The sequence below is a fragment of the Polyodon spathula genome, unplaced genomic scaffold, assembly GCF_017654505.1.
Source record: "Polyodon spathula isolate WHYD16114869_AA unplaced genomic scaffold, ASM1765450v1 scaffolds_731, whole genome shotgun sequence".
Classification (NCBI taxonomy): domain Eukaryota; kingdom Metazoa; phylum Chordata; class Actinopteri; order Acipenseriformes; family Polyodontidae; genus Polyodon; species Polyodon spathula.
The window spans coordinates 20290-81237 of record NW_024472220.1 but is presented as its reverse complement, the minus strand read 5'-3'; the positions used below and the strand labels follow the sequence as shown (position 1 = coordinate 81237).

The 60948-nt window shown below is 43.0% G+C and overlaps 7 protein-coding genes across 10 annotated transcripts; 2 read left to right on the top strand and 5 right to left on the bottom strand.

Annotated features, from left to right (window-relative positions):
- Positions 1 to 280: 280 nt before the first annotated feature.
- On the bottom strand, positions 281 to 9641 carry LOC121308507 (Fc receptor-like protein 5). The gene is made up of 8 exons (XM_041240942.1): positions 9220 to 9641; positions 8603 to 8638; positions 7757 to 8050; positions 6443 to 6709; positions 5489 to 5782; positions 4471 to 4737; positions 1899 to 2183; positions 281 to 1047 (listed from the first exon to the last, which is right to left on the bottom strand). The coding sequence occupies exons 1-8, from the start codon at positions 9245 to 9247 to the stop codon at positions 281 to 283; spliced, it is 2238 nt and encodes a 745-aa protein (XP_041096876.1). The 5' UTR covers positions 9248 to 9641.
- A 90-nt stretch (positions 9642 to 9731) lies between these two features.
- On the top strand, positions 9732 to 13087 carry LOC121308521. Its single transcript, XM_041240965.1, has 2 exons — positions 9732 to 9967; positions 11084 to 13087. The coding sequence occupies exon 2, from the start codon at positions 11163 to 11165 to the stop codon at positions 12486 to 12488; it is 1326 nt and encodes a 441-aa protein (XP_041096899.1). The 5' UTR covers positions 9732 to 9967; positions 11084 to 11162; the 3' UTR covers positions 12489 to 13087.
- Positions 13088 to 13127: 40 nt separating this feature from the next.
- On the bottom strand, positions 13128 to 29024 carry rabgef1 (RAB guanine nucleotide exchange factor (GEF) 1). Of its 2 annotated transcripts, XM_041240935.1 has the most exons (10): positions 28899 to 29024; positions 23870 to 24052; positions 23257 to 23426; positions 20424 to 20444; positions 19637 to 19803; positions 19434 to 19518; positions 18847 to 18979; positions 18025 to 18116; positions 16944 to 17200; positions 13128 to 15271 (listed from the first exon to the last, which is right to left on the bottom strand). In XM_041240935.1, the coding sequence occupies exons 1-10, from the start codon at positions 28901 to 28903 to the stop codon at positions 14906 to 14908; spliced, it is 1479 nt and encodes a 492-aa protein (XP_041096869.1). In that variant the 5' UTR covers positions 28904 to 29024; the 3' UTR covers positions 13128 to 14905. The 2 variants fall into 2 exon arrangements, with proteins under 2 accessions (XP_041096869.1, XP_041096870.1); XM_041240936.1 differs by lacking the exon at positions 20424 to 20444 and having other exon boundaries at positions 28899 to 29023.
- A 1085-nt stretch (positions 29025 to 30109) lies between these two features.
- On the bottom strand, positions 30110 to 34871 carry kctd7 (potassium channel tetramerization domain containing 7). 3 transcript variants are annotated; one of them, XR_005948518.1, is made up of 6 exons: positions 34365 to 34871; positions 33330 to 33499; positions 32453 to 32631; positions 31590 to 32045; positions 30478 to 30516; positions 30110 to 30125 (listed from the first exon to the last, which is right to left on the bottom strand). XR_005948518.1 is itself a non-coding variant. In XM_041240940.1 (4 exons), the coding sequence occupies exons 1-4, from the start codon at positions 34518 to 34520 to the stop codon at positions 31669 to 31671; spliced, it is 882 nt and encodes a 293-aa protein (XP_041096874.1). In that variant the 5' UTR covers positions 34521 to 34871; the 3' UTR covers positions 30538 to 31668. The 3 variants fall into 3 exon arrangements, 1 of the variants encoding a protein (XP_041096874.1); XR_005948517.1 differs by lacking the exon at positions 30110 to 30125 and having other exon boundaries at positions 30228 to 30516; XM_041240940.1 differs by lacking the exons at positions 30110 to 30125; positions 30478 to 30516 and having other exon boundaries at positions 30538 to 32045.
- Positions 34872 to 35375: 504 nt separating this feature from the next.
- LOC121308506 (caspase-1-like) lies at positions 35376 to 38237 on the bottom strand. The gene is made up of 3 exons (XM_041240941.1): positions 38092 to 38237; positions 36964 to 37234; positions 35376 to 36252 (listed from the first exon to the last, which is right to left on the bottom strand). Exons 1-2 carry the CDS (start codon positions 38096 to 38098, stop codon positions 36972 to 36974), a joined length of 270 nt encoding a protein of 89 aa, XP_041096875.1. The 5' UTR covers positions 38099 to 38237; the 3' UTR covers positions 35376 to 36252; positions 36964 to 36971.
- Positions 38238 to 41101: 2864 nt separating this feature from the next.
- LOC121308504 (caspase-1-like) lies at positions 41102 to 48752 on the top strand. The gene is made up of 9 exons (XM_041240939.1): positions 41102 to 41366; positions 42164 to 42436; positions 43084 to 43122; positions 43230 to 43342; positions 44881 to 45057; positions 45463 to 45697; positions 47490 to 47621; positions 48025 to 48134; positions 48576 to 48752. Exons 1-9 carry the CDS (start codon positions 41360 to 41362, stop codon positions 48666 to 48668), a joined length of 1179 nt encoding a protein of 392 aa, XP_041096873.1. The 5' UTR covers positions 41102 to 41359; the 3' UTR covers positions 48669 to 48752.
- Positions 48753 to 49291: 539 nt separating this feature from the next.
- Positions 49292 to 51057, bottom strand: LOC121308497 (DEAD-box ATP-dependent RNA helicase 42-like). Its single transcript, XM_041240927.1, has 2 exons — positions 51005 to 51057; positions 49292 to 50255 (listed from the first exon to the last, which is right to left on the bottom strand). Exons 1-2 carry the CDS (start codon positions 51051 to 51053, stop codon positions 49546 to 49548), a joined length of 759 nt encoding a protein of 252 aa, XP_041096861.1. The 5' UTR covers positions 51054 to 51057; the 3' UTR covers positions 49292 to 49545.
- Between the last annotated feature and the right edge of the window lie 9891 nt (positions 51058 to 60948).

Genomic DNA, 60948 nt, shown 5'->3' with positions numbered 1-60948 from the left:
AGTGTGAATAGAGGTATCAGGGAGAGAGGGGGGAGAGAGACTGGGGGAGTCTGGGAGGGGGTGGGCAGTGTGAATAGAGGTATCAGGGAGAGAGGGGGGAGAGAGACTGGGGGAGTCTGGGAGGGGGTGGGCAGTGTGGATAGAGGTATCAGGGAGAGAGGGGGGAGAGAGACTGGGGGAGTCTGGGAGGGGGTGGGCAGTGTGAATAGAGGTATCAGGGAGAGAGGGGGGAGAGATACTGGGGGAGTCTGGGAGGGGGTGGGCAGTGTGGATAGAGGTATCAGGGAGAGAGGGGGGAGAGATCTGGGGGAGTCTGGGAGGGGGTGGGCAGTGTGGATAGAGGTATCAGGGAGAGAGGGGGGAGAGATACTGGGGGAGTCTGGGAGGGGGTGGGCAGTGTGGATAGAGGTATCAGGGAGAGAGGGGGGAGAGATACTGGGGGAGTCTGGGAGGGGGTGGGCAGTGTGGATAGAGGTATCAGGGGGGAGTCTGGGAGGGGGTGGGCAGTGTCAATAGAGGTATCAGGGAGAGAGGGGGGAGAGATACTGGGGGAGTCTGGGAGGGGGTGGGCAGTGTGGATAGAGGTATCAGGGAGAGAGGGGGGAGAGATACTGGGGGAGTCTGGGAGGGGGTGGGCAGTGTGAATAGAGGTATCAGGGAGAGAGGGGGGAGAGATACTGGGGGAGTCTGGGAGGGGGTGGGCAGTGTCAATAGAGGTATCAGGGAGAGAGGGGGGAGAGAGACTGGGGGAGTCTGGGAGGGGGTGGGCAGTGTGAATAGAGGTATCAGGGAGAGAGGGGGGAGAGATACTGGGGGAGTCTGGGAGGGGGTGGGCAGTGTCAATAGAGGTATCAGGGAGAGAGGGGGGAGAGAGACTGGGGGAGTCTGGGAGGGGGTGGGCAGTGTCAATAGAGGTATCAGGGAGAGAGGGGGGAGAGAGACTGGGGGAGTCTGGGTAGGAGTGGACAGTAGGTTTAGAGTACACAGTAGAGAGGTTGGCAGGTCCAGGTTTGTAGGCACTCTCCTCATAGTCCTCCTCTACAGGATCTGTGAACAAGTGAGGAGTCAGTTTATCTGCAGAACTATCTGAGAACATAGACAGGTAAGCAATCAGAAAACTCATTGTCTGGAATTCTGCACTCTCATGCACAATTCACATACATTCCTTTTCATGCAAAAACAACATCCTTACAAACACAGATGCGGTGCAGGGCAGAGGCTCTGCATGTGCGAGTTTGTATTCAGTGTGTGCATGTGTTTCGGGGTGTTATCTTCAGAAAGCAAGTTTACAGAAAATCCCATCCCTGAAGAAGCTGTGCAGAATGTGTCCAGGTCCTAGAGTTGCTACTGATGGTCACTCAGGCCTTACCCCATGGTCTAAAGGTCAGCTTGGAGACAGCTCCTGGGGGAGCTAGTTTAAGGAAGCAGCAGGGTGTGATTGCTGTCCCTGCACCCAGACAGCTTTAGCTTCGGAGCTGCTTTATTTCTGAGGTTTTGTTTAACTGTTTTGTTAGTTATATTTGTTAATAAAAAAGCGTGCAGAAAAAGCAGTGCTCTTCTGACTCCTGCATCTGCTGTTCCCACCGCTAGCCAACCTGGACCGCAACGCAACCCTCCCACAGATATATCTGTGTGGAAGTAACTGCATGAAGTTCTTGAAATCTGAGTAGCACATAGAGAACAATCAGGATTTTTTACATTAATGACTGGCTGACAGAAGTATGGTTACATGCACTGCATTAAACTATAAAACACGCAATAGAAAAACCAAAAGAAATACTTTCAATGGAAAATGTTTGGTCTTTTTGAATGGGTTGAAATGGGTTGTCAGGCATTACTTCCAGTGAAAATGCTTTGTCACTGAGTTGATTTGGTTTATGAAAGTGAATGAAGCTCACCAGCAGTGAATCCAACCTGCACAGAATTGCTCAGCATCACAACGCTGGTCCCGTCTGCTGTCACTTTGCACTTGTAGCTCCCGGCGTGCCTGAGCTGTGCTGCTGTCAATGTGAACACGTTCCTCGAAGTGGCCGTCCCCAGCATCCACCCCTCCTTCAGAAAATAGTAGCGTAGCACTGTGTCTGGCTTTCGAGCCGTTAACTGAGCCAGGCACCTCAGAGTCAGAGACTTCCCCAGCACTGGGGTCCCTGACAGCAGCTGCAGAACAGGCTCACTGAACAGCTCTGTAGAACAGACAAGCATGAGAAAGAGCTCTCCTTGCAACACACAGCAACCACACAGCAGCCACTACAAAGCACTTTACTGTACGTATGTGATGGAAAGATGAGTTCTGGTGATGAATCTTCCTCCCGACCTGTGAGGGCACTAAAGAACGGGAGGAGAAGTATCTGGAAGGGCTGGCCTGACAGTTCGACAGCTGCAAGTAATAAGGCAGCTGCAACCGTTTACCTCGATATCATGCTGGATTACATATAGGGGCCAGGGTAACGCTGATCTTCTCCTTCGTTTGGGTTAACGTTAGGCGAGAAGGACTGAGAGAGGAGCTCTCAGAGAGTATTTGTGAAGAGTGTTGTACGTGCTGTGTGTTATTTTCTGTCTGTCTGTAATTGTCTGTCTTTGTCGCACTAATAGACAGTTAACGCACATCCCCAGAGCTGTCGAAAGGAGAGCACTATCCGGAGCACCACTGCACTGAGCACCTGCACGTTTTCGATCACCCAGGACTGGTGACCGTACCGTTGTTTTTGTTCGGGACTGTGCCCTTGTTTTCATTATCCCTGTGCTTTACACATTGTTGTGTTTTGCCGGGGGTTTATTATTTTTGACGGTCGCCAGACCTGGAAAAGAGCAATAAGGCACTTATTCACTGAATCACTGTTGTCGGTTCATCACTCCTGCACCGCATCACCGCGACATCTGTTCCCCTTACCAACCACTTTGCCACAACGTACAAGGAGTGTGACAGAAAATTAGGAATCCCATGCCATTTACTATAGAAATACAGCTGGAGTCAAAAGCCTGTAGCAAAAGTTTTGCTTTTGTGGATGAGGAAAGAAAGTTTTTTTTATTAAGTATTTTTTGCAAAACTCCAAAAATACTCATTCAAAAGTGTTCATACCCTGATAAGGAAAATTAAATTAATAGCTAGTTGAGGCACCTTTCAGCAATAATAACCTCTTTTAAACGATTAGGATATTTGTCAATGAGCTTTTGGCATGATTGTTTTGTGATTTTTGACTATTCTTCAACGCAAAATTGTTGCAGTTCATTCAAATTCCGAGGACTTCTCTTGTGCACAGCCTTCTTTAACTCGTACCAAAGATTCTCAATCGGATTTAGATCAGGACTTTGACTGGGCCATTCCAGAACCCTGATTTTATTCTTCAAGGTTGAACCATTCTGAAGTAGATTTTGAGGTGTGCTTTGGATCGTTGTCGTGTTTTAACGTCCACTTGCGCTTTAAACCAAGTTTTGTAGTGGAGATGATTGGCCAGTATCTTTTGGTATGCTATGGAATCCATTTTACCACGTGTTGGAACTAAATTTCCTGTGCCATTAGAGGAAGAACAGCCCCATAGAAGGATATTACCACCTCCATGCTTCACAGCCGGTATGGTGTTCTTTTCTTTGTACGCCTCACCAGACTTAATGTAATGACTATCAGCGTGACCAAACAGCTCAATTTGTGTTTCATCACTCCACAAAACCTTTGACCAGAACTCATAGTCATCATTCAAATGCAGTTTTGCAAACCTTAAGCGATTGTCCTTGTGACGTTTTCCTAAGAGTAGGTTTTTTCTTGACCTGTGACCATTGAGACCTTCACCATGCAATACTCAACCTATGGTTGAAATAGCAACCCCAGCCCGACTTGCAGCCAACTCACTCTGAATATCTTTGGCAGTCAATCTCGGATTGTTATTAACCTTCCTCACAATTCTTCTACTTGTTCTTGGTGAAAGAACTTTCTTTCTTCCAGACCGAGGGAGCGTTGTTGTGACAGTACCATGAGTCTTGTACTTCTTAACAATAGAAACAGTAGTTGAAATTGAGACACTCAAATACTTGGAAATCTTCTTGTATCCTTCTCCAGCTTTATGACAATAAATAATTTTCTGCCTAAGGTCTTCAGATAGCTCTTTACTTTTTCCCATATTGACTTATTGGTAACGACAGCAATCATCCTATGCCTAGCCCTTTCATACTCTCTAAGAATGTTCACCTACAATCCAGCATTTTCTAGACTTTTCTAGAATTAGGTTCTGCATTACAATATAGAAATTTCTAGCACCGTGTAGACAATACTATCAAAGCATCAAAGGGTATGAATACTTTTGAATTAGCATCTTTGGAGTTTTGCAAAAAAAAAGTGCTGAAATAAATATTTGTAGACATCTATTTCTTGTAACTTTTTTTTCTCATCCACAAAAGCAAAACTTTATTACTTCTAGAAATTATATTTAATTTCATTAAATAAAAGGAAAAAATGAATAAATCCGAAGCCCAGACCTGTGACTGAGAGCTTGACCTCCAGGGAGCGGGCAGAGCGCCAGTTCCACTGCCTCCCCCAGGTGGCTCTGCACCAATAGCTGCCCTCGTCTTCCTCTGTGAGACGGGCCATGGTCAGCACTGGGCTGGCCTGAGAGCCAATCACTTTGTCATCCTTGTAGAAAAGCACCTGAGAGAGGGAGGGGTTCCCCCGGACACGACATCGCAGGGTCACCCCCTCTCCCTGAGTGAGGGGCATCAGAGGAGCCTGCAGGATCACCAGCCCAGCTGCAACACAGACATTGACGATGCACTGTCAGCACTATGAGCACTCCTGCAATGACGATGCACTGTCAGCACTATGAGCACTCCTGCAATGACGATGCACTGTCAGCACTATGAGCACTCCTGCAATGACGATGCACTGTCAGCACTATGAGGACTCCTGCAATGACGATGCACTGTTGAATCTGTTAGTGGACCCTGATATGTTTTCACTGGTTTTTCTTTTAACATGGTTGGTTCTACTGTGCTTTGCCACACTTGCCTGCTTTTTAACTCAGTGCCTGCTTTACTTGACCTTTTATCAAGCTTTATTACATGTTGATATGCTGTGTAAAAGAAACAACAAATGTGATAAAGATTTTTTTGGGGGGGGTCATTTTATGAGGCATTAAATAACTCCACACAGTTAGCAGAGCTTCTTGTCATTGGTTAAATAAAACAAAAACAAAATAACAGAATCAAAATTGAGTCCCAGGGTTCATTTTAAGTTGGAGGATTTCAATTATTAGATGTTCTTCTCCTCAGTCTAGTTTACTTCCTGTGCAGCATGTATTACAGCCCCACGTTTACCTGAGCCAGGCACTCACTTTAACCCTGTAGCACTTCAGAGGGGGGGGTCCTAATCCTTGCTGTACAGGAAGCATGACGGCAGGATAAATGGACCGCACCCAGACTAAAAAAATCTGCAATTGATGTGTTAATAAAAAGTGGTTTTATTACCCTATTGAAGATTTGTATGAATGTATTAACTTACTGGACACCAGTATCTTGACAGGTTCGCTGCGCACTGACTGGTGTACTGGTGAGAAGCTCCTTTCCCCTTGACAGGTGTAGTCTCCGCTATGGTAGCGAGAAGCGTCTCTTATTGTGTATTCGGCACCGTCCAGCTGGTCGGAGTACATCTCGCGCACAGCAATCCCATCTCTGTACCAGGTGTACCTCCAGCCCCCAGCCTGCCTCGCAATCACACACCTCAGAGTGACACTCTCCCCCACGAATATCTCCGGCCAGCCAGCCTGCAGGGTCAGCACTGGCCGCGGTGCCGGCCCTGAAAGGGAAACTAAAGGGTGTCTGTACTGAGGAGCTTCAAGCACCATTTTATGGATATTTATCTCGGATTGTTATTAACCTTCCTCACAATTCTTCTACTTGTTCTTGGTGAAAGAACTTTCTTTCTTCCAGACCGAGGGAGCGTTGTGACAGTACCATGAGTCTTGTACTTCTTAACAATAGAAACAGTAGTTGAAATTGAGACACTCAAATGCTTGGAAATCTTCTTGTATCCTTCTCCAGCTTTATGACAATAAATAATTTTCTGCCTAAGGTCTTCAGATAGCTCTTTACTTTTTCCCATATTGACTTATTGGTAACGACAGCAATCATCCTATGCCTAGCCCTTTTATACTCTCTAAGAATGTTCACCTACAATCCAGCATTTTCTAGACTTTTCTAGAATTAGGTTCTGCATTACAATATAGAAATTTCTAGCACCGTGTAGACAATACTATCAAAGCATCAAAGGGTATGAATACTTTTGAATTAGCATCTTTGGAGTTTTGCAAAAAAAAGGGCTGAAATAAATATTTATAGACATCTATTTCTTGTAACTTTTTTTTCTCATCCACAAAAGCAAAACTTTATTACTTCTAGAAATTATATTTAATTTCATTAAATAAAAGGAAAAAATTAATAAATCCGAAGCCCAGACCTGTGACTGAGAGCTTGACCTCCAGGGAGCGGGCAGAGCACAGGTTCCACTGCCTCCCCCAGGTGGCTCTGCACCAATAGCTGCCCTCGTCTTCCTCTGTGAGATGGGCCATGGTCAGCACTGGGCTGGCCTGAGAGCCAATCACTTTGTCATCCTTGTAGAAAAGCACCTGAGAGAGGGAAGGGTTCCCCCGGACACGACATCGCAGGGTCACCCCCTCTCCCTGAGTGAGGGGCATCAGAGGAGCCTGCAGGATCACCAGCCCAGCTGCAACACAGACATTGACAATGCACTGTCATCACTATGAGCACTCCTGCAATGACGATGCACTGTCAGCACTATGAGCACTCCTGCAATGACGATGCACTGTCAGCACTATGAGCACTCCTGCAATGACGATGCACTGTCAGCACTATGAGCACTCCTGCAATGACGATGCACTGTCAGCACTATGAGCACTCCTGCAATGACGATGCACTGTCAGCACTATGAGCACTCCTGCAATGACGATGCACTGTCAGCACTATGAGCACTCCTGCAATGACGATGCACTGTCAGCACTATGAGCACTCCTGCAATGACGATGCACTGTCAGCACTATGAGCACTCCTGCAATGACGATGCACTGTCAGCACTATGAGCACTCCTGCAATGACGATGCACTGTCAGCACTATGAGCACTCCTGCAATGACGATGCACTGTCAGCACTATGAGCACTCCTGCAATGACGATGCACTGTTGAATCTGTTAGTGGACCCTGATATGTTTTCACTGGTTTTTCTTTTAACATGGTTGGTTCTATTGTGCTTTGCCACACTTGCCTGCTTTTTAACTCAGTGCCTGCTTTACTTGACCTTTTATCAAGCTTTATTACATGTTGATATGCTGTGTAAAAGAAACAACAAATGTGATAAAGATTTTTTTGGGGGGGGTCATTTTATGAGGCATTAAATAACTCCACACAGTTAGCAGAGCTTCTTGTCATTGGTTAAATAAAACAAAAACAAAATAACAGAATCAAAATTGAGTCCCAGGGTTCATTTTAAGTTGGAGGATTTCAATTATTAGATGTTCTTCTCCTCAGTCTAGTTTACTTCCTGTGCAGCATGTATTACAGCCCCACGTTTACCTGAGCCAGGCACTCACTTTAACCCTGTAGCACTTCAGAGGGGGGGGTCCTAATCCTTGCTGTACAGGAAGCATGGCGGCAGGATAAATGGACCGCACCCAGACTAAAAAAATCTGCAATTGATGTGTTAATAAAAAGTGGTTTTATTACCCTATTGAAGATTTGTATGAATGTATTAACTTACTGGACACCAGTATCTTGACAGGTTCGCTGCGCACTGACTGGTGTACTGGTGAGAAGCTCCTTTCCCCTTGACAGGTGTAGTCTCCGCTATGGTAGCGAGAAGCGTCTCTTATTGTGTATTCAGCACCGTCCAGCTGGTCGGAGTACATCTCGCGCACAGCAATCCCATCTCTGTACCAGGTGTACCTCCAGCCCCCAGCCTGCCTCGCAATCACACACCTCAGAGTGACACTCTCCCCCACGAATATCTCCGGCCAGCCAGCCTGCAGGGTCAGCACTGGCCGCGGTGCCGGCCCTGAAAGGGAAACTAAAGGGTGTCTGTACTGAGGAGCTTCAAGCACCATTTTATGGATATTTTTGTGAGCTAGAACCACTTTCAAGGATTCACATTGCAAGGTTCCTTTGCCTTACAGTGATATTTGCAATTGCTGTTATTGTAACAACTCAGATTTCTTTGCATTTCTGATCAGTCTGTGTTAAGGTGACTATGAGTTTATGTCTTTATATTAGGAAGCGCCAGCACCATGGCGAGCACAACACTGTATTATTGCTACAATAAAAAAGAAACGCGATCCAAAGTGGCAGGTCACTAGATGGCGCTGGCTCACACCGCAAACATCCTCAAAAAGTGACAATTTTTACATCACCCAAACACTGATCTTGCATAGCAGTTGTATTTTACTGGTTGTACAATGACTCGGGTCTGCAAAATGCAGGTCACTTAGGTGCTCTGCAATATTAAATATGAGTGCAGGATTCTGCAAACCTGCACCACACAGTGTACTGGGTGATGCACCACATTCTAACATTCCTCCACAGAGTATTCTTTGAAATGACTGCACATTACCTTCAAGAGCTCCACACTGGGTCACTGCAGACATAACTGAAAAGAAAGAGAACAAACAGATAACTTGAGGAACAAATACACACACAAGCAATGTGTTAGCAGGACTTTTCATGATCCTAGCACCTGCATCAATTGAGCACTAAGTGAGAGCAAAGCCGTCAGCATCACCCCCTCACCCCATCTGTGATGCCTGAGTGAATATTTCCAGCTATTAAACTATTTCATTAGTTATGAAGTGCTGTCAGTGCTAAACATTATTCTTAAACAGTTATTTCAAACATCGTATTCTGTTGCCTGGCAAGTGTTTTGGTCTTTCTTTGTTTTAAGGTCCTGTTTTGTCATTTTAGCATCACTTCCATTATGAAAGTAGATGGCAGAGACACATTCCACTTGATATAGAATCCATAATCAATAACCCTTATACACACGTCTAATAATAAGAATAATTACACTCCGGTGTACCGTATGTTTTGTATGCAACCCTACAGTACTCCAATGTAGTTTCACTGTTTTGCTGCCCCCGTTTTTTTTCTATGTGTGCACCACAGTTTCCAAATAATGAAGGCAGCTGTATTTGCAGAAGCTTGCTCTTTCCATAGACGCAAAACGGTACTTACAGATTAGAAAAAAGAGTTCACGTCTCATTCTTCAACTGCACGGCTAACTTGTAGGTCTTGAATACAAACACCCGTTAAGCGGCACTGAGCTCGCTGCGCACCGCCGATGATCCTGGGCTTTCTTTTATTGCGCATTGCACAACTGGGTAGCGGGGGTGATTAGCATTATAGTTTCAGTTTCGATTATTGCAGCTCGATTTTTTTCCCCCTGTTTGTTAACTCAACCGTCTAAACACAGCGCAGTCCGTTTAGTGCAGTTTCTGAGGTTGAATCCTGTGCTGTTAATTCCCATCGGATCACATATGCCATATGATCTTCAGTGGCAATTGATGTGGTAGCGGAGGGTACCACTTGCAGAACATAACGCTCTCTTATATATCATAGTAAAAGCACAGCAGCGTGTAATCAAGCACAGTGAAGGCACAGGCAAACTGGATGGTTGTGCAGGGCAGACACCCCCCCCTCACCCCCCCCCCCCTTAGTGTTTGTTTTACTGATAACACAGAGCAGATGTTTTCCATGGACCCTATTTTGTAACAACCTGCTTTAATATAGAAGTTGCAAAACTGTGCAGTGCATGTTTTGAGGAACAGATACCGATCTAGCGGTTTTATTCTTTATTTTGAACTTTAAGGAACTAAAAACGACTTCCGACTTTCATTTCCTGACCAGCTGCCAAAACAACCCCCATGAGCCCTGCTGCAGTCTGCACAGGAGCAGTCTCTTGTTCTGGAGGCAACAGAGCCAGGTAGGCCAGGATTAATTCAAGACATTGCAATTACACTGCAGCTACACAAGTAGTTAAAAAGGGTCAGATCCTGTAAGCTATAGAAATATTTATACAACATTTAAATAGTCAAATTATTATTATTTTTTTTTTTTTTATTGATAACACTTCCGTTGTGTGAAAAGTGCATTTCAAGGAGGGATTAAATGAACAGATTCATACAATGTGCTCGCAGGGATTAAACTAGAAACTAGTGTACTCAACAGCACGCATTGCGAATAACGCAGGGAAGCACAGTTTGTAGTAGAATCAGAAATCCTTTATAGCAGACAAAGTCAACAGCATTGCAAACGTCTTAGAGCGTCGTTTAATAGAGATAGTGAAAAACACATTTTGAGAAGAAAAAGATGTATTTTATGTCATGGTTGGCCACTGTTTTGTCACCTATGTTATGAGTGATGGAAGACATAGAGGCTTTGATATTGTCTATAACTGTGTCATTCCATCTTGAACGTTCAAATACTGCCCAATGTGCAGTGGTGATTACCAAGATTGGCACAATCTTCAATGTGGTATCTGTCTTGGCAAAACTAGATGAAAGAGTTTCACACCCAGCCAGTCTGCACTGAAAGAAATCGAATAATACCGCAGTGCTGGGGACTCAGATCCTTTTACTTGTATTTGGATAGAAAGATAGTGAGGGAGTTGTGTGGGCTGAGCTCTGTATAAATATACACTGGCTCTTTCACACTGTTCCGCTTTCATAGAACAGAAAGTCAAAGGCTAGATAAAACTGCAATGTCTGCACAATGCAATCACGCTACAGTTGTGACCACTGCAAGCCAGCACAACACCTCCTCAAGTCCCTAACTTACAGAAGAGTTTTACAAGGTTCTCAATGGCTCCTCTAGCTGCTCATCTGCTGGGATTGTGGAGGATGGTTTGTTGATGCAGTCTCAAGATACCAAGGCTGTGCAGTGTCTCTGGTAATGCTGTTGAGGTGCTCATGGGTCTGCTAAGTTATTTTTCAGTGCAATAACACTGCTAGTGGTAACACAATGGGGAATGGTTAGGATTTTAAGTACTCCTAAAGTTCCGACATTTCATGGAGATGCGTTCATTTTCTATGTTTTTCAGTTGGCTGGCAAGGGATCAGTTCATAGTTCTGTGTGACGCGCCAAAGGGAGCAGTTTAGAGCATCAAGTGAAGAACAGTGATGGCTTCTGAAGACCAAACCGAGCATCTTCTGCACAGATACTCCGATAAACCCGATCCGAGCGACTCGGGAGACAGTGCTGTAGCTGACCTTGTGAATCCTTGTCTGAAAGAGGGTGAGATCTACCATGTGTTCATCAGCTATAGCAGTGCAGACTGCGGCTGGGCCCACGGCTTCATCGACAGGCTGGAGGCGGCCCGACCCGGCCTGCTGACCTGCTACCACGAGAGGGACTTTATACCGGGGAGGACCGTGCTGGACAACATGGCCGACTGCATCCAGGGCAGCCAGAAGGTGCTGCTGGTCCTCAGCAAGGACTTCCTGCAGAGTCGCTGGTGCCTCCTGGAAGCCAACCTGTCCCTCTTCAGAGACTGCATTGAGTGTAAGCCTGTACTGCCTGTACTGCTGGAGCCCTGTGCTGTGCCCCTGCACCTCAGCCACCTCACCTACCTGGAGGCAGGGGACCCCAACTTCTTCAGCAAGGTCCTCAAGGTCCTCTGCACCCCCAACCATCTCCTAAGGAGCTCCAACGTGGTGCTCTTCCAGCCCCCCTGTGTCTATAATGGGAAAGTCCTACTCACCCAGCAAGCTGTGGAAGGGGAAGACATACCAAACTGGAAAGCGGGGATGTTCAGCACCACGATGATCCCCGATCAGCTCCGATTGGTCCTGGAAAAACCTGAAGCTTACAGGAAGGCTATGAGTGTGATCAACAGTGTCCCCACTTCCAGGTTCTGCTTCAGGTATCTCTGGGTACGAGTGGTGCTTTGCATTGTGCTGGCACTGCTCCTCTCCTTCTTGATACTGTTAGGAGTGTTGATATCAGTTGGATTCCCAACCCAATCTAATCCTTCAGCCAACTCCCTCCTTGCTCGGTTGCCAGTCGGGCTGGGTCTGATGGTTGTTGGGTTAGTGCTGATCCCATCCCTGATTCAGATCACAGCCTGCTGGGCTAAAAGCAAAGGGAAAGAAATGCTAAGAGAGATGCGTCTGCGAGCCGGACAGGCCAACATGATTCTGACTCAGGAGAAACTCCTGGTGGGCTGCGAGTCGAGAACCAAGCTGCACTTCATCTACCTGTCCCTGGAGGGCTGCAGGGAGACCTTCCGCAAAACCTTCCAGCGCACAGGCAGCCCTGCAGGAGGGTGGGAGGAGCAGTTCCACACTGCCCTGCTCTACTTCTCCTCAGGATACGCCTGCTGTGTGACGAAAAGGCACTTCCCCTTCCCCCAGCCCCCAGACATGGGCCCTGGGCACCAGGAGAGTGGAATATTATGCTTCTGCCAGTACGTCTCTCTGCAGCTGCGCAGAGGGGTCTGGGCATAGATTGAGCAGGAAGAGTCTGAGGCCAGTGGGAGGCTCCCCCAGGGCAGAGTCTGCTCAACAGTGTTCATTCCCAACCTTTTCCATGCTGATGCAGTAACCACCACAACCAGCATGGGACCAAGAACATCTACACCACAAAACTACACAATAATTGCTACTTCAGATGTGCTCAAACACATTTTGCACAGATCTTACAATGTCAAACCGCTACCTGCTCATTTATTTTTGGGTGATCAGAAGAGAGATGGTAGACACTGATCTACTAGGGGGGCAAAAGAAGGAAGGACAAATCCTGCTGGAACTTGTTTGTCTCACAGAATGCCGGAGCCCCTACACCTCAAACTACACCTGGGGCATGTAAACAAACCTGCCTGTCAACAAAGTGTTCTTTATGATAAAGTACAAGTGCAGCTAAACTGTGACACAAGTTAGTAGATTGCCAATTTGAATAAGATTGTGGGACACCACAGCTCCGCAGCTTTACTAGCTCAAATTCATAACCCAGTACTGAAATATCCACCTTGGTTCAATTCTACTTCATTCAACATCAAGATTTAAATAAATAAATAAAAAATTCTTGACCTGCTTAAATTAGATTAGGGCACTGTAATAAAAATAAAACAGTTCACTCTGTCAACATTTGGAAGTTGTGGGTTTTTATTGCAATTAAATAAAACACATTTCAAACACTATAAAAACACCACTTGACAATGTAGAAGTCACACTTACATCATGGGTATAGCTAGAAGAAACATGTGTCTGCTTGATCAGCATATACCCTGTGGGATAAGCCAGCACTGACTGATCAATTCAAACCCTTAGTTTCACACAGTTTTACCTGAAAATTAAAGGATGTTTAAAAATGATCGATGGAACATTTACATCACAAATAGTACAGCCGTGTTAAGAGAGCCATACGGTTTAAAAGATACGCCGATAAAGGATAGAAATATACACTTGTACATTGTGTGCAGAGAGACCCTTCGCACTGCAGTAAGATTAGTGTGGATCTCAAGTACCTCAGAGTTAAAAGAGCAGCACCAACCTCACAAGCTGCTCTAAATGTCTGCAGTTTAAGTGCTTCAAAATATTGCAATTTACAAAGTACCACCAGGGGTCGCTCTCGCTTAGCAAACACAGCCATGCTATTTCTCCGTGTATTCAGCACTGCCAGAGTGAAAAATCAAGCAGGAAGGGGCTTCTAACTCTCACTATCAGAGTATACGAACAGTCTATTTCATTTTTTATTTCAACCAGATCCTTTTTGATCATTCTGGGGTACACAGGTTACCTATTATTGGCTTGTGTGCACTGGAAAGCATAGCAGATTTAAAATATTTACAGGTGGTTCTGGTTGAATCTCAAACCTGGACTGACAAGAGTTCGGATCACACTTCCTTTTCAAACACTGATCTGAAGTCGTATCAGTAGCTGTCAAGACGGGTCAGGTTTTCTATATTGAGATTCCTGTGACCGTTTGAGAGGTAAGGAGAAACGTGCGCTGGTACAGATATATGCTGGCACTGATATTACAAGGCATTGACTTGCCAATCAAACAGGTCTCCATACATTGATCTTTTTAGTGCTGCAGTTAGGAGTTCATTAAGGGTTTTAAATGCATGCATGGTACTGATCTGTGACACTTTAGTTTTATGACACTAAACACATTGTTTAGCAGAATCTAGAGCCAGGAGCCTGTAGTGTTTAGTCTGTTTGTCTGTCTTGCTTTATATACAACGCTTCAGTCTGAGCTACAGTACAAGAGGACAGATCTCTCCTGCAAACACATGGATCTGAAGAGACAAGTCAACCTGCTGCTCTTCAGAGATTGGAATACTTTTCAAGTCTGATTTTCTGAAGTGAGGCAGGGAAGCGTATCAGTGGTTCACGGGCCTCATGCTTCACACACAGTATGGGGGTCAGTGCACAGCGCAACGCTAACATGCTTCAGGAAATCAGACTCTTCAGAAGCAATCTTTTCTGGGATTGTAAGCACTGAAAATAATGACCTAAGCTGAAACAATGCTGAATCATACAGAACATACATCTTGACCTTTATCATGATCTCTGCACTGCGATATGTATGGTTCTGTGTCTGGGCTGGAATTCATATATTCATATATTCCACGGAGCTGCTCTTCTAGCTGCAGTGTAGGGATGAGGCAGCTGACAGAGAGCCTCTGTGAATGAGTCCTCTGTGCCTGAGCAGCTCCGCTCAGAGAGAGGCCCTTGATCTTACAGGCAGAGGCATGAAGGGAGACTGAACAGGCAGTTTACTGCTATATTTTAGGGTAAGCTCAGGCCTATTCTGGAGTGTCACAGTGACTGGGACTTCAAGCGTTTGGTAAGACTGGGCGTTGTACAGAGAAGGCCCTGGCTTGGCTGTGCTTGACTCCGGGAGGCAGAGGGGGGTGAGGCTAGCCAGCAAAGACTTGTGGCAGCAGAGGGGGCGGCAGGCGGTCGTTCTCCACGTTATCGGAGTCGATGGCGGAGGCGGGCGGCCGGATCTCCAAGGGGTATTTGTCCAGGATGTCCTGCACCTCCCGGGCCACGCCGTCCTGCCAGTCGATGAGGTCTCTCTCCAGCCTCCGCGCCCCCTGCAGCACTCTTTCCTGCCGCTCCCCCAGCCCGTTCAGCAGCTCCAGGCTCTGGTACACCTGGCTCAGGCCCTCGGGGTCCTGCCTGCGCGGAGACGCCTGGCCAGACATGTAGCGCTCGAAATCCTCCGGGCTGAGGTTGAGCGACTGGGCGTCCAGCTTCTCGATGAAGGCCACGGCACAGCACTGCAGGGAGTGGGAGGGAGGGGAGTCAGGGTGACAGGTACAGTACACAGTCGTGTTCACATGGCAGAGGATAATGAGGCTGGATTATTTTATCACGAACTTCCGTGAGATGTACCAAGGGTACTGTTCCAGGACAGCGGTGGAAGCGACAGGAAAGTGGGAGAAGGCAGCGATGGAAAAGTACAGAGCAGGTCGAAGCAAGAAGGAGAAAATTGCATATTGAATGCTTTAATCAGAAAACAGAGGAACATTGGGGAAACACAGCCGCCGTAGTTCTCATTTCTGAAAGAATAGTGTAAGTATACATATTTGGTTTATCGCTTAAAAATAAAACACAGCAAATGCTTGTCTGATTGACACACTACATGTTACACTGCCAGTAAGAAGCTGTGGGTGCAGTGGCTGCAGTCAGGCTCACCAGGTTGGTAAAGTAGTACCCGTCCTCGCCTGTCATGAGGCGGCTGGGGTTGCAGAAGCGGGTGATGTACTGGATGTTGGACTGCAGCCGCGGGGGGTTGGCCTTCAGCACGATGTAGATGAGGGTGGGCAGGAAGTCGTCGGCAGAGGCGGGCTCGTTCCTCGTGATCTTGATGGCGTTGAAGATGTCCTTGCTGCACTTGGTGATGCAGGCCAGCTTGTCCCTGGGCACGCGCTTTGAATCCATCTCGATTATATCTGCAAGGGAGCCACAGCAGTGAGAGCCAGCCCAGATCTAACCCTTCACCAGGGCTCGCTCACTGCTTTAAAACAGGGGTGTCGTTCATGAAACAATCCCATACACCATTCCTTTCATTCGCTATTGCAAACGTAATACCGATCCACAAAAAGGGAAACAAAACTGAACCAGGTAACTACAGACCAGTAAGCCTGACTTCTATTATATGCAAACTTATGGAAACTATAATAAGATCCAAAATGGAAAATTACCTATATGGTAACAGAGTCCTGGGAGACAGTCAACATGGTTTTAGGAAAGGGAGATCGTGCCTAACTAACTTGCTTGATTTTTTTGAGGATGCAACATCGATAATGGATAATTGCAAAGCATATGATATTTTTTATTTAGATTTCCAGAAAGCTTTTGACAAAGTCCCGCACAAAAGATTAATTCTCAAACTGAACGCAGTTGGGATTCAAGGAAAACATGTACATGGATTAGGGAGTGGTTAACATGTAGAAAACAGAAAGTACTGATTAGAGGAAAAACCTCAGAATGGAGTGTGGTAACCAGCGGTGTACCACAGGGATCAGTATTAGGTCCTCTGCTATTCCTAATCTACATTAATGATTTAGATTCTGGTATAGTAAGCAAACTTGTTAAATTTGCAGACGACACAAAAGTAGGAGGAGTGGCAAACACTGTTGCAGCAGCAAAGGTCATTCAAAATGATCTAGACAAGATTCAGAACTGGGCAGACACATGGCAAATGACATTTAATAGAGAAAAGTGTAAGGTACTGCACGCAGGAAATAAAAATGTACATTATAAATATCATATGGGAGATACTGAAATTGGAGAAGGAATCTATGAAAAAGACCTAGGAGTTTTTGTTGACTCAGAAATGTCTTCATCTAGGCAATGTGGGGAAGCTATAAAAAAGGCTAACAAGATGCTCGGATACTGGTTGCAGATATAAGAAGCTGTGGGTGCAGTGGCTGCAGTCAGGCTCACCAGGTTGGTAAAGTAGTACCCGTCCTCGCCTGTCATGAGGCGGCTGGGGTTGCAGAAGCGGGTGATGTACTGGATGTTGGACTGCAGCCGCGGGGGGTTGGCCTTCAGCACGATGTAGATGAGGGTGGGCAGGAAGTCGTCGGCCGAGGCGGGCTCGTTCCTCGTGATCTTGATGGCGTTGAAGATGTCCTTGCTGCACTTGGTGATGCAGGCCAGCTTGTCCCTGGGCACGCGCTTTGAATCCATCTCGATTATATCTGCAAGGGAGCCACAGCAGTGAGAGCCAGCCCAGATCTAACCCTTCACCAGGGCTCGCTCACTGCTTTAAAACAGGGGTGTCGTTCATGAAACAATCCCATACACCATTCCTTTCATTCGCTATGTAGGGCTCACAGGTGCAATTTTGACACGCACGCACGCACGCACGCACGCACGCACACAAATACATATTTGGCTGCAAGTTAAAGAAAGCTCTCAATTTGCATTTCTTGCTTTCCGGTTGTCTGGTACACATCCCGAGTCCCTCCAATGCCTTTCTACTAGCCAGTAAACAACCTGCCGATTCCCTTAGCGACTGACACGCTTTGCAGCCAGCCAGCTGATTTGAATCCGAAGACACTGCTGAAGTAAAATTACCTTAGAGACCTAAAAATAAAGGCATGTAAATGGAGAGTTTTCTTTAACCAAGACTGCAAGCAGATCTATACATTTAAAACACCAAACACATGTAAACATGTATAATACAACATGTGGTTTTCAAAACTGCACCAGAAAATACCTCAATTGTGAACAGACGTGCACGACAGGTACACTGATGGTATTATTTCACCAGCGAGAAGTAATAAACCCTTTTCATGCTTCTTTTTTTTAGCATGCCAGCACTCTCACAGTGTCTTACTGTCTTTACACTTCTTTTACAGTGTTTCAGGACACAGGATCAGATGGAGTCCATCAGACAAACTCTAATCAAAAGAGTGGCACGCAGACATGAGCAGTGAGACAATAAGGGACACAAGGCTGCCCTTCACGCTGTCCCTCGCTAGTGCTGTATTGGCTTCAGCAAAAGCAGCATGTTCAGTACCTGTGATGGCCTTCACCACCATGTCAGACACTTCAGGGATCTCTTCATCAACCGGGACGCACAGCATCTGAATAGTGACCCAGTGCAGAGCCCTGCAACAGCACAGACAAAGCACTTTACTACAGCAATACACGCACGTACCCCCGCCTTCAAATACGCAACACAAACCCCAGTGGAATGAACTACGAAGGTGCGTCGGCAAGCCAGCTGGTGTGTTTCTACATTGTTAACTGGTATTCAGCACGGAGTGATGGCACAGAGTTTGGAGTAAGACATGCCCTATATAAAACCCTAACATTCTGCACTAGTTTAAGGTGTCATGATACACAGTACTATTCCCATGTCACACATCACTGTATAGTGCACCCTGTTATAGATCTAATCTAATACGCTGTATGACATGCAATGATAAAAATGATCATGTTATAAAGCAGACTGATGTGAAGTACTTCACTGCTGAAGGCAGGAGCCAAAAACCTTGTCTACATTCTTACAAGTTTTACATTCCAGTTTCTGAGTTTGTTGTATGAATGGACGATTTGGTTGAAATACCAACAGTACATTGTATTTAGTTATAATCCAATAACTCTGTAAGCTCTTATCTCTGGTTTAACTGTAGTGGGTTCGTTTTTCCTTACTGAAGATGGTTTGTGATACATCCTGTTTGTATTCCAGTATACAGTGTGATGGTGCGATGAGGGGGGGGGGTACTGGAATACAAACCTGATGGATCACAAGAGTCTGTATTTAGTTGTGATACATCAGGTTTGTATTCCAGTACACACTGTGATGGTGTGATGATGGGGGGGAATGACTCGGTACCTGATGCGTTTCTGCACTGCCAGGTCTTTCTTCTCATCGTCCGTGATCTCAGGGCAGAAGACGTTCTTGTAGAGGCGGGTCATGATGTACTTCTCCACCTGGTCCATCACCCTCTCCACCCGCTCGGAGGAGCCTGGCACAGACAGCACAGAGAGTCACACAAAAGCACACACACCCCAGAGACAGGGCTCCTGAGAAACACACACCGTTCCGTCCCACAGACAGAAAACAGCATCTTTGAAACCCTGTATTCCACCCTTCTAAAATCAACTGTCCTTCTCAGGTTGAGTCAGCAGGCAGGACTCAAAAGAGGATCGAGGAATGGCATGTCCATTAAAACAGCTACATTGGCATGGAAGAAAAAAATAGTGCTTTTAATTGTGGGTTCAAGTAGAAAGTGCACCAGAGTATGGAAAACTAGACTGTGAGGACAGCTCCTACAATAGCACACACCAGACACAAAAAGGAGGGGGGTTTTAAAAGTCGACTGTGACGGATACATATTATGGATGCTGTGTGTTTTCAATCCTATTTTAAAGTGTCAAGTATTAAGTCAAGCAGGATTACCCGGCAGGTCTTGGTTTTACCTTTGAAGTGTGTCAGCAGCCTGTCTGACATGTTCTGGTAGAAATCCTGCACACACTCGGACAGCTCCTCCACGCTCTGCTGGTCCTGAGGAGAAACAGAATCACGAGGTCTGAAAGTCATGCCTTGTAATAACAGCACAGTGGAGAAGGGACTCTTGCGTTTCACTGCTGGCCCTTGCATGCAGGCAGAGCAGAGCAGTTACCTCCTTGGTGGCCATGGTCTCGATGAAGGCCCGGCACTGCTTGTGGATTTCGCGGCCCGGCTTGTGCAGGCTCTTCAGGAAGTCGAGGAAGTCCCGGGAAACCTGGTCCGTCTCGATGCTGGCCTGTCTGCTCATCGATGGGCTGGGGACCTTCGTCTCATGGCTCTCTGAGGGACAAAGGGCACCGTCAGCACACTCTGAACAGCAAAGTAGCGCTGGACATGGAGCCAGACTCAGAAAAGACTAAAAGACCAAAAGACTAGCTTCCACACTATTTTGTGACATTTTATTGACAATTTAGAACCTCCAACACACAATTCCAGCAATGTATTTGTAAGAAGATAAAATCCCAACTAACACTGCTGTCTATAAACTTTCTAGCAGAGGAGGGTAGTTAACAAGGTGGATTGCTGCAGTCTCCACAGAAATGAAGCAAAGGGACAGGGACATTCAACAAGAAATGAAGGTCAGCTCTAACAAATGCTAATGCTACAATGACTGATGGGTTGGACTGGTGATTGGATGGCACAAGGTAATGTAATGGGCGATCTGTGTATTTTTGTCTGGATCCACAACTGCAGTACTGTTAGACTGTATGGCTAACGATTTTGCTCCAGGTCTTAGAGCATTTTGCAAACAGCCCAGCAGTACAGAAATAGACACCGACACGCACACAGACACAGTTACAAGAACACAGACTATACAGCCCTGGGAGACTGCAGGCAGGGCTCACGCTGCTGGGTGAGGCTACAGTACAGAGAAGGGAAGGGATACAATCAACACCCACCTCTCAGTCTGGCAGCCAGGGCTGGCAGCATAGGGGTGGATGGACAGTTAGGGGTGAAATCAAAAAAACAATGCAAATAATCAACAGAATGGCATGGAGAACAAAACAGCATGAAATCAGGCATGCAAAACAAAACCACAACAGAAAAGCAAATCCTCCCACTTAACCACCACCCCACACTGGCACTGCAAACAACCACAACAAAATCAACCCATCGCCAAACTGGGAGAAGTGGGGAGGTGCGGGCTCTGAGCAGCACGTCTTGGAGCCTCTACCTTTGGGTCACCGGCACTCGTCCCCTGGATGCATTCCTACTGGCCAGGACCCCCCCTGTAAAGGAGACACCTCAAGGGTTCTACCCTGGGGACGGTTTTTCAAAACTCTGATAAATTGATTTCCGCGTTTGATCTGGATTACATTCTGCAATTGGGTTTTTCAAAACAACGAAATGCGATCAGGATTACTGTGATCCAGATTTCGCTTTGCTAATCCGATCGCACTTTTAATCACGATTAAATGTTGCAATTGGGTTTTTCAGAATTTAAAGAGGAGATCAGGATTACTTTGATCCAAAATACCAGGATTATTGTGATCCTACTGCAGAGGTGGATTTAGCTTTTAAATGATCATAGAACAGCGATATGTTGTTTGAATTGTCATAGCAAACACACGCTAGATATCCAAACAGAGTGGTAGAATATAATGTTTACATATTTATTTAAATTTTCCATGCAAGCAAAAAAGGAAAACATGTATCGAGAACTAGTTTATTAAAAAAATTGGATTTTGTAATGGTGATTATTTGTTATCTGGATAAATGTAATCCAGCAGAGACATTTTCTTAAAAACCGGATCAAAATGATCCAGATAAAAGTAATCTCGATCACAAAATATAGGATTACAAAATCCGGATCACTTTGATCCAGAGTAAAAGCTTTGAAAGACTGGCCCCTTGTACATTTGAATCTGCTCACTACATTCTTCCATTGCCTGCTATGCACGCCAGTAGCCTGGTTTTCCACTGTGGGCATATTGCCCACGTACTCATCTAGGGAGGTGATTTACAATATATTACCATTCTTCAATGAATGCTTTAGTTTCAGCCACACAAGTCCCCTCACCTGAACCCTGCTTTGTACTTAAATTGGTAGATTGAGTCCTATTACACAGCAGTGGCCTTGGAGATCACTCAGGGGCTAATAATCCTTACTGCATGGAATGGATCAAATTGTGCAGTAACTTTCTGCACCAAATGACCGTGGATTAAAATCTCATTAGTTTGCGGCTCTGAATACACAGACCTAGATTTGGATATCCTTACCAATCCCTATAGAACTTTTATTTGATGTTATAGCAATAAAAAATGCCTTTTAGACCTGTTTTACTCTGAAAAATATATATTTTAAACAGCGTGTGTAAAATAAACAGCGCGTGTGAAAATAAATTGGACCAGACGCGCCTGACAAGCGCTGAATAAATGGACTGCAAAGGGTTAAAGCACAGAGAAACCTGCTCACCCTGGATGTGGGCTAAATGTTTACACCCACTCGTCCCTTATTTGAATGAATGAACATGGAAACACAGTATCAGGGGTAGCAGGGGTTTCAACCCCGGGGTGAGGGGCGCATGGAAACGAGGTTTAAGAGAGAGGGGTCCAGTTCTTGTTTCTAAAGCCTGGGTTCTATCGGGGACACGAAGGCGGAGCCAGGCTGGTGCCTCTGCCTCCTAGCAGCCCGAGCGCACGCCGTTACCTTCAGTAGGGGAAGCCAGGTCCCAGGGTGGGGTAAAAATCTCCCTTAAGTCCCTGAGAAAGGTGTCGGCATGGCGTTCCCTCCCACTCGGGGCACATTTCCCAGCTGTCTCCATGGCTGCTGGAACAAACCCGGGAGCAAGCGGGGCAGGCAGAGGGAGAGGGTAAAGGAGGAGAAGAAATAAGAACCGAGGGGGGGGGGGGGGGGGGGGGCGAAATGGGAGATGCGATGGTGAATAAAAAAAAAGTTTGACGGGAACAGAGAGAAAGGGAGGAAAAAAAAGAAAATGACAAGAAAAGAACTGAATGAATGGTCATTACTGTGTCTCAACACACAAGATTGAAGTGAGGCTCTCCGCGGGATTCCATACAGGACAGGCTGCTTGGGAACCCGGGCAGGAGAAGTAACTAATGACATCACATGTTTATTTCTGAGAATGGGAAGTTAGTATTTTGGTTGGTGCTAGTGATGCGATTTCTGGTGTTGGAGAACTAGCAAAATCAACTGGACGTGGTGGGAAATCTTAAAATGACCCTCATGAGTGACTTACAGCTTAGCACCGGGGGAAAGGCTCATACGAACATGGCTAGATTCACAGACCCCAATTTACACTCACCTTGGGTAACGTAAGGAAGACCAGGAACAGTGCTAATCTGGGTCTGTGAAACCAGCCCTTCCAGTTATGCAGTTCATGATGGGATCGGTTACCCAGGTGGAGCGCAGACCCGGGTCACACGCTTACACAGATTGAAAAACTAATCGGGTCTAGAATAGGTCCCGAAGCGATCTGCTCAAAATGGAAAGGCGGGCTCTCTGCTGAGTGCTGGAGAGGGGAGGCGGGCAGGGTGTGTGTCGGGGTGGGGGGGTGTCTTAGTGAAGAAGCAGGTGGAATGGTGGGATATGGAGGGGCAGCAGCATCAGCAGCTCCCCTAGCGACTTACATGTCAAAAATCGGATAGGTGTAGATGATAACTAATAAATAATAATAATAATAATAATAAATAAACGAATGAATGAATGAAGCATGAAAGCCACGTGATCGAGTAGGACCCACGGCAGCTGCCCCGTATCCCCGCTAGTACCTTTTTTGGCGCCGATCCGGGACGAGGGGCTGAAGAATTTCTTGACGGTGGTGACCTTGCGGGTCTTCTCGTTGCTCTTCTTCTCCTCGAATTTGGAGAAGGGTGTGAGGGAAGGCTGGGACTGCGCTCCCTGACTGCTGGCATAGGCTGCCTCCTCCTCCCTCTGCAGCCTGAGAGAGAGGGGGAGAGGGAGGCAGGGTGGAGAGTGGGAGAGAGGGAGAGGGAGGGAGGCATGGTGGGGAGCAGGAGGGAGGGAGAACAAGGATGCATGTTTTTATACTTTAGTTTGGAATAGACAGAGGTGTCGCTTCCTGGTATGTAATAATTTCATGTGTTGAAGTTCAAAGTGACTCCAATTGTCTGTCTTTAATTGTACCATGAGACCAGCAGAAATGGTACCAGGATGCAGCAGGTATAGCGCAATGTATTTTAAACATTTGCAAAAAAAAAAAAAAAAAAAAGAATTAACATGAAAAACAACAATTTCCAGCACAACAAAAGGGTAACAACAGTAACAAAGCTAATATTTGGAAGGAGATAGATTGCACAGCACAGATTCCCACTCTTTTTCCAGCTAACCAGAGTTCTTGATGTTTAGGGGTTGATGGTTTACCTCTCTGCCAGCGCCCAGTCCTCCTTGATCTGTTTCTGCCGGACGTGCTGGTACTCCTCACGCCAGCACTTGGAGCAGAAGCCTTGCCAGGCGGGGTTGCCATAGTAACCGCATCCTTTTGTACACAGCAGCTCTGATTGGTCAACACGGATCCCTCGGCGCTCCGACTTCTGACTCATCTTGCTGAAGCCAAACATTAAAAAGGTTTTATTTATTTATTTATTTATTTATTGTCCCCCAGCCGCTCCTTTGAACTGGCGAACTTCAAACTTGATTTTCAGCACATTTATATATATATATATAATATATTATATATATATATATATATATATATATATATATATATATATATAACCAGTGTTAAAGGTTAAAAAAATAAATAAAAATAACAGCTACTAAAGCAACAGATGCCACTCTGAGCAAAACATTCTGAAACGTTTCTCTGCACTGTACAGCTCTGAAAAACAAATGGGGCTCCTTAACCCCTGTAGGCATTTCATTCTGTTTGTTTTACTCTTTTCTATCACAGGAAGATCTTCAGGGGCTGGTTTTTCAAAACTCTGGGAATCCGATTTCCGCGTTTGATCACGATTAAATGCTGCAATTGGGTTTTTCAGAATTTAAAGAGGCGATCGGGATTACTTTTATCCAAAATAACAGGATCATTTTGATCCTACTGTGCTGGTGGATTTCACTTTTAAACAATCATAGAACATTGATATTCTGTTTGAATTTCGATAGAAAACACGTACTGTATGCAAAGAGAGTATTATAATACATGTTTCACATATTTAAGTTTTGTATCCATGCTGGCAAATTAACAACATGTGACTGATTAAGGAGAAAACACATTTAGCTGTGTAGCTTTTATCAAGAACAGCTTTGTTTTCCATTTATTTACATGATGTCCAACATAAACGTTGTTGTGTGGGAAAATGACAGATCTTTAATGGGAAACGTCAAAGAGAAGCCGTTCTTTACAATGGCATCCCTCACTGCCCATCCAGCAGGTCCAGCCTGTTGTGGATCTAAAGGTGCATCATGGTGTCTCCTGCCTGAGGCTCCAGCAGGTCGGCACTCAAATCCTCTCCTTCAATGGCCAGCACATTGCGATTGACAGCGATATATATAAGAAATAAATAAACCTGTGTATTAATATTCATCACCGGTCTTTTTTTCATTTTTAAGTTAGGCTGTATCATAAATAATGTCCTAGTTAATAATAAAATAGGGTATAAAACTATTAAGAGCTACATCAAAAACCGGATTTCGTAATGTTATTCTTTGTAATCTGGTGATTTTCTGAAAAAACGGATCAAAACTATCCAAATAAAAGTAATCTTGATCACGAATTCTAGGATAACCAAATCCAGATCATTTCTATCCAGATTACAAGTTTTGAAAAACCGTCCCCAGAGGATAAAAGCAGTTTTTGATCAGACAGTGTATTACACTGTGCTGAGAACTTTGAAATGTCACAAAGGCAAGTCTTAATAATCCAGATGGTAGCTGGTATGCTGCGGTAAAAACAGCCAGGTGTGTCTCTATACCTGGACACAAAACAGCACTAAACAAACACACAACAATGATGACACGCGATCTACACACTCACTAGAAGTAACCCTGCCCCTGAACGACGCCTCCCTTCTGGACAACTTGGAAAGGCAAATGAGGCAAACTGGGTTCACTGAAGCAGATTCAAACCCAGGTCTCCAGAGGTCACAGGCTTGGTGCATTACAACAGCAGCACTCCAGACTCTCTATATGCATTACAGGTAGGGGGTCTGATGTAGGCAGGGTGATCTGATGTAGGCAGGGTGATCTGACGTAGGGAGGGGATCTGATAAACAGCTGTGTTACAAAGCTTCCTGATTTCATTCGATTATGTTCAAGGCCTTTTTCAGATAAGGCTGCTTAGGTAGAAAAAGAAACTGCTAGCAAAACTGAGCTGCAAATATCTTGCACGGCAGAGGCTTTGCAGAAAGTCAATCATTTCAGAATCATTCAAGCTATATTGATCCTGGAATATATATTAATGCTTTCTCTGCCTCACAGTTACAAAATGAAATACATTCTTCTTGGTTTTTAGATTCACTTTAATTTTCTATGTCAGTCATCATATCTGGTATTCTACATTTCTTTGATTCTGTTCTGTAGCCTTTTCCTTTGTTGTAGTTTTGCTGCGAGTGCTTTTCTCAAACGTGAATCCAACTCCTTTATCTTGACATCTATTCTGTTGCCAAAATGTTTTTCTTCAACAGATGTTAGAAATAACTACCTCTTTTCTGGCTATTGACTTTATAACGCAGCCTAATTGCTGTGTAATGATTTTCAAATCGACCATTTTTTTAAAAAATTAGTTCTACTACACTTATACAGACTTTTAAATGTAAAGAGAGTTGTAATGCGGCCACAAGGTGAGTTTTGTAACAAAATTTAAAAACAGCACCAGGATTCCACAACTGCGTCCTCCGATTCCTTTCCCAGTTCATTCCTGCAGTCTTACACTAAAGCTGCAACGGGAGTCTGAAATGGCCAAGCCGTACAGAGAGGCCTGTGCTCTGGGAGCGAGAGGTTTGCTTTGGGGAAAAGTGCTTGCTATCCTTTCCGAGTGACACAAAACACTTCCATTAGGAAGAAGGAGGAGGCAAATCCACTCAGCATCAATATTTCAGCATGCTGACTTCATTAGGTCTCTGTGCAGAGGACTCATAGACTCCCTCGTTCTGCTTAATCCAGGTTACAACAGATGGCCTCCAGTACACTCTGCACTGAACTGCGCAACTCTGTGCTGTGAACCAGCACTGCAACACAATAGTACTGCATTCCCCCGGCCCAAGTAAATCTGTGCTTTGTAAAAGTGTATTGAAAAGCACAGCACTGAACACTGCTACCACGTTCAAACAAAATGACTGCTCCCTGAGCAAATAAACAGTCATATACTCTGGAAGGCAAGCACAGGGTGCCCGGTGTACAGGTAGGGAAATACCTGGAGCTGCCGAAGCCAGGTACAGAACGAGATTGTTAGAGCATGCTATATACTCAGCTACAGTAAACACAGTGAGAGAGTGGCACACGTCACATATTTAGATGGCATTCTGCAGTGACATTGGTTTGTATTTAAATAAAACACAGGCTAAATCATGATCCTGTGCAGATTTTGCACATTTCTAAAAAGAAGTGTGTTGTAGAAATATTAAGTACTGGCAGGCAGAATATCCTGTTCGTTTTTTTTTTTTTTTTTTTTTTTTTTTTTTTTTAAAACATGACTTAATTTATCACTGTTGTATAAATATGGTCTCACTGAAAGATCTGCATGTTTGATACACGTTTGATTAAATTGCAATAAACAGAGTGCTGAACTGTGTGTACCCTGTTACTCTCAACAGAAAGGATGTGGACAGGGGCACTACACAGTCAAGGGTGTTGTACTCACTCAGCAGAATGGATTCATGCTTGTTATGCAATATAAGCTACTGTAAAGCTCTAGGCATGTTGTGCTATTAAAGCAATTATTCCTCACAGTATGACGCAGGCTGAAGGAACAGAGTTTCAATCCAGGACATAAGAACATTAGGCTCTTTAAGGCTTGTCCCTTGTTAGCACACCACTCTCCCTGCTGGGGAAACTCATTAAAAAAACGATGTAAATGTTCTCAGTGTTTTAGACCCTACAATGTAGGCTATTCCATGCATTTATATCTCTCTGTGTAAAAAACTGCTTCCCACCTTCTGTTCTAAACCTTTACTCAGCTTCCATTTATGCCCTCTTGTTCTTCTCTGTGCTGCATTTGAAGTCGTGTCTTCGGTTGACTTTATCTAGATGATTTATGATTTTAAAAGACTTCAATCTTTGCAGAGATTTCATTCTTTTAACCAGTCCTCACAGCTCATGTCATGAAGTCCTGGGATCAGCCTCGCTGCCCTTCTCTGTACCTTCTCCAGTGCTGTGATGTCTTTTTTGTAGCGAGGTGAGCAGAACTGCACAGTAGTATTCTAAGTGGGGTCTAACTATAGGCTTCTCCAGTGCAGTGATCACTGCAGTGTCACCAGTGCTGGTCCAAGGACACGCACAGTGTCAACCATACAGAAAAGACAGAGTTGAAAGAAAAGCTAGGCACATTTTCCTTGCACGGATGTACATCAGATTACAGGCTTCAATATAATGACACTGAAAGTCACTTAGATGGCCAGGCACAAGTTCATCTAAATATAACAAGCGGTTCTAGTGACAGTGTTCAATAGCTCAGGTGTCTGTGGAAGACTGGGTTACCAATTCTTACATGAAGTTCTTACTTCAGTCAAATGACCTACTGCACAATAAATCTGAGTCACCAAAATAAATACTACTGAGCCCAACCGCTAAACCCAAAATAACACCACGCTTACAGTAAACTAAATACGGTGTTATTAGCACAAGCAGACTAGGACACAAAGCATTAAACAAAACACGTCTTCTCACTGCAGCAACTGAAGTTATTGAAGATCCTTAAATACTAGAGCGAGTCAATCGGGTTTGCATAGCTCTAGCACGGCTCTCGATAAACTACTGCTGGCACACGTATGATAACAACTTTTCGTTTTTCACACATTGCCAAATAGAGTTTTGAAGTTTATTCTTATTAATATTACTTCACAATCAGCTGGATACATGGCAGATCGGTGGCATTATAAAGGCTACCAGCGCCATTATAATAATCCATATGCAATGATGTTTATTTGTTTATGTACATTGTGTGGTTACTAAAATCGGAGGGTCTTGTCAAAATCGCAGTCGTTGATACTGTAACATAATACCACGGCTGACAACTCTTTAGCAAACACATTACAGCACACAACACAGTAAGAGCATGAAGCAAACCGGCTGTACTGTGCATGATTACCGTGTTGTAAACAGTGTCTGCATGACAGCGCCAGTAAACCATACAGGATGGAAATGCATTTCACGTTCGGTAGTTCATTTTAAGACACCATATTACACGACCATTGCAGTTTCAAGACGGATTGATGTTTTTATATCGGATACTTACGTCATGAATGGTGTTCGGTCACCTCCCTTGCCTTGGTTTAGCCTCCACAACCTGTTTCGCCTCTCCCGACGAGTAACTCAGATCCCCTCCGTCGTGTTCACTGCTCTGCCCTCCTTCCGACTCCTCCTCTTCTGGCGTGAGCGTAACCTGCACAGCTTGTGCGCGCTCCTGCGGTCGACGGTAAAGAAAGGTGCGCGCTCTCGCTTCATTGGAATGCGTGGTACGTGCGCGCCACCAGCGGGTGGTGTGGGTGGCAGGCGCGTTCCTACAGTGCCATGGGTGGAAATAACTATAGCTGGGCCATGGCAGTTACGCACCTTTATAGGATGGTGTCATTGTATTGGATTTGGGGAATGGAGGCGTAGTAGAGTATATAATAAGCATTGTGAATCCTGTCAGATTAATTTATTACATAGCAATTTTTTTTGTGTGCTTGACTTTTTTAAAGAAAATGCAATGTGATGGTGTTATTATTATTATTACATTTATCAAACAGTCTTGCTATTGTCTGTGTCCACTGTGCAGCTGTATTCCTGGCTGCGTCTCTAGGGTGTTATTGGATTCATAAACCCTATACCATACTCGCTACAGACACACCCTCCCTGACTTTGTGACGTGTTTGGCACAAAACTCCCGCGGTGTTCCCCAGGCATTGAGAGACCCCCGGCCTACACAACGGTGGTCCGCACAAGTCAGGCTGCATATTCAAATGTAATGCAATTCATTCCACGGGGAGATGTATTTTATTTACAGTATATTACAGTATTTTACAGTATACTAACCCACCTCCTTCACACCACTTGTTAATGACTGGCAGTACTGGTTTGATTTGTGGGCCCCCTAACTTGATCAGACTTACACACAAGTCCCATTTTCAAAGCCTTTTGCTCTAGTGTCTATTTGTTGTAGGGAGGAAATACTAAATCACGCCTAGCCTAAACCTGGTTAAATGTTTCATGTTTGTGGTACAGTTGTCCGTCACTTAAGTGGGACTAGAGCAAGGGCGGACTAATGAATCCTGTTTTAAATACCATTATACACAGCTGTAACAATTACTATATTCACACAATTCTTGTTTTGAGATTCAGCTTTTATTCTAAATCCCTTGTTTAGAAAGATCCAGGGTATTAATGCTTGTGACAGAGTAGCCCGTCTGCCGTGTGGGTGCGTGCATTCGCTGCTGAGTGACAGGAAGGAGATCCAGAGGGAGATTGAAGTTGATACGCCCTGCAGGATTTATTTACATATCAACACAATGAACCGCTCACGTGACCAGCAATGGTAGCGCACGGAGCACATGCAACACAGTGTACTAAAACTTTGGTGGGATCTACAATCTCTGAACTAACCTCTGTTCAATAATGAACTAACGTTGCTGAAGAGCTCGATCATGGCGGATGAACGGTCAGGGCGGGTATGTGATGGGCGATTACACAACGGATTACTGTATTTGTTTATGTGGTCATTTTTACATCAAAGGGGCACAGTGCTGTAGGCTTTGAATGACGCTGGGGGGCATACTGAGGGCACTGGAGTGCAACCAAACTAATCTAAACAAGACAAAGAATACATTCCTTACCTCTGATATTTCATATCCGTGCCTAGAGGCAGTCCAAATCTGCTGGAAAAAATACAAACATTTTCAGTAGATAGCTGCAGATTTAATATAGCAAGCATTTCTGTCAGCAAAATCCTTAGAAACTGTCAAACAAAAACATCACATGACATGACATGAGACTTCTTATTGGGCCACATGGGACACGAGACTTCTTATTGGGACTGTTTGAAGGAGACAAAACATCTGTTCATGTAACAAAACTAGAACCCAACAACTCAGTTCTATATTTCAGATCACTTCATAATAAACTTCATGAATAAATAAATAAATAAACAAACAAACAAATAAATAATGTAAACACTGAAGCTGCCCCCTAGTGTCTGGGAGGTCCATTGCGGCGTACTTGCAGACACAGCGTTTCAAAGCTGGTTCTGGAATCCTTCTCCTGGCCAGTGAGTCCACGCTTTTAATTTGTTCAGCTATGTGGCAAAAAGATGATTGTGCTGGGATAGCATTGCTTTGCTTGTACAGTGGCTTATACATCAACATCGTTAAGCTGTTCTGCATGGGAACAGCTGTAGACTTTTTGGTCATGTGATTTGTGGGAATGCTTGGCTTATCAGCCAAAAAGATACATGGGTTGTGCAGTGGTCATTCTCTTCCTCTACCAACTGAAATAGACAACTCGTTTTGGCTAATGCAGAAATGTTTGTCTACTTGACTTTCTTTATAGTTGTACCTCTATGTGGCAGCTTCACTTATTCCTCTCATATGTAATTGCCATCTATACTGGATGTAATGCTAAATTTGCACTGCAAAAAATATTGTTTTAAGCAAACCATAATCATTTGTATGCACTTGCCCCATTTCAGTGATTTTGTTTTAGGAAGCAATTGAAGAACTGAGACCAAGCCCAGCTGATACTACTTAACACTAATTTGCAAGGAGACACAAATTAGCAGCGGACAAATACTGCCGGGAAATACGGTTTGGCAGAGGCAGCTTCCTGACACCAGACAACAAATCCACCACACATCACAGTATCCTCAGCAAACGACACACCATTATAAAACAACCATGGCATCTCTTCTTCGCCAATCAAAATGACTGACCCACGGAACATTCCACTACACCTCATCTTGCCTTGCAGAGGCCATCGCAACCAATGAAAACCCGCCGAGGCGTGAGCAGGGGCGGAGCCTGGGAGGAGGGTCACCACCAGGTGATCTTGAACTCGTAGATGGGTCTCTTGCAGTAGTAGTGGTTGATGAGGTGCTTGTCACACACCCCGATGCACTGGTGATCGGCGTTGACGCCCCGCGTGGCCAGGTCGCTGACGATGCAGTGCAGCAGGTCGTACACATCTGCCACGGCCTCCCAGGGACCGAAGGACACGTCCACCTCGCAGTGGTGCTCGAACAGTTTGGCCTCGCTCTCGCTGCGCTCGAAGCGCAGGGAGTTGAAGAGCGGCCGCTCGTAGGGCGTCACTGGCATCTCCTCCTTGTACACGCAGATCTTCAGCTTGGCGAAGCGGGCCTTCCTCTGAATGGCGCGCAGCTTGGCGATCTCCAGGATGCGCTCCAAGTTCTCTGAGGGAGGGGGAGCAAGGGAGAGAATGAGAACAGCGCAAGAACAAACCAATGGAGCAAAAATAACTCAAGACACATGAATGAGTTATCTTAGGGTTATCAATCATTATATATTTAGTGATGTGGACTACTGTCTGTAGCAGCCTAGGCACCGAGACACCCTTACACGATGGATAGCCTACAAATGGGTAATGAAAAAACTGGAGCCTACAAATGGGTCAATGAAAAAACTGGATAAATATGGGAAACACTTCTTCAGTCCATTTATATATATATATATATATATATATATATATATATATATATATATATATATATATATATATATATATATAATCTAAATGTATCTCATACATTTTTAATGCAGTTTGCTGAAGCTTGGCCCACTTGGCTAGGCCAGTCCCTACCTTTGTAATAGGGCATGAGGTCGAGGAAGGCCTGGCGCACCTTCTCCCCGGTGAGAGGCTGGACCTCCTCCAGGCTCGCCAGCAGTGGCCCGATGGAGTAGTACTGCGCCTCCCGATGCACCGCTCGGACCCGCTCCCGCGCAGGCAGCTCCCCGGCGCGCAGGAAATTCAGGATGTCCCTGTCCGACAAGCAAACCAGTGAGTTCACAACCCACAGTGTACCAGCACCTCAACACTGCACTGTGTCACACTAATACAACCCCCAAAATACCAGCACCTCAACACTGCACTGTGTCACACTAACACAACCCCCAAAATACCAGCACCTCAACACTGCACTGTGTCACACTAACACAACCCCCAAAATACCAGCACCCCAACACTGCACTGTGTCACACTAACACAACCCCTAAAATACCAGCACCTCAACACTGCACTGTGTCACACTAACACAACCCCTAAAATACCAGCACCTCAACACTGCAATGTGTCACACTAACACAAAGTATAGATGTGAACTATACATTCTGTTTATGTACGTTTGTCTGATTTTGAGATGCTGGAGGCACATAAAGATATCACTAAATATTAAGAACTGTTGCTTATTAGATTCTCAGAATCAATGTTGGTCAGTAACATAACCATAGATCCCCTGCCACAGCTGTAAATTCACAACCAGAGAAAGAGGATGACCATGGCGTACAGTATATGAAGAGCATGTGGTGAATTGTACAGAATGAGAAAGAGAAATGAACAGTTCAATGAAAACTGAGTCAGTGGTAAATGAGTTGTTAGTATGATCCAGTACGACCGCCAAAAACAGACGCTTTTTGTTCCATGCGGTGGTGTACTTGCAGTTTGAAACCCGGGCGCTCACCCGAAGTAGGCACCATCGCGGTCAATGAAGAACCTCCCCTCTGCGTCGCGCGGGATGCGGTGCCGCCCACTGAACATGGCAGCCAGCATGGTGTCCTCGTACCGGCGCAGCGTGGACAGCCGCGTGGTGAAGTACGTCCCTCCCACGTTCAGGGGGATCACTTCAGGGAACTGCGGGAACGTATGGAAGGCCGGGCCTGTAAATGACCAGCCCCTGCGTAGAACAGGCGTCGTTCATTTACATCTATTTAAAACATGTAGTATTTTATGTATTCTGAGTGGTCTAAATCAATACATGTACTAGGTATGCATAACTGCATAGTGCATAAATAACACACCTGTGACCCGAGTGGCCTTCCATACATACAAGCCTGTCATAACTGAAACTCGTCACTATCAAGATAATTGTATGTACACATGTCATGGATGGGTTGTGACTTCAGGTAGTACATTATATCATTATATCCATCTTGTGATTAATTATTGTTTAGTTAGTCCAATAAAAAGTATACCCTCTCCTTCTCTTTGTTAAATGTTTGTCGCTACCCCTATATTTTTAAACTCATAATAATATCTTTTTGCCACTATTCGTGCCCTCCAAACAACGTCTCCTGCTGCCCCGGTTGAGCCGCACTGCCACCCGGCACAGCGACCTACAAACGAGCCGAGCCTGGACTAGTTTAAGGAGGTCAATCCCTCACAAAGCAAGCTGTTTCTCTGCCATGTATGATGACAGCCAATTAGGACAGGGGACTGTTCGCCTCATTGCAAAAACAGCCAATCAGATTAACGGAAAGGGAGGAAGCCAGAGCGAGCCTGGATAACCTGCTGGTTGCCCATGGAGACAAATCGTTAAAGCTAAAGCAGAAGACGTGGGAAAACTGAAGCATAACAACACAGCGCAGTGGTACTGGCAGCAAACGCCCAGGGGAGCCAACCAACAAGAGAGAAAAAAAAAACCATTACAATCCAAAACACAGTGCAAACGCACATACAGAGCCGTGCATTATAACAGACCGTGCCCTGCCATATTTACCTCTTGCTGCAGGGCGTTTAAAGTATGAACCGCCTTCCCCAGATTCAGATTCGAGATGGGAAGAGCTGGTTTTCTGAAATCGTCTTCTGCAGAGTCCGAGCTCGACATTGTATCGTTTGGGGTTGCAGTCTCTTTGCTGCCCGAAAATACCACCATAACTCAGAGCAGTCGCGGCGCGTTTTGAAGCCTCCTATCCTTTCCAAATAATATTCTCCTGTGGCAGAAGCAGGACAGCACCGAGTGTGAAAAAGCGACCGAGCTGCATCGCGAGGCTCGCCTCCTCCGCCCTGCACGCAATATAAATAGCGATGGCTTATTATGAGAGCACAGAATCCGATTGTACTGGCAAATGGGTTCCCCGTTAGGTCCTGCGGGATACAGAATATACTGACATCAACAGAAGGGTGGGACTTGGCATCTTTCCAAACGGTCACTTCTTAACAGTATTATGATGCTGTTTTCAAATATAAGTATCTCCGATCCTACTCTGTCCTGTGATGCGTGTGCGTGCTGTATGTATTACTCCCACTGCCAGCAGGTCTGTGCATCTGGTTGGCTGTTCATTTACAGAGTGCATGAGGAAACCCAGCCTGTATTTGCAGTGAAGATATTTGTGGTGTCCACATGTAGATCAAATCATTTTTTTTTAAGGTCATGCTTTTACTCCTATAGTAAGGCAATTTAATTAGAAACGCCTGCAACATTTAGCGAACGCTGTAATGTTTAAACAGGCTGTTACTCAGACAGTGGAAATGAAAGCCCTCACTTCTGTTCTGGGTTATATATAAGATGCATCTCCCTGTTGCATGTCAGTCTCGGTCACATCAGGCAAGACAGAGGACCTGAAAGATCCTAATACAGGATGGCAGTAGGTGCTCGGTGAGCACAGGTATTCATTACAAATCCAAGACTGCGCAATATATGTCTTCTGTTTGTATATTATTGCCTTTGTGTAACCCACTTCAATATACAATATGCATAAATTAAAAACAATGATATAGCACATAGTGATTCGTCAACCATAGAATACAGACTTTATTAAAAATTAGGTGTGAATGAAAAGCTGCACGTTACAATGGAAAATACTTTTGACAAGAAGAAGCACAGTGAGGCTAGGAGGTTCTTGACAGGATCAGGTGAGGCACAGTGAAGCTATGAGGTTCCTGACAGGATCATGTGAAGCACAGTGAGGCTATGAGGTTCCTGACAGGATCATGTGAAGCACAGTGAGGCTAGGAGCTTCCTGACAGGATCAGGTGAGGCACAGTGTGTCTATGAGGTTCCTGACAGGATCATGTGAAGCACAGTGTGTCTATGAGGTTCCTGACAGGATCATGTGAAGCACAGTGAGGCTAGGAGCTTCCTGACAGGATCAGGTGAGGCACAGTGTGTCTATGAGGTTCCTGACAGGATCATGTGAAGCACAGTGTGTCTATGAGGTTCCTGACAGGATCATGTGAAGCACAGTGTGACTATGAGGTTCCTGACAGGATCAGGTGAGGCACAGTGTGTCTATGAGGTTCCTGACAGGATCATGTGAAGCACAGTGTGTCTATGAGGTTCCTGACAGGATCAGGTGAGGCACAGTGTGTCTATGAGGTTCCTGACAGGATCATGTGAAGCACAGTGTGACTATGAGGTTCCTGACAGGATCAGGTGAGGCACAGTGTGTCTGAGGATGCAGCTCATGGTGTTCGGCTTCCTTCAATCCTGTTCATAACAGTTTCACCCATTCCAGGTTTTAATGTGCCTGATTAGCCACAGTGCACAGTATAGGTAAGAAGCGCAGGTGTGTCTTATTAAACTCATAGAAAAACCAGGAATGGATCAAATTGCTATGCAATGGGAGTCTTATTTCCATCCTTTGGCAACGCCTCCATTCGTACACCTGTGGGGCAAAATTAAACAATGTGTTAAATCAAGAAAGACACTGACAAAGACAGCATGTCATTTTATCTCCATCCTTTACAATGGCGTTCACTATGCTTTGCTGTACACTGTACCCTGAGGTATTACCTCCTACAGCCAAGCCAACCAGATGCCAATCAGAGTGGCACGCATTGCACGGACAGTGTGTGGAATAACTTCTCATAACAAAGAGCAATGCAAAGTGGACCAGTAAATCTACATTAAAAAAACACACAGCTGTGTACAGATGTATTGGAACACCTCAAGATTTGCCATTTATATCCTTCATATACCGACCTGCATGAAAATCTCTGGCTGTGTGAATTTCGGTCAGTAATCAGTGATATAGAAACAACTTGTGTGTGAAAATGTTACACCACTTTGTGCTTTAATTAGGAATCTTACACAACTTCTAAAAAGTCTCCTGCATTTTACCATTTGTGGCTATGTGTTCCTTTTCTCTTACTATTTTAAATGAATTGCATGTGTGGCCTATTGAAGTTATCAGTTAAATCAGACAATCACTAATTTGCCTATTTTGACAATTGTCCAAAATTTTCAGCTCCAGTAGGTTTGATTTCAAATGCACAGCAAATCAAAAACAGAGTCAATGGTGTGTTGTAATGAATGTGCACAGCGCTGTATCTATAAACCCTATTGAAAGCAGTGTTGCTGCAGTGTGGAAGGTTACCTGCACTGTCACAGCTGCAGTCTGCTGCAGAGCTCCTGGTCCCTCTGTCTCAGACACTCAATGAAGCCCTCACAGGCCCTGGGTCCCTTCCTCACCACCATGTCAAGGAGGCTGCGTGCCTTCTCCTTGGTGGTGCGCTGGCCCTCCTGCACCTCCTCTACCTCCCCTGTGTTAAAGATCTTCCTCTCCTGCAGGTCGTCCAGCAGGTCAGACACCACCGCCCTGTTTAAATTTTCCACCAGCCCCGGGCGCAGCCCCCGCAGAGTCTGATCTGAAAGGGAGCAGGCAAGTCAAAGAGAGAATGTGACCTCGGCTATCCTGAGTGGAGCCAGCATGACTGGACTGCTCCATGCAGTCTTTTTCATTGGAAAGCCCCTGAAACTAGGTTTGATATCATCAACCAGAAAACCCTATGCAGAAATGATTTCTGGCTACTGTCAGCAAAGACGCTTCCCTTCACAGTTGGACAACCTGGAGAGCGCTTCAATCCTGACTGAACACCCGCTACCCGCTACTCAGTCCCGGGCTTCCGTCAAGCAAACACTGCCAGAGTATGGCGGGCTCGTAGCGGGACCACCAGCACGTCAAACCACAGCTTAGCCTAGAGGAGACTGTCACAAAAGCGGGGCAACAGTGGCGCTGTTGCTCCATTACTGTTGGATGCAGATAATGTCTAACACAGCCCGTGCACTTCCTGATTTAAATAAACAACTTCAAGAGTTTAACCTTTAGATTATATTTGATATTCAACAAACATTTACTTCTGTGCAAAATCGCACTGAAAAAAAAAATTGAAAGAATTATAATTATATTATATTATCATTTTCAGTAATAATCATGCACATGATCAACGTGGCTGCATAGCCCTTAATAAATGGTTCTGGCATCTTGAAATGGTTTATGATGCATCACTGGAAACGACAAACTTAGCAAAGTACAGTGAAGCCTAGTAATACACAGGTCGACATGGGAAACCTGAAATATATACTGTAACAAATAAGAAAAAAGCCAGTGAGACGGAAGATAGCCACTTTAGCCAAGGCGGAGGACTTGGTGAAACTTCACTTCTACGGTATAAAGTTACAGTGAAAAATATGTGATACTTAGTTTACAACAAATAAACTTTACCTGCCATCTTCGTGTTGTATCCAATGCAACTGCAAACGACAGCTGGGTGAGTAAAATTAGCCGTTAATGTGACTAATCTTTCATTACACTGCCTTGCCTAACCAACCGCCCCCCACCAAAGTGAAAGTAAAAAATATCACTTACAGGAAAAAGAAACAAAAAACTTCCAGTTTAGGCGCACAAGGAAGAGACAGAATCGAAGAAAGCCAGGAAATTCATTTTCTTTCTTTTTACGTGGTACTGAATAAGAAATGGAAGTCTTGAAAAGTGAGTTAAATGTGGTTTATCACGCAGATGGGCAGTATTGTAACTTCAACCAAAACTAGACAGCTTAAAAAAAACAACTATTACTTAGGCTCCTCATTCAAAAAATGGGCTTCCAATACGCTAATACATTTTGAAGCAGTACCGTGCGGGTATGAGGCCCACACTGTACTTGCGTGCACCGGTTTTACGCTGAACTTCATGGTTTCTCGCTAGAGTCTCACATCGTGGAGCCTCGTCCTCCCCACCTATTCCAAACGAACAGACCAATTCCCTTTGAGTGCTATTAGCACCAGTATCAAAAGTCTATTCAAAGCAAAGCGCCTCAGAGTTTATACATTGGCACATCCAGACTGTACTGTGTGGAAAAAAAATAATTTGGAATCCAGTTTTTTTATTAGTATTTTGCCCTGTATTTGCAAGGCTGCTGTATACAGTAATATGCTACAGTATACTGCAGAATACCGTGTCAGACAGTGGTACACCCACGTGTCCATGGCTTACTGATCTTTTTTCAATTTCAGCTGCCAGACAAAATCTGATCCGCAGTATGGATGAAGTCACTCAGCCAAATACTGGATAATCCACACTACCAACAAGAACTCCGAGCAACTGTCCTGGCTGAGAGACCAGTACACAAACAAACCAGGAAGCTGTTGGAACTTATAGAAAGCTCAGAGCTGGAATCAAATAAGTTAATTGGAATATTATTTGAAGTGAAGTCAGACCTTGCCTCTGAAGTAGGCCTAAAGAAAGCAGGTAGGAATCGGCTTTGACAGTTACTCACCCAAAGCTGCTGATCTTGTTTATTAAATATCACATTCATTAACCCGCTTTTTAAATAACCAAGAATTTGAACCAGCATAGTGAAAATCTCAACCCTGCACGGTAAAATCAAGTGGACCGCTCTCTCTCAGGTTTGTGCTGCACAAAGGATCATTTCTGTACTCAGATCACTTCAAGAAAGAAAAAGAGAGTGGCCCATTTTAAATCGATCAGATAACTGCTCCAGCAAATTATGTTCCACACTTAACTTCCCAGGACACACCCGTATTGTCATTTCACTCTCCTTCGTGCTCCTTTTAGAAACAAGCTGTATCTGCGTCCTTCCCTTTCAGTCAAGCTGCCACGCTGTTACGTGGCGCGGACAGTGTGGAACTGCAGGACAAGACTGCACTGTGGCAATGAACAGAAATATCATAATCGATGATCATCTGAGATCCAGGCTGGGATTTAAATGAAAAGGAAGAAAAGGGTGTTTATTTGAATTGCTCGGACGATTGTTAGTGTAGAAAATCAGAGAGAAGAACAATGCAAGTTCAATGAAGAGAAGGCTTGTTGCACCTGATAGAATTGATCATCTCATAAACACTGATCTCCCCAGACATGTGGAGCAGAGCGATCTGTATTACAGCCTAGTTAAGAACATGATATGCAGGGTAAATCAGGGGCAAATCATTGCAAACACACAGTAATCATACTGTAGTCTAGAAAAACTAAAACATGGCGCAATGCAACTTTGATGATGACATCACGTTCCCTTTGTAAATATTTGTATTGTCTTTTTCGTGTGTGCAGGAGCAAGAGAGGTGGATTCTTAGAAAGATGGCCGAAGAAAGAAGAATCTGAAACTGCATCGTGGCGTTTTAATAAAGCATGTTTTAGGAAAATCGCAATGTTGCTACTGCTATGATTGTTTAGGGTTCCCATGCTCAGCTTTAAATGCTATTACGGCTTGTAAGATTTAGGTATCATATAATGATAATGTATCATGTACTGGTAATTGTTATTGTATATACTTCCTCTTTCTAGCTGCAGGGCAAGTGGCCCATATAAGGGATGGAAAGATGCATATGATTGGTCTCATCTTAATCTTCCAAGCTGTTGCTATCCAACGTATACTGAGTTGTGATTGGCTCGCGATAACTGTAGGTTTCAAGGTATATATTATGCTTACTGACTCTGCGTAGTCAGAACACTTAGTCGGAGCTTCCTAACACACAGTGCATGTGTTGAGTGTGTTCTCGGGTTTGCAAGCCTTGAGTAATAAACTTTGTTCGATTGGACCTTGTTTGTCTCACTGAGTCTCTTCCAGAAGTTGAGTGACAAACTTCCATAACAGATTTTAAACTGGTTTATTTTTCTATAGTCAAGAAGTACAAGTTAATTTCAACATTAAAGATCCAGAAAACCCAGGAACAACAGATTCACTTTCAAATTGAAAGTGATCTGGGGGTGACGCTGCATCCCTTCAAGTGCCTCTCCACAAGCTGGTATTGTTTTGGTCCCAGTGTGTGTATATTCAAGAGTTCATTTTTGGCTGACATTCAAGAAATACAGTCTGCAAATGAACTCCATACACAACATAAACAACAACAACAACAATAATAATAATAATAATAATAATAATAATAATAATAATAATAATAATAAAACACTTTCCTGTTTCATTAAATGACTAAACTGTACTGTAATGATATGCTGGATTTTAGGATGCCACGTCTATGAGACAGAAAAATGTTTTGTTTTACAACCCACACGGCAAAATGACAGAAAAAAGAGAAGAAAAAAAAAAAAACAGCCCGAGATGGCAGTGCTGCGCTCTGTGAGGGTACATCGACTGTCCTCGGTATCGATGCAATCAAATATTATGACCCAGAAAATAAGCGGCACACGCCCAGACACAAATGCATTAAATACAAAAGCGAAACTAAAGCCCTTTCTTCAGAAGTGTTGCTCAATATTACATCAGCAGTTTACTTTTGACGCTGTTAAAGGAGATTGGACTAAAAAGACAGATGCCATAGAAGTCACCAGAAGAACGAGGTGGTCTCCGAGAATACTGTAGCAAGCTTCCTTGCCACAACGCCGGATCTGTCACAGGGCTGACACATTGCTGAAGCAGAATTATTGATTATGTTATTGGGTTTTACTCTCTAAAAGTTGCATCTTTTCTTGCAGACTTTCCTTTTCATTTCCAGGTTGTTCTGTTTTGGAATAAAGCATGGCAGGTAAACCACATTTATTCATAACTGTACCAGAAAATCGTTGAATGAACTTTGCTTTATAGATTCGCAATTCAGGAAGTGTAGCGCGCAGGACTGCGAGCGTCTCGGTGGGTTGTCGTGAGTTCAGGGCACGGCTCTTCGACTAGTTTTTTAAGGGGAGCACATTAGAAAAAAGTTAATGTAAAAAATACATTAATGTACGCTCATGAAACTGGCATTTCTTCAAAATATATATTTTCAGTTAATGTATAATGAAAAATAATTAAAATAAACAACGTTCTCCTGTTCATTCATTACAATTGTCATTATATATATACACACACACACACACACACACACACACACACACACATATATCAGAACAAATGAACGAAATGAAGTACAGTACTGTAAGAACCAAATAAAATACAAGCTTCCTGTTCGTATATAAGTGCGCTTTCCATACATTTATCGAACGAGTTACTCAGTAAAAATAGTAGCGACACAAGGGCGAAAAAATGGTTTTCCGATGTAAATAAGTGTTGCTGCATAAACTGTACTTACAAAGGTAAAGGTATAAAACCTGCAGCATTGTTTTCACATATTTTCTCACTAGTTTAAAGGTTGCTTATTCTATGTTTGCCCCCCTCATATTTACAAGTCATTCAGTCAGTGATGAGAGCACCTCATTCCTTGCACCTGGGGAGACTTTGTTCTCAAAAGCAGCTGAGTCTAGTTGTTATTTAACTCCAGGGTTTGGGTATTTTTTCTATTTTGTATTTTTCGTTTGATGGATGAATTTCTTATGCTGCTGTTTTCAGATAAGAGGCTTTTTGAGGTTCGCACTAAGTTCATAGAGGGCGTGAACAACGCAGTAATCCAAGACCTGCTGGATGACATGCAGCATGTGAAGGTGCTGAACGATAGCGAGGTGGAGGAAGTGAAGGAGGGACAGACCCGCACCAAGGACAGAGCCCGCTGCCTGATCGACATGGTGAAGAAGAAGGGGGCCACAGCCAGCGAGAAGTTCATCTGCAAACTCTCAGAGAGGGATCCCACTCTCTACAGCAAACTCGAGCTTGACTCACATCCAGGTGGCAAAAACAAGAATCATCTTCACTCCTACAGTAGGACCATAATCACAGAGTGTTTAGAGAGCGTAGCTAACACAGCACAATAATTTCATACATCTTATCTAGACTGGACATTAGCTAAATGTCTCAAATGTGGAGTTTTGTAAGAAGCACGTGTTATAGCAAACGTGTATTTTCATTTGAAAACATCTGCTACTCCACTGTGTTAAAGAAAGTTTGCAGTTGCCGTGCCTTGCTTTCAAGAAATGTGTTACACTTGCACTTCCTAGGTCATTTCAGCCCAGCATTGTCTCCTCTTGCTACTGGCACAACAAGCGTGACAGTCAACAGAGGAAAATGCTGATTGGTTAATGAAAGGAAAGAAGCCAGTGAAGGGGTGGGGATAATTTTACTCGCCAGGTGAAAGTACCAAGGTAGTGCCACATTATCTGAAAGCATGGCTTGCAAACAGATTTCTTCAACCTAGTGCCATATATCATGCTTTAAAATGAAGGCTGTTTCAGTCTTTATTATTAGCCTAATTAGAGGAAGTGAAAGCATGGCGTGAACAACATAAAACTCCTGTCTGGTAATCTGTATTGAGCTAGAACACATGATCATGGTAACTTTTACTAATGGGATATATTGTCTTCTTTATTTTTAAACAGCACCTTCAAATATCATGCAGCCTGCCGCTGCTTTCAAAGGTAGAGAATCCCATCTTTCCAAACCTAAATAAAAACACATTTCAGTTAAGAAAACAAGGAGTTCTCATGGAAAGCCTCCATTCTAATGAGTGTTTCTAACCTTGCAGCTCAGCAGCCGAGTGTTCCCCAGCAGGAGAGCCGCCCGGCTGGGCCAGTGCCTTGGATGATACCCTCCACTCCAGAGTTTGTGTCTCACACCCAGGAGACGGAGGCTGGTTCGGTATGTACAGCACTGTCCACACTGGGCCCTGTCTCACACCCAGGAGACGGACGCTGGTTCGGTATGTACAGCACTGTCCACACTGGGCCTTGTCTCACAAAACTATTAAAGGTTGCGTGCCTAGTTACTAATTGCTGAAAAACATTCCTGCCCAAAATCCAATATATTAATGTTTGTTTCATGCAAAAGTATTTTTAGTCTTTATTTTCCTCTTATTTTGACTGATCAATAAGGCAGTGGAATATCCTCATACATGACACGAGAGCCTAACAGCAGTGTCATGGTGAAAAAAGGGTTAGGTAAATGTTAGGACATACTGTACTTTACACCGGGTAGAATCCTTTCTTAATTACTTTTACAGGAAATCTTTGAGTAGCGCCTGTGTCAAGAACGGTTCAAAGTCTGTTGTCACGTATTAAAAGCTGTTATAGATAATGTGACAGAGCGCAGGACAAAGTCCTAAACGGAGGCTATTTCAGGGATGAGGTTTTGAATAGGCTACGTCTGATACAAAATGGCGGACATGACAAGGCCTACAAGGCACAAAATGGTCGCCACAGCAGACTACATGTCCCATAACCCTTTGCAGGTGCTCCATGGGGCGACCCAGCACACCTGCAGGTAATGAAGCCAGTTAACAGCCCTTTATAAGAGGTAGCTTCCACATTACAAGAGGACTGTGGAAAATGTTAACTAATGTTAGGTAAACCTGTGTATGAACTGTTGCTTGTGTACGGTTTACCTGTTTGGCTTCTGAGACCTGGATTTGTGTGAGTAACCGATTACTGTTAATGGACTTTTGGAACAGACATAGGATTATGAGCATTGAGAACTGTGGCTAGCTAAAACTGCAAACACCAGAGCCCTATCAATGATCAATCAAACACCAGAGCCCTATGGATGATCAATCAACACCAGAGCCCTATCAATGATCAATCAAACACGTGCCCTATCAATGATCAATCAAACACCAGGGCCCTATGGATGATCAGTCAAACACCAAAGCCCTATCAATGATCAATACCCAGTTGAGCATATGCTTGAAATCAGTTCAAATTGTTACTGTAGCAATCTTTAGCAAATTTAAATAAGGTTTTTATTAACCATTAACACTAACCCTAACCCTAACCCTTAGCTAAAAATGTAATTAGTTTGCTAACAGTTAATGAATAGAAAAAATGGCCCTTAAAATAAAGCGTGACCCTATATATATATATATATATATATATATATATATATATATATATATATATATATATATATATATATATATATATGTGTGTGTGTGTGTGTGTGTGTATAATCTATATATTGATAGGACAGTTGTAGACAGCTGATCAGCTGATGGTTTCGTTGACAGCAGGGCTTGCTTTTGGAAATGTGACTCTTTAGTTTACATGTGATCAGACAGCGGAAGAAACTAAAGAGGTTTGAGTTTGAACAGCAACACAGCAGTAGCAACCTTCACTTCTATAGCGGTGTCTTTGCAACGGGCTGGAGGGTGGCTCTTCTGACCCATTCTGTTGTTGTTTCATCAGATTTACAAGATAGAGGACAAGGCTAGAAGGCAGCGCCTGGCTCTGATTATCAACAACATTGAGTTTAAGAAGCCAGAGATGAGGAGGAACGGGGCGCAGCAGGACCAGGAGCAGATGAAGAAGCTGCTGGAAGAGCTGGGCTACAGTGTGGAGCTGCACAACAACCAGTCTGCACAGGTACCACCGGCCGCCTTTACTTAGATTGTATCATTGTGGAACACTAGCGTGCACTCAGTCAATGTAACCAATCATTGTGGAACACTAGCGTGCACTCATGTCATTGTGGAACACTAGCGTGCACTCAGTCAGTGTAACTGGTGGAGGATCTGGATGCCGGCACTGTTCAAAAAATGACTGAAGTGTCCAAGGTTATGATAATCTAACATCCAGCAGTACATGTTAGTCTCTAGTTTATTTCAAGTTGTAACTCAGCAAGGTTCATATTTCAAGACTCACAGCAGATATTATTTAAAGGCTTGGTTAGCTCATCTGTAAGCAGCCCCAGTCCGCATGCGGAACAGTGAATTGAGGCTTCAGTGAGATCACAGGGTTGGTGACTGGGTCCTGTCTGTGTGTTTGTAGGAGATGGAGTCGACCCTCATCCTCTTCTCTCAGCGAGAGGAGCACACCAAGTCAGACAGCACCTTTGTGGTGCTCATGTCCCATGGGGTTCGGGATGGGATCTGCGGGAAACTCAGCGACAACGAGAAGACAGACATTCTCAAGACCGACAAAATCTTCAACATCTTCAACACCAAGAACTGTGCTGGGCTGAGGGGCAAACCCAAAGTGATTATCATCCAGGCCTGTAGAGGAGGTGAGAGCGGGCTCCAAACCAACTCCATAGCACTTTGATTAACCAGTCCCAATACTGGCTCCAAACCAACTCCATAGCACTTTGATTAACCAGCCCCAATACTGGCTCCAAACCAACTCCATAGCACTTTGATTAACCAGCCCCAATACTGGCTCCAAACCAACTCCATAGCACTTTGATTAACCAGCCCCAATACCAGCGCTAACCCAACTCCATAGCGCTTTGATTAACCAGCCCCAATACCGGCTCCAACCCAACTCCATAGCGCTTTGATTAACCAGCCCCAATACCAGCTCTAACCCAACTCCATAGCGCTTTGATTAACCAGCCCCAATACCAGCTCTAACCCAACTCCATAGCGCTTTGATTAACCAGCCCCGATACCAGCTCTAACCCAACTCCATAGCGCTTTGATTAACCAGCCCCAATACCAGCTCTAACCCAACTCCATAGCGCTTTGATTAACCAGCCCCGATACCAGCTCTAACCCAACTCCATAGCGCTTTGATTAACCAGCCCCAATACCAGCTCTAGCTCAACTCTATAGCATTTTGATTAACCAGCCCCAATACCAGCTCCAAACCAACTCCATAGTGCTTTGATTAACCAGCCCTGATACCAGCTCTAACCCAACTCCATAGCACTTTGATTAACCAGCCCCAATACCAGCTCCAAACCAACTCCATAGTGCTTTGATTAACCAACCCCAATACCAGCTCTAACCCAACTCCATAGCGCTTTGATTAACCAGCCCCAATACCAGCTCTAACCCAACTCCATAGCGCTTTGATTAACCAGCCCCAATACCAGCTCTAACCCAACTCCATAGCGTTTTGATTAACCAGCCCCAATACCAGCTCTAACCCAACTCCATAGCGCTTTGATTAACCAGCCCCAATACCAGCTCTAACCCAACTCCATAGCATTTTGATTAACCAGCCCCGATACCAGCTCTAACCCAACTCCATAGTGCTTTGATTAACCAGCCCCAATACCAGCTCTAACCCAACTCCATAGTGCTTTGATTAACCAGCCCCAATACCAGCTCTAACCCAACTCCATAGCGCTTTGATTAACCAGCCCCAATACCAGCTCTAACCCAACTCCATAGCACTTTGATTAACCAGCCCCAATACCAGCTCCAAACCAACTCCATAGTGCTTTGATTAACCAGCCCCAATACCAGCTCTAACCCAACTCCATAGCGCTTTGATTAACCAGCCCCAATACCAGCTCTAACCCAACTCCATAGCACTTTGATTAACAAGCCCTGATACCAGCTCTAACCCAACTCCATAGCGCTTTGTTTAACCAGCCCTAATTGAGATCTCTACAACTGCCCAGAACCAGTTTTCCTGTGTGAGGACGTGTTCTCACCTTTTGAGATATTTATATATTTGGCCACTTGTATACTGTACAGTTATAGCCAAAAGTTTTTCATCAGCCTGTAGAATTAACACATGTTGCTTCATAAAGTCGAATGAAACCTGCTGAAATAATGTTACGTTAACATATTGAATTACACACCGCTTTGTAGTTTTCCATGCCAAAAAAAAGTGACATTTCAAAAGTAACATGAAATACTTTGCTACTGTTATGGCTTCCAGTAGACTTTTGCGATATAATTTAATAGCATCTTTGATTACACGATGTTAAATAATCAATTTAAATTATCTTTATATATAATTATTGATTTTTATAAAAAGCTCTTTTAAAAACGTTTGAATAGATTGCTGAATGTTTTTTGATTTTTTTTTAAGCTAACCCCTGCTCTCTCGCTCTGTATTTGCAGGAGGGGATGGCCATGCTTGGGTTAGTGCCTCCACAGAGCCACCTGTGCCCGTGGAAAACCCGTTGGAAGATGATTACCTGAAGAAGGAGCACAAGGAGAAAGACTTCATTTGTTTCTGTTCCAGCACTCCAGGTGGGAGACCAGACCGGACCTACAGAGGCAGTCTGGAATGTTTAGTGCAGCACAGGTTCACTACTGTATCAATGATAGAACAGTGATTTTCCATGACCAACTATGCAAACAATTTACACTGCATCAGAAAAGGGACTACATTAGATAGCTCCTGCATTGTGTCACTGCCTCCATTAGATTCCCATGTCCGTTTGTCTTTTTAGGTAAAAACAATTAAAGAAATCGGTGGACGGCAGTATTCTTTCACAGAAGTTACTATTGAAAAAAATACTAATGGGATATTTTATTACTGTCGTTGGTATGCCAAAATAAAGCATTTGTGTTCTCATTCCTCCAGTGGCATGTAGCATGCTACCACAGTGTTGCAATGTAACATTTAACATCCCAGTGTCTTTATTTTCAGACACTAAATCATGGAGAGATCCGGTTAAAGGTACAATCTTTATCCAGCGGTTGGTGGAGACTTTCTGCAAGAACGCCTGTCGGGACCACATTGAGGAACTTTTCAGAAAGGTCAGTCTGTCGCATATGAAACATGAACATTGGTTTTGCTGGGTGTGAAAAAGAAAAATCGCAATGCTATTGTCTGCATGTTTTGTTGTGGTTATAGGGTGATCTGATCATCTAGTTTCAAACCAGTTTGCCTAATCATGCGCCTAATCATCTCCAGTTTTGAGGAGAATCAGAATTCCTCCATTTGTGGTACATAACATTGGTTCAGGGGCTTTGCAGTAAAACATAATGCATTGACATAAGAGGAACTCATGCTGGTCTACTTGAGCTAGAATGATCCTTACTGTAATTGTCAGGAAACTTTGTAATTTTGTATTATATTTATTATTACATGTATTTATTTGTGATGTCACTTGTGCAGATATGCTTTGGTTTATTTATGTTTGTTTTTTAAAAGATATACTGTACACAACTATAATTCTTTTTTTTTCTTGTTTTTAGGTTCAAAGTGCTTTCCAGGATTTTCAATTGCAAATGCCCACAAGAGAGAGAACCACACTTCTGAAGAAATTCTACCTCTTTCCAGGGAACTGACACTGCAGCGTGTTCTCCTCAACATATTATCTTTCTTTTTTTTAACAGTAATCTGAAAATAAAATGTAAGGGAATTTTTAAAAACCTTTTTGTCATGACCTAATTTCATTTACAGTATTTCTTTACAGTATATTTATCAGTATTTCTTTTATAGGTATTTTAAAATCACTTAAACAGTACAATCAATGGGCCCGTTCATGATTAGATAACTCTTTAGAACCATCCACGAAACTATGCTAAAACTCTGAGCACAAATTCTGCAGAGCATCATGATGGAGGTCTTTATAAGGCTGTATTTTATGTTTGCTGTAATGTGCTCAAACTTTGCATAGCCATTGCATTCCCATAATGAGCATTGAAAATATTAATTATATAAAGTCATTTGGTGGAATTTTCAGCCCTCCTCTGGATATTGTAAAACCAAGGCTTTATACAAAAAGGACTATTGGTCTGTGACGCTTGCCCCAACAGCCTGCCATAAATTTGGTTAAAGTTTTTTTTCAAAAATAAAGTGAAACAGTACAAAGGTGTATCCATTTGTATTGCAACAACTGAATTTCATTTTCATTAATTCAGACGCAAGAGTTGTGTTGCAGCAAACAGGACTTGACCTGCACCCGACACATCATGCAGAAAATATTTGTCATACGTGTACAGTACAATCTCTCTGCGTGCTGGGACTAGTGAACATAACCAGTTGTGGGGGGAGAAAGGCCTAGTCCTGACAGGGAACTAGCCTAATTTTACATTCTTATCATAAAAAAATAAACAATTATGCTGTCAAAGTTTTATTAATTAAGAGCGATTTTGCTTAAATATAAAATGCTGCAGTTCTAACAAAACTTAATCTTCAAATATATTGAACATCTTGGTGCCGTCATCGCCAGGCTCTTCTCATTCTATCCTTGTCTTCATCTTCATCGTGAGCAGCTTTGTTAATCAAATCATTGACGGCTCTCTTCACCCTCTCATACGTGACACTCTCAACAGCTGCTGTCTTCCTCTTTTCTTTCTCTTTGGTGTTGTCAGCTGTTTTCTTCTTATGTTTTTTCATCTTCGAACCCTTGGCTTTGTTATGATGTCCTTGCTGCTTCTTTTCAATGGCTTTTATCAACCTATCTTTAAAGTTGACCCCTCCAGCGATATTCATCCTATTGTTTTCAGAATCATCAAGCGCTCTTATCTTCCTTTCAGGACCTTCAGCACTGGCTCGGTACATGCTGTCTTTATCGTCTGGACTATCTTCAACATAAGGCTTCATTTTCTCTTTCACCTTGGCTGTATTCATCCTCTCATCATCTGAAATCTCTTCGCTGTCACTGCTCCCGTCCTCATCAACGCTGTTCTCAGCAGCTTCATCAATCCTGTCTGTAGCAACGTGACTGACTGCTCTCTTTATCTTTTCATCTTTTCTGTTCTCACTGGCCTCCAGCCCTTTATAATCATCGTCGTCGTCATCTAAAGCTCTCCTCTCCTCACTAACGTCTCCTAACATCTCCTTTTCACTACCTCTTCTCATCCTCTCATAATAGTCCTCAACACCTCTCTCTATACGCTCCTTCATCTCAACAGCTGAAACCAGCATCGCTACAAAAGAAAATAAGAAACGAATAATAAAATGATGTTCAAGCATGAGCTGTATACTTTTAGAACACAAAGGATGAGGAATACTGGGACGATCAGAGTTGAGTGAAGTTATAACAGGTCCTGTATGGAAAATAAAGTGTGTTTTACCCTAAATTAAACAGCTAAATAAAAGCTCAATTTGGAACAGTGCTATCGCCCAGTCGTTCTGTCGTTTGCATTTGAATGAATAAAAGATAAAGGAGATCTGGTAAAAAAGCATTTAAAAGATAAATTCTGTCGGTCGGAATGCAAGAACAATATCCATCGCTAGATCATTCAAAACTTTAACATCCAGGGAAGAACATTGCTTGCAGCCCCTTGGTAATTAAACAAACTTAAAATGCACATTTTAAAAGCAAAAAACAAAACCCAACAACTTATGAATGACCACGTGTGCTCAGATGAAGATTTAAAAAACTGAACATGTACAAAAGGGAAAGCATAGCCTTCAGCAATCATGGGACAATTTAGCAGTGATTGATTATTAAAAAAATCAATTAAGCAGGAATAATGTGACGTGTGTATTGTAGCAGATTTATTCTATGGATGTGTGGACATGGGTAGATGCAGAAGACCTGGGATTTACCCTTGGGGATCTTTCACATATGTTGTGTTATTGCAGTGTGTGTGAGTCTGCTTGAATTTCCAATAGGAAAAGCCTCTCTCCTAAGACCCCACATTCCAATATATTTCACTTGTTATTCTCATACCTGTGAACAGCAGCAGCTGGATTCCCAGCAGGATGGAAAGCCCCTTCATAGCTGCAGATCTAATCAAAAAGAAACAAGGCATTTCAAAATCAAATGCAAAACACAGAGCACTTTAGTATTGCAAGTGTCAAATGTCATTCAGTTATGTGTAAAACAGCTAAGGCAAAGTGCCCCATGTGTAATATGAATAAATGATATCATAGGATAGTACATCTGAACTAAGACGCTTCTGTGTTCTTTATCTTGTATTGTGATGAGATACACATCTGGGTGAAAATATGTGCAAATACTTTATTTTTCTGGAAAAAAGATCAAGATACTCATAGAGCTGTATATAAACTATTGTACTTCATTTTGGGTGATAATACCAACCTGTAATACTGCAACGATCGTGTATTTAAAATATTTATAAAATACTCGATGTAGGATAATTGAATCTAAACACCACGTGAAAAGTGCAATATGATGTAGGCTGCTTTTAAATATTGCAACATTCTAGCCCCTTTCAGTTTAAATAAACCAGTCGTTCGTTTGTTCATTTCTGAATACTTTCTCTGAATGCAAAGCAGAGCATGTGACTAAAAGCGTGCACTGTTTTCTAAGAGAAGTGTGCTGCACGGAGATTGCATTCCGTCAGTCCATCTTTCTTCTTTGCGCTGGCAGGTTTGCACAAGAGAAATACTGTAGCTTTTTGGCATTCAAATTCTGAGGATAGTGATCACATGTGTGTGAACATTTTAAACACGTTACTCACTTTTTTTTTTTTCCGGGAATCTCTTGAGTTTGGTTCTTCTGCTGGAAACAAAATGAGTCTGCAATGATAGTTTACAAACTGGCAATGTGATTATTTTTAAAATGCCAACTTGTTATGCAAACGTCAAAATGCGCATTACGCTACGTTTCAAGATTCCAAAAGGTGACGTGATGAAGCATTAGGGCTGTATATTCCATAAGCATTCAAATAAAAACACGGTGAAGACGTCACTGTAATTAACATCTGTGTCAATCCCAACAGCTACAGTTTAACTGTATAACGTCAGCCATGCTATGAAGGGAAATCGTTTTCATTACCAGTCCACTTCTTTTAATGAAAATAAAACAAACATTTGAAACTTTCACATAAAAACAGTGTTTTCGTTTCTAACGTCAACAGAGAAAGGAGCGATGAGAAGCAGGATTGTCTTAATCGGAAAGAATCCGTTATAAAATACAAGCAGCGCTAGAAAAGGAGTGACATGAGGGAGGTCGTGCAGAATGCACAGCGAGCTGCACACTGGGTTTTTACCAGAGTTTGCTGTAGGAACACAGTATGGCTATATCCCACATATAAACCATACAGACAGACACATGATGGACAGACATGTGGTCACGTATCCCTCCAGAAAACATTAAACACATTGCAGATGTGTCACATGCTCATTATTATTAAGGTGCAGGGTGATGACAGCGCTGGAGAGCTGAGAATGAAGTGTTTAGACTAGTGCTCATTATTAGTGATAATTTTCTCACCCAACCGTCATTCATGTTAGTATTTGGTTTTAAATTCCTGTCTTGTTTCTGTAGTTCATCACATTCTTAAAACATATTTTCTCAAAGTTTAAGCCCAGCAAGGTTTATAGCACGCCCCCTTACTTGTCATATCGAGAATGTAGTACCCCAGAATGGCTCTTTGCATCATAGATGCGAGACTACAGGTAAGAGACTGACATTAGCAGACATCACAGAACTACCATGCTTAACCAATGACTGGTCAAACCCCCCCCCCCCCCCCCCCCCCCCAACTACCATGTAAACAAACTGGACTGTCAACCAACCCCCCCCCCCCCCCCCTGGTAAAACCAGACTAAGCGAGGAGGGAACTCTGGAGAATGGATGTGTTAAAGTGTCTGTTTGTAGCTCTGGAGGAATGTAGTGAACTCCCCACTGGCTAATTCTCATATATAAGGCTTCAATTACCCTGTGAACAGGACATCCCTGGAAAGATATGCTCGAATCTCAATGGATCTATCACACAGAAATATATTCTAATATTAAAATGGTTTGTTTGCAATCTTTTATTTAGAGGGTTTATTACACAGGATATGTTTTCAATGTCTGGTTGCCATTTGGCGCCCTCTGCTGTTCTTCTGCAGTATTGCATATGCAAATCCTCTATTAACAATGTGAGTACTGGTTAAACTACAACCAAGGTGAGACACAGTTACCCTTAGCCTCAGCATTAAAAGGTTCTTTTTAAACACTATTTTTGCAAACCCATTTTATCTGAAACAATCAACCCTGTAAAAATACTTCACACACCTCAGTCTATTATTAAAGAATTAATATAAACACAGACGAAATACCAGAAGAAAAAGGCAGGGGACAGGAGCAATATAAAGTGATTTAGAGAGCACAGCACACCCTGCTGGACTTGACATGTAAAAATTAAGATCAGTAGGGGATGCTATTCTCTTTATACAATAAAAAGCCATTCAAATTATTATTTATTCATTTAGCAGATGCTTTTATCCAAAGCGAATTAGAGACTTAGGGATGAACTATGGGACTTGCTGTGTTTTAATAGCAGACTCCAGGGAGACAGTTATGCAGAAGTGTGGTGTCTTGATTTTGTGGTGGCATCGCTGATGGTTTTTTAATTAAATAATGTCAAACAAACCAAACCACTGTACAGTACCTTTTCTTGTAATCATCTTTTTATTATTGTACAGATATACCGTACATCACACAGCAGCAGACATTTGCAGCGCTCTGCAGCAACATTACCTTAGAAATTTGCCGCCACATGCAGTAGCAATACTCTACATTACACATTTAAACGATCATCTGAGCACCAAATCTGGTTATGAACATCAAACCCCGGTAGAGATTCAGTGTTTTTAGGACAGACTAGGCACGTCGTTGGCAACGTGGTAAAATAATAATAATAATAAAAAATACTGGCTGTTTTTCATGTTACTTCCCTGAAATTAATATTTTTAAAAAGGTTTCACACATTGGATTACCACAACAGTGCATTGAACAAGATCTGTGGTTTTTATTTAATAGGTCAGATGAGTCTAATAGCTTACTCTGGACTACCAGGGTTCAGATTAGCAAGTCTCTACTGCTGCATTTCTATACTGTCCTTAAACAGAAAGCAATGCCATGCTAGTTGTAAATTAGGACTTTTTAAGACTAAATGATAACTCAAGAGAATACAAAACATTTCAAAATGGATCAAGTATTTATTTTATTAAGAAATTGGTACAAAAACTGAAAAATAAAAATCATACAAGACAAAGTGCAACCCTATACAGTAAGTCAATGGTACATTTTCATATAGAGTTGCTCACTCCCCATGTGAAATGCTGACAGAAGAGTCAGTAAAGTGCATGAGGTCCATGGTATACAATATACCTAAACAGAAGAGCTTCCATTGAGTTGCAGACCTATAACCCTCTGATATCCTGCTGGAGCTGTGGGGCAGCTGTATGCAGTAGGAAGTTCTTGATCCCTGTACTGGGCATGCTCAGGTGTTCGGAGTTCCTGCAGCCCCGTTGGCATTATGTTATGGAGCACATGTTTTCTAGGCATTGCGTCCATCTATTTCACCCAATTGGTTCACATAGGTGTTGTATACCCATGGATTCACACGGGGGTGGGAAAATCTCTATAGAAACTTACCATGCTATAGGAGATTTCTAATACATTTTATCATACATTTGGAATAATATATCCTGTTATCGTGAGGTCTAACAATCAACCAGTACATCTGAAGAACATAATGATGACCATTGTGATAATACCCTACTGATTACTGTGAACTGGTTCTGAGCATATCTTCAATCTGCATTGTGCAAACTGGAACAATGTATATCACTTTAAAATAGGAGGAACCCATGTACTTAAGAATGCACTGCTTCCCACTTCAAATGAGACAAAGAATCACAATAATGAGAACTCAAATATTTTATTAACTATCGTTTACAAACTGAATAAACCTGTTTACATTGTAATATAAATAAATACAGAAGTAAATAAAGTTTACATCGAAAACTGAACCCGTATTACATTACATTAGCTTACCAATATGGAAATCAATAAGTAATCTATAATATCAGATACTATAAAAGTTAGATATGATTTTAGACTTGAGTGTGCAGCTGGACTGTATAGCGCTAGTGGGTGTAACCCTCCTTATATGTTGGTGCTTGCATCACTTCCATCACTCCGCCATCAGTAAGGAGATGAGGTTCTGCTAGTGTGTGATCTCGCCATTGTTACAAAACGGAATACAGTTAAAAAACAAATCAGTCAATTACAAACAGTATCCGGAATACGCACTGCAATTTAAGTTGTACGAATATACACGTGTCTATCAAAGTCTTGCTTATCAGGCTGATTGCAAAGTTTTGCATGACATCACTCCTGGTGTAACTTTGTTTCTTCAGCAGTATTAGAATAAAGGCAATAGAAAGTCTGGTATGTGATCTAAATCTTTAATCCGAGATCATGAATCGAAATATGGGCTGTAGTTACAGCTATTACTATATTTAGGACAAAACTTTGCAAAGAGAATTCTAATAGAGCTGTCTATCAAATACGAAGTGTGCAGTATTTATATCTATCACCTGGAAACCAAAAAAGTTACATAATGTGGCAGCAGCCTTATTAAATAAAGGTAAGCATATTACACCACTGTGTGGTGCAACAAGATTTTTAAATCTAACTCTGAAATGAATCGATTAATGCAAATACCAAACGCAACGAATATTCATCCTTAAAATACATTTTATTACATTATTTCGTCAACTAGCGAGTCTGAAACTAACACACATCACGTGACTGCAATATTGCAGTCATTTCATTTCGATGGACAAGATTACCGGCAGTTATATAGCCATTACTAATACAGAGTGTATCTCAAATGTTTTTGAGATATGGACAGAGGTTGTTTTTTTAATTTTTTTATTGTGCTATATCAATAATAGAACTTATGGATATACTGTGATTTAAATCATAGAATACACATGTAAAATTTGAAGACAGGTATTGTGTTTGGTCACTGTCACCCAGAAGGCAGAAAAGTTATTGATTTGAGGCGCTTTATACAACCCCATCTATAGGTCTGGATCTCAAATGTTTCTGAGATATGGCTGGAAGATAAAACAAATGTTTCCGCTAATGCTTATTAGACGATACACATAATCAGACTTCAGCAAAAAAAAATCGTAGAATACTGCTGAGTGGCCGAACAATCACATGACCATGATGAGGCGTTTTTAAAGGAAGTGACACCAGCACGGCCTATATAAGTATCCAAGTCTGTGGAAACTAGTTCCTGGATTTCAGTGATTTTTGTTAATTTTTATTTAATAAATGTAGTCGTCGGCAATGGTTGTTTTTTTACCCCATTTTTCTCCCCCAATTTGGAATGTCCAATTATTATTTTTATCCCGGTTCAGCACTGCAGCTCCCGTGTCTACTTGGGAAACGGCGGCAGACACACATGTCCTCCGAAACGTGTCCTGCCAAGCCGTCTTTTTTCATGCTGCAGGTCTACAGCCAAGCCACCAGACCCATAGTGCCGGAGGACAACACAGAACTGAGTGGCTTCTACAGCAGACCCGCAGGAGCCCTGTCGGCCACCGGAGTCGCTGGTGCTTGGTGCCGACCTGAGTCCTCCCCACCCGGGCAGCGCTCCTCCAATTATGTGCTGTCCCCTGGGAACTCCTATGTGTGTGTGTGTGTATTACAAATTAAAGAGTTATATCCTTGTTTTTATCATCTACATTCAATGTTTACAGTAACAGTAATAAATAGTCTCTTCATAATACAGCTTAGTACAGTACATGACTTGGAAACAATGACTAGTAAAGAATGATATGTTTAAAAATTTAAAATAGTAAAAACTTTGTGTTCCCTCAATAGATATAAAATAACATACAATACTTTAAAACCCCTTATTACAGCTTACCAAGTGATGAGGCTCCCTTACAGTTACATTACAGTGTGTATGTATATATATATATATATATGAAAAACAACCAACTGAGAAATCAGCTACAGGCACAAAACACGCCTACAAATCTGTATCTATATGGATTTCCTACTCTTTTTCTAGCTAGAGGTTATTTATAATAGATTAATGTCCTGTTAACCAAGATTTGAGTTTTATTTTCCCCCTATAGGAATATATATTTCACAATAAGATGATTTCAAAAGTTGTTCTTGTTCCTAATTGTATAGTACAGTCGACGCCGCTTTATCGGGACCCGGCAAGCTCACACAGAGCAGTGCAGTGATTCTCTCCTTGGCTTTCTTGCTGCCAGCTAGCTCCTCTCCTTTAAGACGGTGACCTTTTTCAAGAAAGACGTCATTGAGGATTTCAGGCAGACTTGTGTGCTTCCAGTCCAGGGCAGCCGACAAATCAGCATCTTGGTGCTCACCTTCCTCTTTCTTGAACACTATATTGTGACAAGCCTTCTACCGAGAAAGCCAACCAGATGAGGGCATGAAGTCTGTTCCTCCAGCAGCCACCAAATCTCAGCCTTCTGCCAGACATTCGAACTCCTTGACTTCACTTCTGTCTAAACCACAAGATTGTGTTGCCGACCTCCTTGTCCTTGCATGCTCTCGGTCGTTTTCGGGTTCGGATTGACGTTGTTTTCAAACTGCTTCAGGATTTAATCTTTACCTTTCATGAAGCGAGACACCTGCGATGTTGACACTGCAAATTTCTTTGCCACAGCAGCCCGAGAAATCACAGGAGACCCCAGCAATTCCTTCAATAGTTCAGACTTCTGAGCCAAAGGCAAATCAACTTTTTTCACTTCTCAGCCATGATGACAGTCGAGGAAAAAAACTGTGTTTTACACAATTAAGCAAGTCACAGCTTAATCACAGACTCACTGTCCTGCTCTGACAAGCGATCTCTGTTCATCATTTGAAAATAATTGACAAGAACCGTCCCCCAGAGCTGTGTCCCATTTAAACAGCAATCCCGATTATCAGGATCCCGATTTTGGCAGTGCCGACTGTACTTCTGGTTTGACTTTAAAAAGCAACTTGGTAAAAGCTGGCGACACACACACACACACACACACACACACGCACACACACACGCACACACACACACACAGATATATATACAAAGCTCAGAAGTTAAAGCTGTCTGTTCTCTTTCCAGGTCTCTCATAGATTTCTTCTCTCCGAGTACAACTGGTCCATCAGAGTGTAACCATGAACCTGTCCCTCTGCAACACTGCTGCCTGTGGTTGTAAGAAATATCTAAAGCCCCATGAAATTATTTGTATTTTTTTATAATTTTTCGTTTTATTCGCTAAAAATTGTTTTATTTGGCACAGAAAAAGAATTTAGTTCCCATCATTTCTCTAGAGAGGCAGTAACGGTAACGCATGTGAAGCCCCACACTATTTTTAATTAGCTGCCTATTTACAGTAAATGCTGTCCATGCTCTCTATAAAAATACAAGATGATAAAATAAAAATGCTGTTATTACTGCACAATGGAAATCAAATCAGCAGGAAGAATATTACATCAACACACCAAAAAACTGCTTATTTTGGAATGTTGTACAATTCAGCATCAACTCAAAAAGCAGGTCACTGAAAGAAAATTTGGATATTTTACACATGTATTCATAAGAGCTTCAATGGAGCACAAATATTCAAATTAAGAATTAAACGCAAGCATACAACAGAACTCGACGTTTTCTTTTTTCATGGTTTGTCGTCTGTCTCTTACAATCAGTGAATAATTTGGAAAAGATACGTTCACAGTCAACGGAAACCACAGGGTACATGAGACAAGAAATCAGGGTATTGGATAAGCTTTCTGGCACATGAGCCCAAACAGCATGGCAATAATATCTACAGAGCCGTCAATTACTCAGAATTGCATCTTTCACATTGTCGATTAGTTTCACATAGCACAACACAAAAACATGTATTTCCACTTCCCTCAGCACTGGCGGGCGCATTCACAATACATTCCTGCAACATATTTTTATCCAATTAATGCTATATTTCGACTACCATTCCAGCCAACAGTTGTGAAATCTGCACATTATTCTTTTGTCACTGTCATGCTCAAATTCTTTGCAGCGTTGTTTAATTGTTCTGCGCGGTTTAGTCATTTTAGAAACAAACGCCTCTTCTCTTTCATCACAATGTTAATCCCGAAGTTGTCCAAATTATATATTTACGCAAGTGCTAGACAGAGCTTCCATTTCCCTTCAGACTGTGTCCATGGTATCGCCTGAGCCTTGATTGAACAACTACGATTGCAAGCATTTATTAAAGTGTTTTTGTATAAACCTCCCAATTTTAAAAATGTCATTCTATGTTTGCTTTATAATTTTTCGTTTTGTTTAGTTTTACATTTGAATTTTGTTTTATTTCGTGTTATTTCGTATTTGCTCTAGAAATATCTACTCCTCATATCCACTAGTGTTTTGGGGAGCAGGTTAATAGTTACAATCTGGTAGACCTGTTGTGCTTAGAGAGAAGACACGTTGAAGGCCACAGGGGCGATTTTAATTTTAACTACTGAATTTGTATCTATAGTGTTCCAAGGTAATGTACAAAATACAAAAGAAAAGGCAGATCAGATATAATACTGTTAAAAAGCAGTAAGTGCATTTCAAAACCTTGCTTAACATTCCTTTAAATAGATCATTGTTTCAGGTGAGCTGGAGTTACCAATGCTGAAGGCTTCCTCTTCGTCAGTGTCCATCTACAGAGCCTGTATCACTGGGAACATCCCTCTGCAATTAGAATGAGTGCAGCATAGTCTAATCTGGAAAGACTATTAACACAAAGAGCTAACACTGGTTTTATATTGTTACAGTCAACTCTTTACGATTAATTCATAGGACCATCAAAAGCATGTCTTATCTGAAATTTCCATGACCAGCTGTCTATACCAAAGAGCCATACCTTACACAGTCAGGTCAGACCCTTGTTAAAAGTTTTTGGTATAAAGAAATGAGGACTTACCTCTTCACAAGTTCCAGCAATAGCACTCATAGTAGCTGCAAGCCATTGAGTCCTAAAGAGATAACTGCATTCAGCAAGGCGAATTCAGACGATTTTATTTTTCACATTTAAAACACATTTCCTATACATGATTTCAATCTGTTACCAGAATGCGTCTCTTTGCTGGTGGTTCATTGTCCAAGGCATCTGTCATTCGACGCTTTCGCCTGCTTCGCACTTTACGGGCTGTTAAAGAGGAAAGGATGATGCATCATTTACAATGCACGGTTCTGTACTAGGGGTCAATGGCAGAATAACTTCGGCCACTACAATATTGTGAGGTTTTCATTTGTAGAATAGCAACACATTGAGCACATTTTTCTATAATAAAATGGCAATACCAAGGGTTCATATCAGAGCCAGTATCTTTGCATTACATGTTCCAATAGTAGATATGCCAGGGTAATGCAACAGGACTAAAAGGGATCACAATACTTTTCAGTAAGGGCAGAGCTGATCCTATTCAAGACCCTTTTCAATGAAATTAAAGATGCATACCCTCAGACTCCTCTTCACTGGCATAGGGTGGGTTCAGGGTGCTGCTGTCTGATGGAACGATGGTGTAATCGTTCCTCACCCTCACTTTCAATGGGGGCTCACCAGTAGCCTCCCCATCTTCTCCAAAGGGCAGCTTCCTCTTGAGAACCCTGTTAGATCTGCCAACTACGAGTTTTGGGAGATTAGGATTTATACGAGTGTAATGTAAAAGTAATAAGCAGATCTCTGTTAATAGAGCACCTTTCAAACAATGCTATTCAACTGCATCAGATCAATCCACCAACATGTATGCATTTAATATCAAATCTACTTAGTGTCGTTTTGTTTTTTATAATAAACTAATACAAAATCAAGTAAAATGTATCTATTTAAGATGATCTAAATAAACACCATAAACAACTGGAATAT

What these genes read in the sequence shown, in the direction of transcription:
- rabgef1 (XM_041240935.1), bottom strand. An exon ending in CCTGGCTGCCAGACTGAGAG is followed by an intron (nt 19,804 to 20,423) that starts GTGGGTGTTGAT and finishes TTTGTCCCTCAG; the next exon opens with AGAGCCATGAGACGAAGGTC. An exon ending in AGACCATGGCCACCAAGGAG is followed by an intron (nt 19,519 to 19,636) that starts GTAACTGCTCTG and finishes GTTTCTCCTCAG; the next exon opens with GACCAGCAGAGCGTGGAGGA.
- LOC121308521 (XM_041240965.1), top strand. Translation starts at nt 11,163, where the DNA reads ATGGCTTCTGAAGACCAAACCGAGCATCTTCTGCACAGATACTCCGAT.
- LOC121308504 (XM_041240939.1), top strand. An exon ending in AGGAGACGGAGGCTGGTTCG is followed by an intron (nt 43,343 to 44,880) that starts GTATGTACAGCA and finishes TTGTTTCATCAG; the next exon opens with ATTTACAAGATAGAGGACAA. An exon ending in ACAACAACCAGTCTGCACAG is followed by an intron (nt 45,058 to 45,462) that starts GTACCACCGGCC and finishes GTGTGTTTGTAG; the next exon opens with GAGATGGAGTCGACCCTCAT.
- LOC121308497 (XM_041240927.1), bottom strand. Translation starts at nt 51,053, where the DNA reads ATGAAGGGGCTTTCCATCCTGCTGGGAATCCAGCTGCTGCTGTTCACA. An exon ending in CCAGCTGCTGCTGTTCACAG is followed by an intron (nt 50,256 to 51,004) that starts GTATGAGAATAA and finishes TTTCTTTTGTAG; the next exon opens with CGATGCTGGTTTCAGCTGTT.
- LOC121308507 (XM_041240942.1), bottom strand. Translation starts at nt 9,247, where the DNA reads ATGAGACGTGAACTCTTTTTTCTAATCT. An exon ending in GGTCAAGCTCTCAGTCACAG is followed by an intron (nt 2,184 to 4,470) that starts GTCTGGGCTTCG and finishes TCTGTTCTACAG; the next exon opens with AGCTGTTCAGTGAGCCTGTT. An exon ending in GCAGGTTGGATTCACTGCTG is followed by an intron (nt 1,048 to 1,898) that starts GTGAGCTTCATT and finishes ACTTGTTCACAG; the next exon opens with ATCCTGTAGAGGAGGACTAT.
- kctd7 (XM_041240940.1), bottom strand. Translation starts at nt 34,520, where the DNA reads ATGGTGGTATTTTCGGGCAGCAAAGAGACTGCAACCCCAAACGATACA. An exon ending in TAAACGCCCTGCAGCAAGAG is followed by an intron (nt 33,500 to 34,364) that starts GTAAATATGGCA and finishes ACGTTCCCGCAG; the next exon opens with TTCCCTGAAGTGATCCCCCT. An exon ending in CCTCATGCCCTATTACAAAG is followed by an intron (nt 32,046 to 32,452) that starts GTAGGGACTGGC and finishes CCCCTCCCTCAG; the next exon opens with AGAACTTGGAGCGCATCCTG.